This window comes from Lathyrus oleraceus, chromosome 2 (assembly GCF_024323335.1).
Source record: "Lathyrus oleraceus cultivar Zhongwan6 chromosome 2, CAAS_Psat_ZW6_1.0, whole genome shotgun sequence".
Taxonomy (NCBI): Eukaryota; Viridiplantae; Streptophyta; class Magnoliopsida; order Fabales; family Fabaceae; genus Lathyrus; species Lathyrus oleraceus.
The window spans coordinates 177,074,711-177,146,799 of NC_066580.1; the positions used below are offsets into that span (position 1 = coordinate 177,074,711).

General features: G+C 36.9%; 4 protein-coding genes across 6 annotated transcripts; all 4 read left to right on the forward strand.

Annotated features, from left to right (window-relative positions):
• Nucleotides 1-17,871: 17,871 nt before the first annotated feature.
• Nucleotides 17,872-21,041, forward strand: LOC127122500 (uncharacterized). The gene is made up of 4 exons (XM_051052822.1): nt 17,872-18,762; nt 20,204-20,313; nt 20,441-20,570; nt 21,003-21,041. Exons 1-4 carry the CDS (start codon nt 17,872-17,874, stop codon nt 21,039-21,041), a joined length of 1,170 nt encoding a protein of 389 aa, XP_050908779.1.
• An 8,734-nt stretch (nt 21,042-29,775) lies between these two features.
• LOC127118738 (O-fucosyltransferase 7) lies at nt 29,776-34,504 on the forward strand. 3 transcript variants are annotated; one of them, XM_051048995.1, is made up of 13 exons: nt 30,226-30,272; nt 31,079-31,153; nt 31,740-31,767; nt 31,843-31,942; nt 32,023-32,090; nt 32,204-32,292; nt 32,420-32,600; nt 32,879-33,007; nt 33,095-33,228; nt 33,310-33,523; nt 33,602-33,786; nt 33,877-33,972; nt 34,077-34,504. In XM_051048995.1, exons 3-13 carry the CDS (start codon nt 31,753-31,755, stop codon nt 34,228-34,230), a joined length of 1,365 nt encoding a protein of 454 aa, XP_050904952.1. In that variant the 5' UTR covers nt 30,226-30,272; nt 31,079-31,153; nt 31,740-31,752; the 3' UTR covers nt 34,231-34,504. The 3 variants fall into 3 exon arrangements, with proteins under 3 accessions (XP_050904951.1, XP_050904950.1, XP_050904952.1); XM_051048994.1 differs by lacking the exon at nt 31,740-31,767 and having other exon boundaries at nt 29,776-30,272; XM_051048993.1 differs by lacking the exon at nt 31,740-31,767 and having other exon boundaries at nt 29,776-30,272; nt 33,310-33,786.
• A 22,841-nt stretch (nt 34,505-57,345) lies between these two features.
• Nucleotides 57,346-60,121, forward strand: LOC127118739 (thylakoid lumenal 29 kDa protein, chloroplastic). The gene is made up of 11 exons (XM_051048997.1): nt 57,346-57,597; nt 57,684-57,794; nt 57,987-58,071; nt 58,169-58,203; nt 58,323-58,388; nt 58,687-58,727; nt 58,842-58,972; nt 59,054-59,160; nt 59,260-59,397; nt 59,602-59,736; nt 59,819-60,121. The coding sequence occupies exons 1-11, from the start codon at nt 57,496-57,498 to the stop codon at nt 59,927-59,929; spliced, it is 1,062 nt and encodes a 353-aa protein (XP_050904954.1). The 5' UTR covers nt 57,346-57,495; the 3' UTR covers nt 59,930-60,121.
• A 5,186-nt stretch (nt 60,122-65,307) lies between these two features.
• Nucleotides 65,308-68,668, forward strand: LOC127118740 (protein MAIN-LIKE 2-like). Its single transcript, XM_051048998.1, has 4 exons — nt 65,308-65,691; nt 65,794-66,503; nt 66,584-66,674; nt 66,759-68,668. Exons 2-4 carry the CDS (start codon nt 65,836-65,838, stop codon nt 66,774-66,776), a joined length of 777 nt encoding a protein of 258 aa, XP_050904955.1. The 5' UTR covers nt 65,308-65,691; nt 65,794-65,835; the 3' UTR covers nt 66,777-68,668.
• Nucleotides 68,669-72,089: the final 3,421 nt, after the last annotated feature.

The window sequence follows — 72,089 nt, forward strand, 5'->3', positions numbered from 1 at the left end:
TGAGTCTTTGTGCCTTGCACAATTGGTCCCTCTGTGGTTGACTATTGGTTCATTTCCTTTTGATTTTGACTGTTGAGCTGTTTACTAATTGGTTTGACTTTTGCAGGTACTTTAGTTGCATAAGTTCTTTGAACTTGCTTGCTTTGCTTTTTAGCATTTTCTTTGAGGTATAATTACTTCTTCTTCATGTAGTCTGGAGACCCGGTCTGTTATTTGACCGGGCAAACTGTCTGAAGTCCTCCTTAAGAGGCAATGCCTGTGCTTGTTTATATTTGTCCCAAGCAGGAAAAGTCCTTCAAGTAAGGCGATTGGTGGAAGGTAGGGATAAGCAATCTATCCCCCACTATTCAGTGTGTCCTCTCTTTGCTCCCAGTACCTGGTTGAAGCATTGAGATAAAAACCCAAGATCCAATCGAGTCAATAATGTGGAGAGAGTTCCTACCTTCTGAACTCCCACACTTTCTTTGATGCTCTCTCTGATCTGAGATAGAAGCAATGAGGCACACCCCTCATCTCCTTTTCATCTGCTTCACCTTAGCCTCTCAATGGCAAGGTTAAGAGCGACCTTTATCTATTACAGTGGACTTTCAAAGTCAAACCCTCTTGTGTGAGCCCCCATTGTTTGGCTATAGAGTGTGCTGTTTGATATTCATTGACTGATTGATTGCTCCATATGCACTTGCTTGCCTGTATGCTATGCATTTATCTATCATCATCAATTGCCATTAATGCATGATCATCTCATTTGTCTTTGTGATGCTATCATTGTTGCTTACCCATTGAGGACAATTGTAAGTCCATTGCTTTGGCATTTGCTCCTATGATATGGAAGGATAGAGTGTAAGACCTCATTGGTCACTCATATCTTCTGTTTATCTGTTTGTATGTGAGGATACAGTTATAAGTCCCTGTAGGTTGGCATCTGCTTTCCAGTGATCATAATTTGATCTGTTTGTTGTATGTGAGGTTGCAGTTATAAGTCCCTGTAAGTTGGCATCTGTTTTCCTGTGATCATAGTTTGTTTCATCTGTTTGTATGAGAGGTTGCAATTATAAGTCCCTGTAAGTTGGCATTTGCATTCCTGTGATCATATTGTTGCTTTTGTTCTTGTATGTGAGGATCCATTGTAAGTCCCTGTGATGTGGCATTGGATTTCCTAGGACCATACTGTGGAGTTAACCTAAGTCCAGATAGATTGGCAGTTGACTTCCATATCTCATTTCTTGTTTTCTTCTGTGGAGATTGGTGTAAGTCCATTGAGTGGCATCTGATATCCTATTTCTGTTTTAGGAGACTGGTGTAAATCCATCTATTGGTATCCGGAATCCGCCTTTTATTTCTTTGCCTGTGGAGATTAGTGTAAGACCATTGAGTGGCCTCTGATATCCCATTTTATTTTAGGAGATTGGTATAAGACCATTGATTGGCATCCGATATCCGCTTTTGCTTTGTTTGTTATTATTAATTGCCATTCCAAAGGACACACTTGAATCATTTCCCATATGATCTCAAGAAGTGAACCTTCTAAGAAGTTTTACTATCCATCCTTCATCCATTCATCATCCATTATGTCCTAAACCTTTTCACACTCTTAACTTTCAAATTTGACATAAGTGTTGTGCAAACATCTTCATGTTTTCCAAACTAAAAACCTGGACCTCAAGTCCTTGACTTTTTCAAAACTTCATTTTCATAATACTTCTTTGAATCAATCTTAATCATACTCTGACTTCATTTTCATAATCACAAATCAATTAACTTCACTCATTCACTTGTTTTGGCTTTGTCCATTAATCTTTTCATGCATTAGCCATAGGCTTCAATTATCTTTGTGGTTGATGTAAATCTTGCCTATCCTTAGTGAGTCGACAGTAAGACTTCCGTACTTCAAACAGGGCTAACCCCTCTAGTACGTCGAAGCTATCCTCGCATGGTGGATGTTGTTCTTGGTCGAGTGTTCTCCCATTGATAATGAAAAGCCTCAGTGCTTGTGTTTAAAACTGAATCCACCAACTTTTGGAAATCTTTTAGCCGAACTACGGCGTTCTGATCCTTACCTTTGATGGAAGGTACGTAGGCAACGGGTTCATCCGTTCGAACCCAATAACACAAAAATAAATAAAACCCAACAATAATAATAAAAATGTATATTCTTTTCTCATCATCCCAATCATGTTTGCACAATATTTTTGTCATAACAAATAACAATTTAGCATAACAAGTGTGAAAAGGGCTCCCTAGGAGTACCTAGGACGTAGTGGGTGCCTAACACCTTCCCATTGCGTAATTTACCCCTTACCCAGAATCTCTGATCTTTTATTAGTTTTCTACGTGTAAAACTTCTTAGGCTTTTGTTCGCTTTTTAGCCAATCCTTTGGATAAATAAAAGTGCGGTGGCGACTCGAAATTGAATGTATCTCTTAGCTTATGGTTTAATCGATAGATCATATAGCGACGAATACACCGTCACAGACCGAGGCCTATCCCGATCCCACATGTCAACCTTGATCAACAGCTCGTCCATGATGATCAGGCCGATCAATTCCCCCTACTTCAGGAAGACTTTGGCATGGGCCATGGCATGGACCCCATGTTTAGAAGATTAGAGGAGAGGGTGAACGCTGTGGAAGGACAGAATCCTCTGGGAGTAGATGTTGTTGACTTGGGGCTGGTCCCAGGTGTGAGAGTGCCACCGAAATTCAAAGTTCCGGTCTTTGACAAATACAATGGCAGCTCTTGCCCCAAAACTCACGTGCAAGCCTATTTCCGTAAAATGGTTGCATACTCTGATGACGAGAAGCTACTTATGTACTTCTTCCAGGATAGCCTAGTTGGGGCATCCTTGGAATGGTATATGAGGCTGGACAGAGCCCATATCCGTTGCTGGAGGGATTTGGCGGAGGCTTTCGTAAAGCAGTATCAGTATAATGCAAACATGGCTCCGGACAGAACTCAACTTCAGAATCTGTCTCTTAAAAGCAATGAGTGCTTCAGGGAATACGCTCAACGCTGGAGGGAGATAGCTTCCCGTGTTCAGCCTCCTATGTTGGAAAAGGAAATGGCCAACATGTTCATGAATACGTTGCCTGGACCTTATTTGGAGCGCCTGGTGGGTTGCAATGCCTCCAATTTTGCTGATGTAGTCTCTATTGGAGAGAGGGTGGAGAATTACCTGAGGACATACAAGACCCAGAGTGGAGGTGGATCCTCATCAGGGGTGAAGAAGTCGTTCATTTAGGGACAGAAGGGGAGAGAAGGGGATGCAAGTGCCATATCTTCTTATAAGAACAGGGATAACCGGAGGAATAACTTTCAGAACTATCATCAACAACCGTATGTTGCGGCTGTGACCATTCCAGCTGCAGCACCACTACAACAACAATAACCACAACTTCAACCAGCTCAGTACCAACAGCAGCAACAACCGGGTAACAGACCCGCCTATCAACAGAGGCAAAGGATGATGGACCGGCGTTTCGACACTCTTCCAATGTCGTACGCTCAGCTACTTTCTAGTCTTCAACAACTACAACTTGTGCAGTTACGCACTCTGGCTCCTCCTGTTGGTAGGCTTCCGGTGGGTTACGACGCCAACGCTAGGTGTAGCTTCCACTCTGGGGCACCTGGCCATAACATTGAGAACTGCAAAGCTTTTAAGCACGTAGTTCAGGACCTCATAGATTCAAAGGCCATCGACCTTGCACCGGTTCCAAATGTCGTCAACAATCCCATGCCACAACATGGTGGGGAAAATGTTAACATGGTTGAAGGAGAAGCCAAATCAATTGGCCAGATATCAGCAATCAATGAAGAGGGTGGGGATAGTGATTGTGACATCGACAACTGGGTGCGTCAGAGGATCCCGGGTGAAGTCATCAACAATTGGTCTTCTGAGGAGATTGTCCAAGTCACTTTTCTGAAGGAGTAATTTTCTTTGTTTATTCATGCATGTCCAAGTCTTACGTTCCGCCCAGGGCGTAATGACTCATTGTAGGGCTCATCTATGTGACACTTGCATTTTTTATCATAAATAAAGGACGTCTTTTTGCATTCAATCATTTCGTTCCCTGTCTTTCTATTTTTGCAGTTTTTCAAAAAAAAATGGCAATGTTTTGTTTAGTTTCCACTTTTTTCTTTCACACTCATAAGCACATACCATCACTCATGCAGATGCACGTCACCGGATCCTATTGATAACGGTTCTGCTATGGCTCGCTTCGACTTTGAAAATCCAATCTTTCAAGCTGAAAAAGAGGGTGATGAAGACTGTGAACTCCCTGAAGAACTTGCCAGGTTCTTAAAACAAGAAGAAACGGTCATTCAACCGTATCAAGAGCCTACTGAAGTGATTAATCTCGACACCGAGGACGCCAAGAGAGAAATCAAGATAGGGGCTGCTTTGGGAGATGATGTGAAGAAAGGGCTGATTGAATTGCTGTAAGAATACGTTGACATCTTCGCCTGGTCCTATCAGGACATGCCCGGGCTGGACACAGACATCGTGGTACACCGCTTGCCTCTCAAAGAAGGTTGTCCTCCGGTCAAGCAGAAGCTCAGAAGAACAAGACCAGAGATGGCTGTCAAGATAAAGGAAGAAGTGCAAAAGCAGTTGGATGCAGGGTTTCTAGCAGTCACCAATTATCCGCCATGGGTTGCAAACATCGTCCCAGTACCTAAGAAGGATGGAAAGGTACGGATGTGTGTCGACTACTGGGATCTGAACAGAGCTAGCCCTAAAGATGATTTCCCATTACCTCACATCAACGTTTTGGTGGATAATACAGCTCAGTTCTCGGTATTCTCCTTCATGGATGGCTTTTCTGGCTATAACCAAATCAAGATGGCACCAGAGGACATGGAAAAGACAACTTTCATAACCCCATGGGGCACCTTCTGCTACAAGGTGATGCCGTTTGGTCTGAAAAATGTCGGAGCAACATATCAACGAGCTATGGTGACTCTGTTCCATGATATGATTCATCATGAAATCGAGGTTTATGTGGACGATATGATTGCCAAATCTCAGACAGAAGAAGAACATTTGGTGAATCTGCAGAAATTGTTTGAACGATTAAGGAAATTCAAATTGAGACTTAATCCGAACAAGTGCACTTTCGGGGTGAGATCGGGAAAATTGATGGGTTTTATTGTTAGCGGAAAAGGGATTGAGGTGGATCCTGACAAAGTGAAAGCAATACAGGAAATGCCTGAGCCAAGAACAGAGAAGCAAGTCCGTAGTTTCTTAGGGAGGTTGAACTACATTGCAAGGTTCATCTCTCGCCTAACAACCACGTGTAAGCCAATTTTCAAATTGCTGAGGAAAGATCAGGCTATCAGGTGGAATGAAGATTGTCAAAGGGCTTTCGAGAAGATAAAAGAGTATTTGCAGAATCCTCCTATCCTTATGCCTCCAGTCCCAGGGAGACCGCTGATTATGTACTTGACAGTACTTGACAATTCTATGGGTTGTGTTCTCGGCCAACACGAAGAGACAGGTAGGAAAGAACATGCCATCTACTACTTGAGTAAGAAGTTCACAGATTGCGAGTCGAGATACTTAATGCTTGAGAAGACATGTTATGCACTTGCATGGGCTGCTAAGCGATTGAGACAATACATGTTGTCTCACACAACCCTACTGATCTCCAAGATGGATCCAGTCAAATACATATTCGAGAAGCCAGCTCTCACCGGAAGGGTGGCTCGTTGGCAAATGGTACTGACAGAGTACGATATCCAGTATACATCCCAGAAAGCCATCAAAGGGAGTACTCTGTCAGACTATCTTGCTCAGCAGCCGATTGATGATTATGAGCCGATGAAGTTTGATTTTCCAGATGAAGACATCATGTTCCTCAAGATGAAAGACTGTGAAGAGCCAGTTGTTGAGGAGGGACCTGATCCAAACGAAAAGTGGACTTTGTTGTTTGATGGGGCTGTCAATGCTAGAGGAAGTGGAATTGGCGCTGTCATTAATACTCCGAAAGGTGCCCACATGCCTTTCACCGCTCGTATGACTTTTGAGTGCACAAATAATGAAGCTGAGTACGAGGCCTGTATCTTGGGTATTGAGCAAGCCATTGATCTGAGAATCAAGACTCTGGACATCTTCGGAGATTCAGCTCTGGTGATCAATCAAGTGAATGGTGATTGGAATACTCTCCAGCCCACTCTGGTCCCCTACAGAGATTACACGAGAAGACTGTTGACTTTCTTCACAACAGTAAAATTGTATCATATACCTCGTGATGAGAACCAGATGGCAGACGCACTTGCTACTCTATCCTCCATGATCACGGTAATTCGTTGGAACCATGCTCCCAGGATCGATGTGATGCGCCTTGACAGGGCCGCGTATGTGTTTACTGCTGAACTGGTAGTCGATGACAAGCCCTGGTATCACGATATCAAGTGCTTTCTGAAGAATCAAGAGTACCCTGCAGGGGCATCCAACAATGATAGAAAGACTTTGAGAAGATTGGCAGGCAGTTTCTTCTTGAACAAAGACGATGTGCTGTATAAGAGGAACTTCGACATGGTTTTGCTCAGATGCGTGGACAGACACGAGGCGGACATGTTAATGCAGGAAGTTCATGAAGGTTCCTTCGGTACTCATGCCGGCGGACATGCAATGGCTAAGAAATTGTTGAGAGCGGGTTATTATTGGATGACCATGGAATCAGATTGCTTCAAATATGCTCGAAAGTGTCATAAATGCCAGATTTATGCTGATAAGGTGCATGTGCCGCCAAATCCTCTGAATGTGATGACTTCGCCGTGGCCGTTTGCTATGTGGGGCATTGACATGATTGGAAAGATTGAGTCGACTGCTTCCAATGGGCATCGCTTCATCCTTGTTGCCATTGACTATTTCACCAAGTGGGTCGAAGCAGCGTCGTTTGCGAATGTCACCAAACATGTGGTTGCCTGTTTCATCAAGAAAGAAATCATTTGTCGCTATGGGATTCCCGAAAGAATCATTACTGATAATGGTTCTAATCTCAATAACAAAATGATGAAGGAGTTGTGTCAGAACTTTAACATTCAGCATCACAATTCTTCCCCTTACCGCCCTAAGATGAACGACGCTGTTGAGGCGGCGAATAAGAACATAAAGAAGATTGTGCAGAAGATGGTCGTCACGTACAGAGATTGGCATGAGATGCTACCCTTCGCCTTGCATGGGTACCGTACTTCAGTACGTACGTCGATTGGGGCAACCTCTTACTCCCTGGTGTATGGTATGGAAGCAGTCCTACCTGTTGAAATGGAGATTCCTTCTCTAAGAGTCCTGTTAGATGTCAAGTTAGACGAAGCCGAATGGATTCGGACAAGGTCCAATGAGTTGAGTCTTATCGAAGAGAAGCGAATGGCAGCCATTTGTCATGGGCAGTTGTATCAGAGTCGGATGAAGAGAGCCTTTGATCAGAAAGTGCGTCCTCGTTGTTTCCAAGTCGGAGATTTAGTGTTGAAAAGGATCCTTCCTCCTCAGACAGATCACAGGGGCAAGTGGACTCCTAACTATGATGGACTGTATATTGTCACCAAGGTTTTTGATGGTGGGGCCTTAATGCTTGCAACTATGGATGGTGAAAACTTCACTTCCCCTGTGAACTCAGACGCAGTTAAAAAATACTTCGCATAAAATAGACCCGCTGGACAGTAAAAAGAATAGTCCAGGCAAAAATGGGCATCCCGACGAACCAAGAAAATGAAAAGGTTCGGGCAAAAATTAGGGATTAAAAATGTAAAGATCGTACACCTGGTAAGTTGAAAACCTGAAAAGGCAACTTAGGCAAAAATGGGTATCCCGGTGGATTGAAAACCCGAAAAGAGCGATCCAGGCAAAAGTTAGGGATTAAGCGAACGACTGCATTCTGAGTTAGTTCTGAATCTCATCTCATGTCGATGACTGGAAATTTTCGAAAGGTAGGAAACAGTCCAATCACCTTTTCAAAAGGCTGATCATCTGGAGGATCTTGAAGACGGGCAAGTCATAGCAGAATTGGAACCCAATAGAAATCCATTTCACATTGCCATTAGATTAATTTCTGTTTTTATCTTTTGTGCGATTACCTCTTTCCAGGGATTGCTTCCTGATGTAAATGCCTATTCAGAGGCCATTCAATCAATAAAATCATGTTATTCAGTATATCTCTATTTTCATTTTCATTTTACTGTTTTGTTTGCAAAAATGACGTCCGAATTTTTGATAAACATTGCATCATGACACATAAGGGCTTTACAGGTACATGCTTAATAAACATTTAAAATTGCTGTAAATTTTAAGTGCTTTGGATCGTCTATTCAGAACAGATACCCTCGGGGCATTTCCTTAAAATCCCCTGCAGATGATCGTGAATATCTTCCCCAGTGAAGTCGCCAACAGACGAATCCGATGTCTTATCCCTGCAGAGCTGATCAGGGTGTTGGATTCTTCAATCCCCAGCAGGTTCTCACCACTGTACTTCCCCAAGCGTTTGTTTCAGAACATACACGCCCCAGTAGAGTTGACAGTGCCAGACTATATATCCCCAGCGGAGTTGACAGTGCCAGACTGTATCTTCCCAGCAGAAGTGGCTGCTCCTTAGAGTTCGAGGCCAGATCGATAATCCCAATGCCAGACCCATGGTTTCTTTCCTTGAAGCAGAACCTCGGTACCGTATCAGTGTTTGCTTCCCCTGCTGAGTCATCTCTCGCAGATCGTGGTTGCCAGAACCACTATCGCTTTCCCCAACAACAGGTTTTCAGTGTCGTTCTCTCCCCAGTCTGAATCTCGGCATTTCGTCATTGCTAGAACACCGTGTGACGGGTCATTTCCCCACATAATTCTTTGCGCTGTGCATCTCCAGCAGCCTTGCCAGGGTCCAGAAGATGGTGATCATTTCCCCAGTAGATCCCCTTGCCTCAGCTTGGCATTCTACCCAGCATTTCGCATCCCTGCATGTAGAATCATATTGCATTGCATCCTTCCAAATCGCGTAGCATTTCCATTTTCATGGAGCATTACGCCATTGAAAAATTCAAACATACGCATGTAAGCATAAAACATTCTCGGTATCCCAAGTGATAAGCTAGAAGTTGTTTCCAGTACTCAGACTGAAGATTGTTCATGACTTACCTTTGTTATCCCCAGCAAGTGTCATTGGCCCATGCGCCGCCTCTATTATCTTTCCCTATTTCTGCCGATGCTGACAGGCATGAAGTTTTTCCGGTATTCAGACCGAAGTGGCATTCAGGCCAATTTTCCGGTATTCAGACCGAAGTGGCATTCAGGCCAATTTCCGATATTCAGATCGAAGTGGCGTTCAGGCCAATTTCCGATATTCAGATCGAAGTGGCGTTCAGGCCAGTTTCCGGTATTCAGACCGAAGTGGCGTTCAGGCCAGTTTTCCGATGTTCAGATCGAAGAAGTTTTCGACGTTCAGGTCGATGCAACTTGTGGCATTCAGGTCAATTTTCCGATGTTCAGATCGAAGAAGTTTCCGACGTTCAGGTCGATGCAACTTGTGGCATTCAGGCCAATTTTCCGATGTTCAGATCGAAGAAGTTTCCGACGTTCAGGTCGACGCAACTTGTGGCATTCAGGCCAACCTCTCGGTGTTCAGACCGATATTAATAATCTCATATCTCCCGATGTTCAGATCGAAGTCATTTCCAGTATTCAGACTGATGAGCGGCATCAGGCCATGGTTATTTCTGTGTTACCATTTATTTTGGTATCCAAGTTAACATTCTTTTTCGGTATTCAGACTGACTCTCACCGTACCAGACGGATTCTTCTTTCAAGACCACCTCTTTGCCGATTCTGACCGACATTGTTACTTCACTTCACTTCAGTGCAATTTTTTGGGCTTTTATTGTATTCAATCCCTTGATACCTCGAAAGCACGAAAGTCGCTGCTATCTTCTTTCCAAGTCTCCAGTTGATTGAATAGGGGAAGCTGTAATACCCCAAAATTTACCCTTCATTTTTCCTGGAAGCATACGCTTTACACCTCATGCATGCATTCATTTTTAGGTCATTTAACATTAGATACATTGCATTTCATCATGTCAATCAAAATTAGATCCAAGAAACTTTATTTAAAAATAAATAATAATAATAATAATAATAATAATAATAATAATAATTAAATAAATAAATAAATAAAATAAAAAATCTCAGACTTGGACCTCTCTCAAAAGCCCACTAAGCTACCAATATTAGGCTATAAATACTAGAGTTTCAGTGAAACAAATATTGATGCTATTCCTATTACCCTGAGGAAAAAGATAGTGAGAGAAGAGCTAACAGAGTTCAGAGCAGCCTCCAAACCCTGAAGGGAACTCAACTGCACAGAATCACCTCTGCCTCACATAAACCCTAAAGATTGTTTTGTAAACCTCACGGGTGCAACTCAATTTCAATCAAGCTCTCCAATTAGGTTTGCCTTATATCCATCATCTTTATGCCTTTAATTTGAATGCTCTAAATGTATGAGGTATTATGGGTGAATTTGATACCCTGTTGATGCATGTCTTTTTGTGAATTTTAATGGCATGATTCATGTGGTTACATTTTGATTTGGGGGCAACCCTTGATTACCCTATTTTTTTTGTCTCTAACCTGTTTGTTGAGTTTTTGTGAGGGCTCACATGACTTTTGCAGGGATAACATGCGTGGTTTTCCACTTTATTTGTGGGATACCCCCTGGAGGTTTCATTCCGATTACCTGTACTGACTCACTTTCTTTGATGGTGTTTAGCTTGGAAGGATCCCTGGGTTTCCCATTCCTCTAACTGCTGTTACTTCGGATCTTTATCCGCGTGGTACTTTTACATTTTTCCCGCATTTTACTGCTTTCCTAGCTGGAAGACCTCGATAGGAGGCAATGTTTTTGTGTGTTTTTTTTTACAGGTGCCTTCGTCAAGGACTGCCTTTTTGCATGAGTTCACCAAACCCTAATCCTTCATTGATTTTTCTTCTCCTAAACACACGTTTACTCCTTCTACTACAGGTGAGTAAGTCTCCAAAGGTCGAGCATCCGGTAGATTGCGTAGTAACATCGTTCGTCCAAAACCCATTCCATAACCCCGTAGTTAGCCGAACTACGGCTTGCTATGATTCTCATTCCAGATGAGATACGTAGGCATAAGACGCGATGTCTTAGCGAGCACACATCCCCCTAACCCATAGGTCAGCCGAGCTACGAAAACTCTGATTCTCATATTCAGATGAGATACGTATGCAGTGGATGCGACATCCGCGCGAGTCATTTTCATTTAACCCCTTTTTTTTTGGTAAACAGCACAAGATAAACTCACACCCTTTAGACAAGAACTACAAAAGTGGATCCCGTAGAGTACTACGGATGTGTAGGGGTGCTAATACCTTCCCTTCGCATAACCGACTCCCGAACCCAAGATTTGGTTGTGAGACCCCGTCTTGTCCTTTCCTTTTTCAGGTTTACTTCGAGCGTTTCCTTTCCCTCCATTGGGATGAATAACGCACGGTGGCGACTCTTCTGTCATTTTCTTTCGCCGGTTGTTTTTTCGCGCACTGTATTTTTCAAGTTGCTACATATGGCTTGCGTCTTCTTGATATCATTCACTATGTCATCAATTCTCAGAAGCATGCATGCAACTTCAATGGCAGTCTTGAATGTTTGTGCCTTCACATTATAGGCATCCCAGATCTTGCACTCTTCCATGTTAGCAATGGCACCCGTATTTCCATCTATACCAATCCATGCATTTTCTCCATTTGCATGTTTTCCTTCTAGTGCAGTCATTGTACTAATGACATTTACTCCACAATTTTGTGCCAGAGTACGTGGAATAGATTCAAAAGCAATGGCAGCAGCTTCATATGGCCACTTCTCTATGCCTTCAATAGAAGAACTCTTTTGTTTCAAAGCAACTGACACAGTCATCTCTGCAGCACCACCTCCAGGAACAAGTTTTTGGAATTTTTATTATGTTCCTAGCAACAGACATAACATCCTGTAGGTTGGTTTCAACCTCATTTAAGAGATCCTTACTGGCACCTGTTGAGGAAAAATTAGATAAAATGCAAAGATAATAGTAACTTGCTCAGCAGGGGGAACAATGAAGCCGACACAAAATCTGCCAGAAGGTCAACAATCTAGGTATTAAATTATCTCCCCCCCTTTCTTGCATCTACTCTCTTCTCTCTGGTTTTCAATTTTGTTCACATATGCTGTAAGAATAATATATGGTCCAAAACAGGTTGGCAATAGTTTATGAAAATCGGTCTGTTTTCACTAAAGATCACATTTTTGTACTTTCACAGGTTTCTAATAGCAGCATACTTGTTGGTCCTAAATGGTTATGCCAATGTCTTCCATCTAGAAGAGGATTCTACCAACTGTTCCAGAAGAGTGAATTTATTGCTAACATTGTGCATGATTTTGTAACAATTTGACATTATTTGTTGTTGTTTTGGCATGACAACTGCACGGTTTTGTTGATTTCACCTGCCACTGCTATGGATTAATGGGCATTTTCTAACTGGCTTGTTTGGAGACGAAATGCTGCAGAATTGGCGTTTAAGGGACTGACAGTGTTGCATTGTGAATTGGTAGGTCTGGCAACGGAATGCTGCAGGCTTGGTTTCTTGGTGTGCCGGCTAGCGAATAGACTATTTCACAAAGTTAGCATGGTTTGCTCATGTGACGTCGTCGTAATATGATGTCATGACGTTGCGGGATCATGTGAGGAGACCTTGTTTGATGAAGTTGTTGACAAATAACATTCTATTTCTTTTGGAAATCCCAATATCTTATCATTCAAGCTTGTATTTTCTTCATTTATGCAGGGTAGCTCTGGTTTTGAACTCTTACACTCAACGTCTGCCTCATTGTGCGCCAGATTTGGGATTTGTTCTGGTGCACCTTTGCTCACTCTATTCATTTTACCCTCTTGATCAGTATAAGTCAATGATGTCCGCTTATTGGTAGGATTTAATGGAAGAAAGTGCACTTCTTGTACACCAGCACGTGCCTCCTTTGGATCAGCTAGCATCCCAACTATGGCGGTGTCTATTGCATCTTGATTCTCAAGTCTTGAAGCTTGAGCTGTCATCAAAACAACGGTTTCAGCATCCACTCCTTTTGCAAAAACCTCAACAAGATTTTTATCAACCGTTAGAGTTCTAGTCTTATCACTGCAAATCATGTCCGCTTGCCATCTCTTCCATGATGTCCCCGACTAAGGTACTTTCTTCTTTGTGTGGAAGTAAAAGGACTTCTGAATTTTGAACTTGTATAGGAGCCTCGTCTTAATTCCACCTTCTAATATCTTGTCAAGCTCTCTTTACCCAGTGGTTATCTGAATAATAGATTCTCGTTGGGCATGAAGCTTACTAGCACTAGTAAAAACCATAGGCACCAACTTAGAAGCTGCTTCGATGATCTTGTCAACCTGGGCCTCACTAATACCTTGCGACCTTGGCCGAACTGGTCCATTCATCACCACATCATAAATGAAAAAGGAGGACATGATCTGAAAGAAAAAATGACGTAGAGCACGAATCTGACCTCAATTTTAACTAACTCCTCACATATAGAAAGATATGAGGAGTTGAATTTTGAGGTGTGTCAACTGAGTTGCTTCAATTTAACCTCTAAGCAACTCAATCTTCTTGCCTACATTGGTAGGACTTCAGACAACCAAAGAATCAAGAGAATTGAGCAAGATTGAGAGAGAATCGAAGAGATGAAATTTTCTGGAAAATACCTTCAATGCAGGTCTGGATTCAACTGTTCTTGCCTTGGCTCGTGCTTGATCTCACTCAGAATGCTTGCAGAAGTAGAATGAAAAGCACAAAAGGTCTTGGATCCCTAGAGTTTTGAATCTTAGAACAGTGAGATTCAAACTTAATTTCAAGATGAAATTCTCAGGATTATCCTCTCAAATGGAAGGGTTAGGGGTCTAGGATCAAAGCTGGCGCAAATGTGTGTTGAATTCTGAGCATATAGAGCTCTATTTATAGCTGAATCAAGTGATAATTGCACCTTCCAAATCACTTTCCAAAATTGGCAATGGATGATGCATGGATGCATAGGCGTGTACAGGCCTATGAGATCATTGCTTTAGGTCCACAAATAAGTGTGAGAGAGTCTGTAATCAACTTGGATTGCAAGGTAAGTGTACATGGAAACTTGAAGTTTGATCTTTGCCAAATGATGATGAAATGTTCAAGCCATGTGCAACCTATTCAATTCTTGTCCAAAATGGACGAACTTGGATTTTTTGGAAAGGTTAGACCAAGAGGAACAACTTTCATGTTCAACACTTTCCATTTGAAGCTTGTATCATGATGAATTTTAAGGTGGAAGTTTGGAAATTTCAACATGTTGAAATTTTTTCTAAGTGTCAAGCCATATATCTCAATATTCCACCTTGCTTAACTTTATATGTGAGCTTCAAATGAGAAAAGTGTCTTCATCAAAGTTGTAGCTCTTTCAAATACCTTAAAAATGGTCACCAATTTCATGTCATTTGGATTTGAAATGATAGAGTTGTGCATTTTTTAAGTTTGGAAAAATCACCTGTTCAACGGTGTAGGTCAAAAGTGACCTATAATATAGCCTCATATCAGATGCTCATAAAAGTTGAATTTTCTCTCACTCTAAACATCAAAGTTGAAGTAGACATCTTGAATTTGATTATTAAACTTGGAAATATTTCATCTCATAAAAATTGAGCAAGTTATGGCCTTGGGAAGTTGACTTTCAAATTACGATTTAGACAAAATGACCTATAATGTTTCAACATAGAAAATGATTTTCCAAGCAAAACTAGCTCTAGGTCTCAACATGAAACTAAATTCTTTGTGGGGAAATATTGCCACAAAGGAAAAGAAATCAGAGAGGCCGAAAGTCCACAGGAGTATAATGTATTCCATAAGGAAAAACCCATTGGGGAGACAGAGACTCTGGGGGAAAAAGAAGTTATGCGTAGGCCAAGCTACGACTTAAAACTGTTGGGGGACTAGAGGAATTCCATACAAACATGGAAAAGACTCAGCCAGGGAACAAAAACATCTGCAAGGGATACGAGTAAGTCAGGATAAAACTGAAATACTAGAATCATGCAGGGAAAGCGATTTCACTAAGGAAAAACGCACTCAACTCAATTGGGGAAGAAATAAACTTCAACACAGGAGGAGCAGAAATCTATTATCCACTACCTATTACAGGGTGAGGAGATAATAAAGATCTGACAGAGAGGACATCCGTCATCGGTTAAGATGAACATATCAAGGATGACTCGCTGGGAAATTCCAGGAGGGAATATTCATTACCGGTTATTGGGTAAGAATAACCTTGCTGGGGAAAACTGCAAAAAAATAGGATTTACAACTATCAGTTACTGGGCAGAAGACCAAAGGTGAGAGTATCTGTCATCAGTTAAGATGAACATATCGAGGATAAACTCAACAGAGAAGAAAATCTGTCATCGGTTAAGATGAACATATCAAGGATAAACTTGCCTGGGATTGTCAAGGAGGATACCCATCATCGGTTAAGATGAACATATCAAGGATAAACCAACTGAACAAAAAGTAGGAATTACATCTATCGAATGCTGAATAGAAGACCATCAAAGAGAAAATCCGTCACCGGTTAAGATGAACATATCAAGGATAGACTCTGAGAGGGGAGAAAATAGGAATTACATCTATCAGTTACTGGATAGAATACCAACGAAGAGAAAATTCGTCACCGGTTAGGATGAACATATCAAGGATACCCAGTCAAACTTAAGATACTTAAGATACCCAGTCAAACTAGGGTTTCCAAGGCAAATCACCCTCAAACTCTTGAAGAAAACTTGATCAATATAACATGTAGTAATCATTAGGACTCATATATGATGCTTGTGACCATTCTTGGATCAATTCATGGTTGTGCTCTTTGTTCATGAGGGTCTCAAACCCTAGATATGAACTTGATAGATCAATGGGATCATGCCCTACCTACAAAACAGTTAGGCAAATACAAACACATATTTTTGGTATTTTGGCTAGTAAAAATGATAATATACACGTATGATACAATCACATAGTGCTTGGTGATCTCTCCCAAAACAAACCAAATGAAAGAGAGGTAAGGAGGATGCCAAGGTATGATCCCAATACTAATGCTTATGATGAAATTGTATGAGGGATCTTAGGGTCAAAATTGGGGTCTTACACACGTCTCATCTTAACTTGTCTTGTCTCTTTTGCTACAATAAAGGTCATACTATTGAAAAATGAAAATTTAGGAAACTTTTAGTTCCTAAAGGAGACTTTCAATGGTTTCCCAAATGCAACCTTGTTTTCACTCACCCCTAAGGACCCAATGAAGATTGGGTACCTAGAACTTGTTGTTAATTTTACAGGATAAATGTCTTGGATCTATGAAGAGAGTATGGGATCTTGTTTGTGGATACTCGAGACATGTGACTTGTTACATATCCCTATTTCATTAAATTTATGGCAAGGAAGAAGGGTTGTGTGACCAAAAGGAATCAACTTCTAGTGTTCTTTAATTGGTAAAAGTGTATTGATTATTACTAATGTTTTCTATCTGAGAAGTGTCGGAAAAGGTATTGTTCTTACTGATGTAGGTTATCTTCGACAAGACATACTCAAGTTCATAAAATTAGGGATTGATCAACCTAAGATGAGAAAACGTGAGGAGGAGCAAGATGATTATGATAATTAGGATGCAAACAAACACTTGCAGAGATTCCTGACCATGAGTACTACTTTGAAAATTGATGGTCATACTGACGAAGTAAAAAAGTTGAGAATATTATCGTTCACTTTAGCTGAAGAGGCAGAAGAATGGTTTTATTCTCTCCCAGCTGGCCGTATTACATCATGGGAAGAGATGGAAAATGTGTTCTTAAATGAGTATTTTCCAGCATCGGTATTTTTGAGAAAACGGTATGAAATCTTGAACTTCAAACAGAAGGATGGTGAGTCTTTGGGAGATGCCTACAAAAGATTCAAAAGGGTCTTAGTAGCTTGCCTAACTTATAATATGGATCAGACTGAACAGATGCAAATTTTTGTTAACGAGCTAAAAATAAAGACAAAACAGTTGATAAATACAACAGTCGGTGGCTCAACAAATTTCTCAACAGCCACCGGTATTAAAAAGATTATTAAAGTGATAGTTGTCGACGAACATCTGGAATTGTATGATAGGTGTAATAGTAAACCTGATGGAGTGATTGATCTGAAGTTGGAAACTAATAAAATCTGGTTGGAAGATACAGTAGCTGCTGAAGTGGAAAAGAAATTAAAATATATGAACATAGGTACCCAACAGGTAGCTCAAGTTCAACTTGCTCTGACCATCACTTGTGAAATCTGTAACGGACCGCAACACACTGTGTATTGCTTTGCCACCCCTCAACAAATTGAAGAGATAAATTTTTTGAAGTAGAATAACCCATACTCCAACACTTACAATCCAGGTTGGAAGAATCATCCAAACTTCTCCTGGAAAGATCAGAGAGGGAATGTTCCACAACGGGGTCAAGGTCAATATCAAACTCAATATCAACAAGATCAGCAACATCAAGCTCCAATAAAAGCAGACTGGGAGATTTCCATTGAAAACATGGTCGCTCAAAATAGGCAATTCGGAGAAGAGACTAGAAACAATCATAAAAACACCACCGCCTCTCTAAAGAATCTTGAAGTTCAGCTGGGTCAGATAGCACAACAAATAGCAAGTTCTCGAACACCAGGTTTCTTACCAAGTGAAACAGTTCAAAATCCAAGAAATCCGGAGAATGTTAATATTGTCACGACGAAAAGGGAGAGGGCCTCTAAAGAGGAAAAAGTTATACCACCTGGAAAGCCAAATGAAGAGAAAAAATAAAAAGGATATTAAACCAGTGATTAAGTTACCCTACCCTCAGAGAGTGACAAAGAAGGATCCAAGCGAGTCATACTTTGAGAAACTCATGACAATGTTAAAAAAGATAGAGAGTCACATGTCTTTGTTTGAAGCACTCGAGCGAATGCCCATGTACAAAAAATACATGGAAGAGGTAATGGCCGGAAAGAAACCAACAACAGAAGAACTAGTAGCCTTGAAGGAAAAATGTAGTGCAAATTCACTGGGGCAGAAAAATCCAAATAAACAGAAGGATCCTGGAGCGGTAACAGTATCATGCAAAATTAAAGAGAGAACTTTCAAAAAGGTACTAATTGATTCTGGAGCTAGTGTGAGTCTGATGCCATTATCAATCTATCACAAATTAGGTATTAAAAATGTTAGTGATACAAAGACAAATCTGAAGTTTACAAATCACTCGACAAAGGATGCATATGGTATAGCAGAAGACATACTAGTGACAATAGAGGATTTGAGTTTCCCTATTGATTTTGTGATCCTAGACATACCTGAAGATAAAGAGACACCCATCATTCTTGGTCGACCTTTCATGCAGACAAGTCGATGCAATCTCGGCATGGACCAGGGAATGATAACCTTAAAAGTTTATGATAAGGAAATAACATTGAATGCTATTGAAAACCATGAGCTAGAGATAGAAAAAGAACATCACTATCAAGTAGGCTTGACCAGGACAGAGGTGAGAAGGCAAAGTAACGCACCGACATCAGAAAAAGATACAAGAAGGCCTTCTCAAGCATCACCACCTCCATTAGCAACTCCAACTCCTAGTTCTAGTCCAAACGCACAAGGAAATAAGCAGAAGTCTTATCCTCAAGGACGAGGAACTGGTCGGGTAAACAATGTTTGTCCACACGGATAGTGTGGTAAGTCGTCGAGCCATGCGATGTTAAACGAAGCGCTTCGTGGGAGGCAACCCACGTGTTTTTATTTCTAGTTATTGTATGTGTTTGTTTGTTATTTTAGGTTTGCATAATGCCTTGAATAAAAGGGCAAGGGTGCTCACATAAATGCGAGAGTTATACTGGGAGGAAAAACCCTATCTGAAAATAAGAGAGAGAATTTTTTTTTATGAGAAACCAGTAGCCTGACACGGCCGCCTGTGTCAGGAGCACTGAAGGCATGAGGAAATTGAACCTTGGTAGAAACCTGATACGGTCGCCCGTGTCAGCTGACATGGCCCAGGTCAGGAATACTGAAGACCATGCCCATGAGAGTTGAAGAGACAGGGGCCTGACACGGCCTGTGTCAGGCCTGCAGATTTGATTTTTTTTTGAAAAATTTGGATTTTGTATGGGCCCCACCCCTTATTAATACCCATTAACCACTCATTACACCCACTTTATCCTTCCCAAAATTCTGATTTCCTTCACTCTCCACTCATTATCTCTCACAAATCTCATCTTCTCCACCTTCTCTCTCTCTCTCTCTCTCAAAAACCTTCACCTTCCATTAAAACCACACCATAAAGCTTCCACCTTTACCACCATAACAAACCCAAATTACAAACTGCATTCATGAATCCTTCTCCATTTTTCGCCCTCATCATACCCACGGTGTCCGTTTTCTCTAATTCCAATTTCAAATTTCTCTTCTTTTTTTGCAGGTACGAAAATTCCCCCAAGAAGGATTGTTCAAGGAAAGCAACAAATGGCCAAGACCTCGAGGCCACGGAAAAGGAGCAATAGGAATCTGAACCTGCACAACATTGTCTTCGATAATCCGGAACAGGAGTAACGATACTCAGTTCATAGAAAGGGGAACCTCACCCCACCAGGTATATGTGCAAACAGACCCTTCATGATTTAGGCCTAAAAATTGAAGTTGACAGGATGTTCCATGTACTAGGTATGTTGGAAATCATGAGCCTCGAAGCACCGACATATGAGCGCATCACGCTCAAATTTTTTAGCACACTAGAATTTCAACTAGAGAAGCGATGGATTAACACGACGAGGTACTACTACGGTAGTCACCGATTCTGCCTCTTTAATAATTATCATGAGCTTTCTGTTGAGGAGTTGGAAGGTATTCTCTGATTCCCATTATACGGATCGGGTGCAGTCCCTGATGGGTTTTCTCCAAAAGATTTATGGACTGCCATTACTGGGAGGACTGATTACACCTCAAAAGGTGCACAAGCCTCCGGCATCCAGAACCCGTGCTTCCTCTACGCCTAAAAAGGTCTAGTGTACACTCTGTTTGGACGGGGTGATAACACAGGTGTGGCAACTCAACGAGAGTTATTCTTTATGTACTTGATGGCATAAAATCAGGCCATCAACATTGTTGCCTTTGTAGATGATTACTTAGGGAGAGTTGGTTGGGCAGATTCCGGTAGTATTTCCGTTGGGGGCATGATTATCCAAATTGCTGAACATTTTGGGTATCATGCGGTTTTGCTTGAAGATACCCTAGTGGCAGGTAAGACAATAATTTATATGACAACTCTAATCCAACAAGGTATGGTTTCTGTTGCATATGATTACTACTATATTCTTATCAATAAAAAGGTTTATCACTGCACTTCCTAATGTTGACAGAGTAAGTATTGTTGATTGTGCTAATTGGTTATATGTGAGTGCTTACCCTGATACAGAGGAAGGCTACGATGCTAAAAATCTAGTTGTAGGTGAACAAGTTGTAGGTGAATAAATGAATAAAGGCGAGTAGCATTATGAGCCATTTGTACCCCCGCCCCAAGAGCCATTCCATCAGGGCACTGGGTCATCATCCATGAATCACGACCAGCGGGCATGGGTACAAACCGAGCTCGGTGACCTTAGGATCGAGCAATCAAGACAAGGCATCGATCAGGCTCGGCAAGGGGTGGTATTGGATGAGATGAACCTGATGATGCAACAGTTGATGTTGCACCTTCCTTCTATCTTGTTCTAAAACATTGAGGCCAATGTTTAGTTCAAGTGTGGGGAGGTTTAATTATGCTTTTTGTTTTATGTTTTCTTTTTATTTATTTGTATTTTATTTTATGTTTTATTCGATTATTTCCCATTTTTACTATTTTACATTTGGTTTATTTTTATCGTTGGGTATCATTTGTTATATGTATTTCAGGTTCTTGGTGTTATTGTTAGATTAGGCGATGATCATTAGTGGTAGTGGATGAAATGATCACTCCACTTACGGTTGCTTGTTGTGAATGAGCTTCCCAAAAAGTTGATACTGCTGAAGAAAAGACCGAACACAACTTCTCAAGCTTGACTAATGTAGGTTCCCAGTGCATTCCGAGTTGAGCAAGAAGCTGCACCATACTAGAAGTATTGTGGATGTTGTCAAGCTTTACCTAAGATGGTGAGTGCATAAAAAGCCAAACACATTTGTCATCATGAGCGATATTCAGGTATGTCTTTATCACTATGACTTTGTGCAGGTTCTTTGGGAATATCATTGCATATAGACACACACACACTGAGGCACGTTGTTTGAATAATAACTCTGAGCCTTTCTATCCATCCCTTTAATATTATCCCTTGTTAACCCTGTTTGAGCCTGTACCCTTTATTTGTATGTCTAACCACATGAATGTAACCCGCGGCCCAAACATTTCCTTACCCTGTTTAGAGAAAATGTTATGTTCTTTAAGCTATGTTAAATTCTAAGTTTGGGGTAACCCCATAAGTATTTGAAAGTAAGGTGAGTGCGGAAAAAATTAAGAAAAACGACCATAAAAAAAAGAAAGCAAAAGAAAAAAAATTCTTCGATAGTACAAGAAAAGCACTCACCGAATGAGAAGCACTCAGTTGAAAAAAAAAAGAAGAGAAAATCAAAGAAAAAAGAACTGAGCAATACAAGCTGAAAAAGAAAAGAATTGGAAATGAGATGTAGAACAAACACAGTGAAAAGGATAATGACATGGCTCTGAACCCAAACCACTTGTTTTTCCTTTTGTTTGTATTTACCCCACCGTAACCCAAGCCCCGTTACAACCCAAAAGACCTCAAAAAGTATGTATTGTGTGTAGTTGATACGAAAGGAGAAACTATTCAAAATTATGAGTTGATATTGCATATTCTGAAAGTGAGTGTAAATACTTTAACCCGAAGAGACTTGGTGAGAGTGTGATATAAGCTGACAGGTGAAGTAGTACGTCAATGTGGAAGTGCGGCGGAAAACTCATTAGGAAAAGTAGGGACTATGAAAGGGAGAATGAAGGTGTTGGTGAAAGATCTCAGCAGTATTATGGTAAGAATTCAATTTTAGGAAGTGACACACTTTGTCGTGCAGAACATTACTTGAGGCAAAACAATGAGCTAAGTTTGGGGTTGTGATCAGTCACCATTTTCACTATATTTTCATTACTTATTCGACAAGAAACCAAGGATTCTTGAACACTATGTGCGCATTATGGTACCTTTTGAGTTAGTTTTCATTTATGCAAGTTATTTAAGAATTTTATCAATTTTTAGTTTTATTTTGTGTTTCCGGGATTTTATGCTTTGGTTGTCTGTGTTTATGCCCTTCAGGTCCACGTAGAAGATGCAACAAACTCAATGCAAGAAAGTGGAAAGTTCTGGAGTTCGAGGAAAGAAGATTTCACAACACAAGGGGCCTGACACGGTCACCTGTGTCACTTGACACAGGCCGTTTCAGAAGGAAGACAAAGCAAAAAGCAAGAAATGTTCAAGACAGGGACCTGACACGGCCACCTGTGTCAGGTCACCTGGGGCGTGTCAGGAGAGAATTTGAAAGGCAGAGAGCTGACACAACCACCAGTGTCAGCCCAGGCGCATAATCTTCCAATTTTTGGGCTTTTTACCCAGGCTTGAGCTGCAAGGACGTTTTGAGGATTTCCAACCTTTGCCAAGGGATTTTTCACTATTTTAGGAGAGTTTCTACAAGAGAAGAAGACACTTTTGAACGAGGAGAGCATAAAGAATTGTCAGATGATCGAGAATTACAGAGATCGAGGAATTCAGAGAGCGGGAAATTTTCATGAGCGGAAGCAATTAAAGATCCAAGCCATCCAATTACTTGTAATGTGTATTTTTTTTATCTTTAATCTGTTTTGAACAACATGAGTAGCTAAACCCCCCAATTCTAGGGGGTCCCTGATTTAGATCTATAATGACTTTGAGTTTACGATTGCATTGATAATATTATTTTTACGGTAATCTTTTGATGTGTTTAATGCTTTCTCTTTCAGACCAATCGAGATTGTTGTATGGTTATCAATTAGGTTGGACCACCATTGGTAAGGTTTTCATAAGATTACTCTGCAATAGATATCACCTAGGACTAGGGATACCCTGTATGAATCAGAGCATTCTTGATATAATAAGGCTTAATTTCACCGATAATTTCCTATGGACATAGAAATTAGGGTTGAATGATTAAAGGTTTTCTCATCAAGGACTTGAGAGAAAATACCCTTGAGAACTGGTAGTAATTGATATTTATTGATACAATAGTGATTCAAAGTTGTTACAGGGGCAAATTATACATCTTCCCTGGCATTGGTCATCTTCCCTTATAAACCCTTATTTTACAGTATTAATTTCTTTTGCCTTTATTATTATAAATCTTAATCTAAAAATCCCAACAATATGATTTGAACTCGATATTAACTTGCAGTCCTTGAGATCGATATTCGGGGAATTTCCCCTTTATTACTATAAAAGGCAAAATAGTACACTTGCTATTTTTCCAATCATTTATTGACACTTCTATGGCCACACATTGAAACTTGGAAAAGACTGAAAATGGTGAGGATGTAGATGTTAAGAAATGTAGAATGCATCCTTAATCATTTCATAAGAAAGGTAATATCGTTCCTTTTTCCATTTTCCCTTTTTGTAAGTAAGCTTTTATATTTACATGTTGCTTGTGTTCTAAATGGTTGATATTCTTGATGTTTGAGTTAGTTCATAAATGTTCACTTCCAAAAATGTCTATTAATGTATGTCAATTATATGCTTATAGTGACTTTGTGTTTTTCTCTCTATATGCTTGAAATATGCTCTTGGTGCATTGGTTTGTTATCTAGTTTCTCATGAATTTTGATTGAACATGTTACATTGTTAGTAATATTCTTGATGTGTGTCATTATTATGTTTTCATCCTTATTTTTTGGTTTATTTGGTGGTACAACATTCGGGAGCACCAAAGGCACAAGTCACGTAATTGTGTCGCTTTTGTAGCATCTCAAGAGTTTTGTGTTCACTTTGTATTCTTTATTATTCATCTTTGTGTTTTGTTTATTAGTTGGCATTGATGTAGAAATTATGTTCTATTGTAGCTTTCTTTGCTTGTATGTATGTTTAGGCATTCTTATTCAATATGAAAAATATTATATGTGAGTGTTACTGTATTGATTCTCTTATATTTTTAATTCGCCTTTGTGTTTTATATGCGTTTGTGCGTGATTTAAGATACTTCTCATGAATTTCTTCATTTCTTTTTGATGTTGTCAAAGGGGGAGAAGTAAGCAAGATGAAGTTTAAGGATGCATAAATCCAGGGGGAGGATCTATTCATTACTAACGCGTCGTCTCAAGTTTTTCCATCATCAAAAAGGGGGAGTATGTGAGTGTCTATTCCATTAAGTTCTATTAGGAGTGTTTAATATGATGTCAAAAATAGGATACTTTAACGTTTAAGTATATTGGACGATATCCTTCTATTCTCTATATGCATCTTAGTATTAGGAGTATAAAAGTATTTGGAAACAATTTAGAAAAGGTTTCTTGCATTAAAAATGATTTAGAAAGGGTTTCAAACATCAAAAACTGGTTTTTATGGGCAAAACAACCTATGTGTTGACTACTTAGGTCGACATATGTACTGCATTTTTAAAGCTTGTTTTATCTACTGACTGCATAGGCTGACACGTACAATTTTCAGATCGAGACATGTACTGCGTTTTTTATGTTGACTGCATAGGCTGACACATACGATTTTCAGGTCGACACATGTACTGCTTTTTTAAAGCTTGTTTTATGTGCTTACTGTAGAGGCTGACACATGACCTTTAGAGGCCGACACATACGTTTTTCAATTTGGCACATATGCTGCAGTAGTCAAGCATGTAGCTTCTGTATTATGTGCTGACTCCACAGGTCGACACATAGGAAGCACATAGCTGTTAGAGGTCGACACATGACCTTGAACAGGTCGACGCATGTTGTTTACAGGTCGACGCATAAATCTTACAGGTCGACCTATACGATACATTTTTTGAAAAATTCATATTTTCTCCAAGTTATTTGCATTTCTTTTTTCCCTAAATCACCTATGCATATAAATACTTCATACATGCATAATTCTCGAGTAAGGTTTCTAGAGTGAGTAAAACCTATATGAATCCAGGATTTCAAAGCATCTCATCATCTTCAATTCAATCTATGCATACACACAATCAAACTACACATAATAATTTTTTGATTGGGTGCCATCTAGATTAGGATTTAAAACATCCAATTAGGTTTGTTGTACCGAGAGTATTGGGTTATGATATTTGAGGGATTCAAATAAGAAAATCGACGTGTGGTTTTCCTTCAAGATCTTTAGGGTTTGAAGGTTTTGGACAAGATTGTGCAATTCGGATCCGATCGAGTGAAAGCCTTGAGACTAGGTGTGTCGGCAAGGGAGTAGCGTGAAATGGTGGATTGTGTTGACAAATCTTGGGTTCAATAAGTGTGCGCTTAGGATTAATTCATGCCGGTGAAAGCCTTGAGACAATGAGGTCGTGCAAGGAAGTAGCAACAATAGGTGAATTGAAGCGACATTGTTGGTTACATGATCATGCACTCGGGATTAATTTAGTCGGGTGAAAGCCTTAGGAGAGGCGTTGCCTTGCAAGGAAGTAGCAACAACAGGTGAATTGAAGCAACATGGTTAGTTACTTGATCAAGATTGATCAAGGTTTTGGGAGGTGTTAGAGTCAAGAACAAACTTAGGGTTTGTGGGATTTGATTTCTCATCTCTTGTATTCATACATTTGCAAAGTAAGATTTATTATATTAATATCTCAATTCGAATTTGAATTGAGAGAAGATATAGCCATAGCGAGGTCGATTGGGGAACTGCCTAAACAAATCCTTGCGTACTCTCTCTCTCTCTCTCTATCTTATTTATTTTTCGATTCACAAATTGTTGTCTACTTTGATCTCTTGATCAACATTATTTGGATAGTAACTTTTGAATTCCTTGGTAAATTATGTTTTTGTAGTAATCACATACTATTTGGTAGTGATTGACTTTTAAGAACTACAAACAATATACTAACATCCAAACTTTATTGATTGCATGCAAAGTGTTTGACAAATTGTGTCAACTAGTTTTTCGTGTGTTGTTGTCATTGGAGATAGATCGTTACTATAGTAGAGTATTAAATTCAAAGCTTGAAGTGTTGATAAATTAACTTGTGAATTATTATCATATGATTGGTACTCATACGCATATCCGAGCTTTTCTATAGAAGGTTTGGTTAGACCATTTTGGATCCGGGAAATATTTGAAACTTGCTTTCGCGCCATAAATTTTTCTAAATCAAATTTTTGAATAAATTCTTAACTTGGAATCTATATACCCCCCTCTAGATCTAGACCTATCATATAACAGTGCACACGATGGTCACTTTTCTGAGCTTTTTCCTGACGCGTTTTGATCCACTCTGACACCTTTAAAAGAGGTTTTTCAGCACTTTCACAAGGGTTACAAAATTGGGAGATTGAAGCACGAATTAGAGAGCACAAGTGGTGATTTTTGGAGCATTTGAATCCATTTGAGGCCATCTCTTTAAGGGACTTCTTATGTTATCATTGTTTATCAATTATGGTATTTTTAACTACACTACGAGTAGCTAAATTCTTCTAGGTTAGGTTGTGTTATGATGAACATGTTTCTTAATTGTTGGATTCTATGTTGATTTGACCACTGTATGAACCTATTGATCTATAATCTTATTCAATTACCTTTTGTTCGTAATGTTTTTTATGTGAGATACTCTTTTAATATGATTTTGGGCACATAGGGAATACTGACCATTAGTCTATGTGTTGGACCTAGGGGCAATTGTTGTACTTACGCTGGTTGCATATAGATAGGATACCCCGAGTAGTGGCTTATAGAATTAACGTGTTATACATCGCCTAACCCTGCTTATGTTTGCGGACTAGGAATAGAAAGCTCCTGGTAGTGGTTAGTGAGTTATTTTGTGAGGGATCAGCTATAACGGTTTTGTTAATTCGTTTGTGAGGTTATAGTGATTAGATAATTCATAAAAGGCATCAAACATCAACAAGAGAGGAATATGGAATTATACAACACAACCTAACCGCTTTTCGTGACATTGTTTACTTGTTTATTTTATTTTCGCACTAAAACCTGAAAACCCCTTTTTTACTAGTTTTTCTAAATTGCACACATTTTGTCTTGCTTGGAGGCATTCCTTGTGGATTCGATCTTTTTATTACTCTAACATTATAAATTTACTTACCGAGAATTCATCAATAGGATAGTGGTTTGATATATATTTGATCAGAGTGCAACAAAAAGTCTTAACATAAGAATCAACCCAGACCTGATTACAAACGACCATGTATAGTCTTTTTTGGATATGGTTGGCACCACTTCTACCATTGGACCAAGTGAATTTTGCGCCAGAAGTTGGAATATGCATAAGATGATTGTGATCAGTCCAATTAGAAAACTCCTTCATATGGCCCATAGCAAGACTATTCGAACCACTGTATTCATGAGCGCCTAGAATTACGTTGAATTCACCAATAAAACACCAAGGGAGGTTGTAACTATTCAGAGTTCCTGCAAATTACTCCAAAAATATCTTCTTGCAATGTAACAGGTAGAAGCATAAATTGCAGAGATACCCATTAACTTGTCATTTAACTTAAAAGTAAATGAAACATGTTGACTATTAAAAATAACAATGGCAGGGTTAATGCTAGAGTCACATAAACACCAAAGGTTAGGGATGAGACCAGTTCTAGCATTATCAGCAAAAAACTTGAGGTTTAATCTATTAAGCCAACTTAGGGGGGGGGGTATTAAAATCCATCCACTGTTCAAGAATGAATACAAGCTGGGGTTTAGAACTAATAATAAGTCTTTTAAGAGCCAATTTTGTAGGAGAGTTGGCTATACCTCTCGCATTCCAAAATAGACAATTCATGGGGAATTATGGGCACTTATAGGTCGATCCCTTATTTTGTAGTTGCTTTTGGCTACTTTCTCTTTTTGAGATTTCTTCTTTGACTTGGATCTGACTTGCTGGAATCCCTCTGGGTCAACTCCCAAAATTTCAGTTGTTGGGCTTCCATCACCTATTCTTTGCTGCATAGTATCAACATGAACCATATTTGCCTAAGAAGAATTTAAAAAATCCAAGTCCTGCTGAAGCAGACCATGGTTGGTTTCAGGAACAACAACCTCGACTTGAGTGTCATCAATAAATAAAGAATCCTCATCAGTATTCACAATTTGCTGCTCCACCATAACAATTGGCCGAAGAACCGCTACATCATCCCCCATATTAAGCTGAGAGGTAGACTCCACCACCAATATGTAATGCACCTCCTTTTGAGTGTGGCTAGTATTACCACGATCCTTAAGGTTTCCCAAAGGACTGCCCCTTTCAACAATAATCCCTAAAGGGGTCTCATTGGCAACTTCTTTCTCCCCTAGCCCTTGTGGGTTCAATTCAGTAGTGTCTATCTGCTTAGTTCCACAATCCAAGGTTGTCTTCCCATTGACCTGAACAAACTTCTTGGTAACCCGCTTTTGAAGGCCTTTATCGACCTCAGAGTGAACATCATCTTATCTACCTTTTTGTGTTCCTGTTCGATTATCATTTTTCTCCACTCCCCTTTTGCAATTGGTTGAGTTGTGACCTATGATATTGTGAGAAGAACAAAACCCCGGAAGGTTCTCATATTCCAACTCTACAAAGAAGGAAAATCCTTTCCTTTCAACTAACACCTTGTATCTTAAATCATTGGTTAATTCCAAGTCAACCAAAACTCTCATAAAATTCCCAAACGGTCTTTCAAAGCAACACTTGTTTGAAGCTGAATCGACACACAATAGAATTCTGATGCTGCTAGCAATAGAAAAAACAATCTTAGGCCTCTAGTACTCTTGAGAAAAACCATGAATCTTAACCCACACTTGAGCATAAGAGTATTTGAGACGACATTGATTAAAATCCTTTGACCATGGAAACAACTTTAAAAATCCAGGGTTGAGATTCCAAGAGGTTATAGAATTCAAAGTAACCCTTACCAAGAGACGTGATTCCTGATTTGACTATAGATTTCCACAGTCCAAAAGTTTAGATTTTAGGTTTTGCACAAGGGAAAAAACCATTTGGCCATATTACCCTACCGTGTAGATTACGCTTGCAGACTTCAACCCCCAACTAATATTCATTCTCTGGAATAGTGATAGCCAATCTATCCCTCTTCACACAAAGGAATCAGAAATTGACTCAAAGAAATATCACAAACGTTACAACTTCCACAAAGGATTTAAGTTGTTTAATGGAAGGCTCCGATATCACAACATGTTCCTTGCTAATCCGACCCTCACTGAAAACATCTAGGAATTTTCATTCGATGATTGGTTAAATCATTGAAAAGGGATTGAAGGAAAATTAGATTTCCGAGTGAACAATAATAAAATCACCTTTATTTTAAGTTTTCGCATTGGACGGGGAGAAGAAGTTGGTTTTAAGGTGAGTTTATTGATTGGTCGAAAAATCATGTAGTACGTCGTAGGTAAATAATGCTTTAAAAACGTAACATAATAATTGAAAAAGTACCTTATAAATGAAATTTAAAAAAAAAAGTATTTTATATTAATTAAGTTCAAATATGAAAAGTGTGTTATAGTAATTAGGAACAGAAGAACAAAATTTAAACTTGGAACAGATCAAAATCGATTAGTTACTAAAAGCTAGGTCACATAAATTCTTGCAATCTGAAAGAACAAACCCCAAACATTACCTTAAACCCGACCACACCAAAATCACGAACATCAAAAACAACACGGACACTTTGTCGATTTTTTTGTCTTGCTGTTCTTTCCACCGCAACTGATCAACACACACCAGAAGTTTTTTTTCGATTATTGTTTTTCATTTTTTGCTACATAGTTCTAAATTGAGTTTCAAGAAAAGCTTTAACTTTTGGGGTGAAATCGGTGATTGATTGAGAGTGGAATGCTGAGAAGGAGGTTGATTTCGTTGGTATTGTTAAGGAAACTGTTAACTGCAGCTATATGTTTAATAGCTGTTGTGGCTCTTTTCTCTGTTCATTTTCATATTGTTCCCTCCTCTAAGGATCATAAGTTCAATGACAAGATCACCACGGTTTGTCTTTTTTTTTTTTTCTGTTCTCCTTTGATTTTATGAAAATTTAACTGTTTAGGGTTTTTGTTTGTCATATGTGGTTTTTTTCTATTCTTTTTGTTGGAAATTTGTTAAATTTGTACATATCAGTTAATTTTATGTTTAGGGTTTTTTCAATTGTTATTGGTTATTGCTTATTTTGCACTTTATTGAGTTGAAGAGATTGCTATTAAGGGTAAACACTGTTTTAATAACAAGGGAGTTGTTTAGTTTGTTCACTTTGGTAGGTTTGGTATATGCTTCTCTGTTGCCTTTGTTTATCTATCTGTATATTGGAATCTATTTAGGGAAACTTTTTTTTTATTTGAGATAATTGGTTGATATAACTTCAGATGAAAAAAAAAGTGTAGCAGAGATCGAGGATGTTGCGTTAGACGTGTGATAAGACTAGATAGAACAAGATTAGAAATGATAGTATTAGAGTGTTGGGGTAACACAATAAAAAAGATGGTTGGAGATAGACTTAAGTGATTTGGGCATATAAAGAGAAGACGTGTAGATCTGTGGTAAGGAGAGTAGATCAGACGGAGAGAACTCAAACAACTAGAGGTAGAGGAAGACCTAGAAACTATAAGAGAAGTTATTAAGAAAGACTTCAAGATTAACGATTTGGATAGAAGCATGATTCTGTATAGAACATTATGGCGAGCCGAACTCACTTAGTGAGATAAGACTTGTTGTTGTATAATTGGTTGATATCCTAGTGTTAAAAATTCCCTTTTGTTTTGTTTTAGTAGTTGATTTATTTATGTTTCGAATTTTGACAGACTCGGGACTTGCAAAGCTGGACGCGGGAGCTAGCTCCACCCCATTTATCCAAAGCAGCACTTCAGACTCCCAAGGTTTGGTTCTTCATCTCAACGTTAGAAAGTAACTTATCTGATTATATTATCCGCTTAAATGCTGTGAAAATGCTAAAGAAATAGAACACCCTACATATAAGAAAAGGGTCTTTGTATCAACCAAAGAAAGTGCTTATTAAATTCAGCCTTGTTTGGACATACAACTTAATTGAACGCTTAAAGAAAGTGTTTATCTTATAAGTGCTTATGTATAAGCTATTTCTATAACAAAAGATAAAATAAGGTCGAACTGTTTTCATATAAGCTAAAAGCAGTTTTATTAATTAATCTAAGAGAACTTACGGAATTAAGCTGAATAATTTATGGAGATGTCATAAGCAGTTTCCCTAAGTTCTCTCAAACAAGCTCACAAGCATTTATGTTAGTAGATAAGCTCAAGTAAGCCAATTCAAATAGACCCTTATTATTGTTGGAACATCAACTTAGCTAAAACATGTATTCTAATTCGTTAGTTTATTTCCTCTCCTATTCTCATCGACCACACAGTAAAGATGTTTCAGCTCATTTATAGTGTTTATGGATTTAATCTATTGCGTGACTTTAAACTTGTTTGATTTGGTTGTAGTGCATGTGCTGAGATGGTGGCGGATCATGTATGTAGGTAGATATATTTAACTTTGTAAAGATGTTACGCACCTTTATCATTTTCACTTATTTCTGTTTGACAGTTGAATGGTTCCATACGGGATTCAGATTACGAGAAGCTGTGGAAGCCTCCATCGAATCGTGGGTTTCTTCCCTGTACAACGCCTTCACCTAATTACACTAGTAAGAAACTTAGACTTTTATTGCAAGTTGCAAGTATAAATTAGTTTGGTACTTACTCAGATTTATACGTGTTCATTCAGCTCCCGTTGAGTCACGAGGATATCTCTTAGTTCATACAAATGGGGGGCTCAACCAAATGCGCTCTGGGGTCTGATCTTTCACCGTGTTGAACTTTTTTCCTTAGAAATTATTTATTATGCTGTGGACGACAGTATTGTGAACGAGAATTTATCATATTCAAATTTCTTACCTTTGCTTCAGATATGTGATATGGTAGCTGTAGCTCGTATCCTAAATGCTACTCTTGTAATTCCAGAACTCGATAAAAGATCGTTTTGGCGAGATACAAGGTAAATAATTTAATTTCTTTGTTGGCTATTATTTCTCTGTTATAGTTTCTCTTTATGTTGGACTTTACTTGATTGATAATAGATATTGTTGGCTTTTTTAATTCGGGTTTTATGATTTTTCTTTCAGCAATTTCTCTGATATTTTTGATGAAGACCATTTTATTAATTCTCTAGCTAACGATGTCAAAATAATTAAGAAGCTTCCCGATGAACTGGTTAATGAAACCAGAAAGGTCAAGCAATTCATAAGTTGGTCTGGCATGGATTATTATGAGAATGAGATTGCAAAGTTGTGGGAAGATTACCAAGTATGTATGTGGAAAATCTATAGTTATTATCTCTGTAGCACAGACACCTCTGAGAAAAGGTTTGTCTGTGTCAGTGTCCGAAACCAACACTGACACTTATGATTACGTTTAGTTTATTCATTTTTTCAAATTATTACCGGTATGGACGTGCTAGTGTCGGTGTGGTGTTTCCGGTGTCCGTGCTTCATAGGTTATTATGCTGTTCTATGGTATCATTCCATTATTTGTCTTATTTTCTAACATATTATGCTTTCATCGAATTGTTATAACTTCTTAAGGTTATTCGTGCTTCCAAGTCTGATTCACGGCTAGCGAACAACAATCTACCTCCAGACATTCAGAAGCTTCGCTGCCGAGCTTGTTATGAAGCTCTTCGTTTCTCTCCTCGCATTGAACAAATAGGAAAAGTATATGCTTTGTGTTTCTATCTATGACTTTTCCATGACTTCTGTATTATTTCTCATTCTTTAATACTTTTCTTTGGGCCCTTGTAGTTGTTAGTTGAGAAAATGAGGTCATTGGGTCCTTATATTGCTCTGCATTTACGTTATGAGAAGGATATGCTTGCGTTTAGCGGGTGCACGCATGATTTATCTCTAGATGAAGCTGAAGAGCTACGGATTATCAGGTACAAAACTGTGGAATGTTCGGAAGGATAAATTGAATATCACGTATTTTTTTTGAAAATTTTTATATGCGAAACTTGTAGGGAGAACACTTCCTATTGGAAAGTAAAGGATATTGACCCTATTGAACAGAGATCCAAAGGGTTTTGCCCCTTAACTCCAAAGGAAGTTGGTATTTTTCTTACAGCTCTTGGATATCCATCGAAGACACCGATCTATATTGCTGCTGGCGAGATATATGGGGGTGAGTCTCATATGGCCGAACTGCGATCCCGTTATCCGTTGTTAATGAGCAAGGTAAGGAATTACAGTACTCATGTGTTGCTTTGTCGCTCATTTTTATTCAACATTTGTGTATCTCATGATGAATTTCAGGAAAAGTTGGCATCTTTTGAGGAGCTTGAACCCTTTTTCAATCATGCTTCTCAAATGGCTGCTCTTGACTATATTGTATCTATTGAAAGTGATATATTTATACCCTCTTATTCTGGAAACATGGCAAGGGCTGTTGAAGGTCATCGCCGTTTTCTTGGGCGTGGAAGATCAATATCTCCGGATAGGTAAAGCTCTCATTTACTCAAAGGAGCAGATATTCATTTGTCTCTCATCCCTTTTAAAGCTTTCTGTTTGTTATCTCTTGTTTTAATTAGGAAAGCCCTTGTTCGACTCTTCGATAAACTGGACCAGGGAACAATAACCGAGGGGAAAAAACTGTCGTATAGGATTATTGATCTCCACAGAAGACGGTATGCAATTGGAAAAGCCTTTATTGTTCCTTTCTTTTTTCTTTTACGACGATCACAGATTGAACTTTTGCTTGTGATTTCAAAATTGTTATCATGTGTTGCAGGCTTGGTTTCCCAAGAAAGAGAAAAGGGCCAATATCTGGAACAAAGGGAATGGACAGGTTTCGCTCGGAAGAAACCTTTTATGCTAACCCCTTACCCGATTGCCTATGCCGAACAGAACCATCACCCCAAAACATCTCGGACGTTGTCAAGTAAATCAGAAATTACACAACTTTTTCCATGGAATTTCTCAAAGAGTGCTCGCAGCTGGAAAGTGTGTGGTCGAAGAATGTATATATCGGTATCGATTCTTAATGACAAGATTAATTTTGGAAAAAATAAAATCCATATTCAGTTATTGGCATACACAACTATGTGTTAAGTAGATCTTCCTGAAGGATGGAGCTTTGAGATGACCGCATTCATTCATTTATCATGTGAATTGACTTTTATTTATAAAGGTAAATTCTCAAGTATTTCTTTTACTCAACTGATTCAGTGTTTTTTTTTTATAGTTAAATGTTAATTAGAGGCTATATTATTTTTTAGAGCTCAAATGTTTGATTTTTTGCTTTTAACAATGCTTATCAGAAGATTATAGCATTTCCACTTCTCTGATTTCATTCCTCTCACCCTTGTCAGTTATAGTCACATTACCTCTCCCATTATGTGTCCACAAATTCTCGGATTAATAATTGTGTAAGACATTAGATACATGGTTCTAAAAATATGTTCAATGTCACTATCAAGAGTCATTCACAGTTAAATTGGCATAATGTTTATTCAAATTGTGCATCTACGATTTTTTTATCGGACATTAATAAATTTAATTTTAACATTAATATCGTTATTTAATCATGATTTATAATTTTTTTCCAATTTCAAAGCATAGTCATAGTAGTCATTAATTTGTGGCCGGGGTTGTGGTTTGTTGGGTAGTTTTCGATTTTTATTTTTTATTTTTAAGGGACTTTGTGTTTATTGTTTTTATTTATTACGTGTTTTAAAATTTTACTTTAGAAGTTTTTATTTGTTTTTTTTATGGTAGTTGGATTGTTGAGCATTCTTGGTGTTTTCTTCAATTTTGTGTAATTTTTGTTTAAATTTTAAACTCTAAACATTAAATCCAAGAGCATTTAGATGAGATGACGGAGATTTGTTCCAGCCTAACCAAAGGTTCAGGATTCAAATTTAATTATCGGTACGTAACAGTCTATTATGGTCCTATACGGTTTGAGGGATTAGTTTTTCCAATTGCGTGGAAAAGATATCCGATTTATGTTAAAAAAAAACACTCTGATTTTTTTCTTAGAATATTTTGCCACTTACTGTTTTACTGATGGTGAAATGCTATTTTGCTAATGCCCACAATCCAATTCATAAAATTTCTTAACTACATATTTTGCATTGCCTAGAAAAGAGGCACATTTTGCATTGTTAACTGGTTTCTACTCAGTTAGCAGGTTTGCATTGTCTATTTTGAGAGTTCCGCACTGATGGAAATGAAAGAAATAGTATTTTTGTATAGTATTTTTGTATGGTGTCTCATCTTAAGATGCTATACTTATGTAGAGACGAACGAAAAAAGTGCAATACATAAAGCTATTGAGAATGATTAGAATTTGTTTGTGGTATTTGAGGAGTCCTTAAGGGTGGTTGTTCAATGGAAATGTGGAAGGCATATAAGTATGTATGCCATGAGTTGTGCATGTCACCATCTTGATGGTTTGGTTCGTGTTTCTCATTGAACAAGAGAGGTTTGGAGCCTCATTGTAAGTGTTTTAAAACCATCTACCAATATCCTTGACACAAAGGTGGGAATTTTCCTAGATGTAATGTTGTTATTAAGAGAGTTCTTACAACACCCATCATTGCAAAAAGTACACATCTTAATTGTCATATTTTTTTCTCTCAGACATTGAAAGATGATCTAAATAAAGTGATTTGTTGAGTCGGGATCAGTAGATGTTTGGGTTTGGTTGTTACGCCTTTTTCGTTGCACTTTGTAGATAGTCAAGCCTCAAAGTAGGTGGGATCACGGGTTTGGAAATTGAAAGTCATTTTACGGGAAATCTGAAAATGCTTCTACAAGGTTGTATATGGTCATTTCACATCGGTAGTAAAAATGTTGGGGTCATCCAAACTGACCTCATACAATAAAGATACAATAAAGATTTTAGAGATTAAACACACGAACATGCCACCTCCCTCCATGTTGACAACCTTATTCCCTAAAGATCCCTTGATGGCTTAAGTTAACAGTATTGTCAAGTACATTAAATCGTTCCCCAATTTGTAATCCCAATATATATGAGATTCTCTTGTAGAGAAGGTTTTGCTATGACAAGAAATCTTTTATATGTAATCACTTTAGTTGTTAATTTATGCATATGAGGAAGATGTTTGATGAGATTGGAAGAGTTTATAGCTTTTGCACACTTGGCGTTGTTATTGAAACCTCATGGTTGGATACACCCGATTGTGGTAGATTTTATTTGGAGGTGTCTGGTATGTTGTTATGAAAGGAGTAACTAAAGATGTGTCATAATATCTCAATTACTTCCAGTTTAGGATTGGGGTACCAGGTGTTGTTGAAACCATTTTGCATAATGCTAACATGGTGTTGAACAACCCACATGGAAATGGTTCTTTAGCTATGCTTACGGTAGTATTCTCAAATTCTTTCAATTTGGTAAACCAATAAGCTCTATTGTGCAAGGTGAGGGTGAGATGTCCATCTATTTCTTTGTGGGTTGAATTTCTTTATTGTTACGCATAGAGGTTGTACCTTGGGGATGAACATATTATTCATCAAATGGAGTGTAGCAAGGCGACCGATTAGGGTTATTTCTTTTTACTCTTGTGTTACCCCCCCCCCCCCCCCCCCCCCCACCCCCACCCACACACACACATCACACACACACCCCATTAATAAGATTGAAGATAATTGCAAACTTCTTTTTCATATATGGTATATTGATGATGAGATCATCATAGTAGAATCAAAAGAGGTGGCTAAAGCCCTTTCCATTATGCATAAAGTAGGTCCAACATTAAGCCTTGAATTGAATATTCGTTAGATGGAAATATTTTGGACTATGTGATGGCAGTAAACTTTGTTTGAGGTTATTTCCTTTGGACATTGTGAGGTCGGTGTTAGTGATGAAATTTCTTAGAGAGGTTGTTAGTCGAGATAGAGATTTTATTGAAGGGTTGTCCATGAAGAAAGTTGTTTGGATTGATAAGTTAATGCATCCTCTCTCACAATTAAGGGGTCCACAAAGTGAGTTTCTTCTACTCTGATTATGGATGGATATAACCAAAAAAAATTTGGGCCTAAGAACATGCCAATTAATTCACATGGAGGAAACAACTATTTGGTTTGTTAAAGAGTTCGAAAAGGTGGTTGAAGACATTGTGGTTGGTGGAGATCCTTTTTTTGGTGACCTTCCATGGAGGTGATAACTTCTTTACCTATTAGAGTTGGGGGATTAAGTTTGTACTCAGAAAAAGAGGCTACCTCATAACACTTTTGTGGCTTCTAGGGCTTAATCTTTGGTGTTACTAAATCATATACTGAAAGGCAATGAGATAAATGGTATGTGATAAATAATTAGCAAGTTTACTAAAATTATTCGCAACTAATAAAATAATTCGTCTCCATAGAGATTGTTATATTCTAACAATGCAATTGTAAGTGTATTTAAAATATGAAATGGGGGTTCACAATGATTTGAATTGAATAGGAAAAATAACAAAGTATTTGAAATTTATCAGATTAAAAGCAATCAAATATTGTTTTAAATTCCTTGTGTGTCAATGTTTTTGATGAAGATGTCTATTTTCCTAAATTGATTTATCAAAAATTACGGCAATTTAACAAGGTCGTTATACCCAATTCCTTGGTGTATAACTCACCATTTTACACGATAACTCCCAAATCTCTTAGATCAGTTCGTAGTAAAAACATGAAAAATCGATATGTTAAACCTTAAATCACAACTTATAGTTATTTATTCCTAAATCAATTACTATGTTGAACAGTTAATCTAATTCAATTTCACAGAGTTAAGGTCAGTAACCCATACAAATCTATGTTTGATGTATGAGTTCTTTAATGCATAAAAAGCTTTACACAAGAGATTAATTGAATAACTATATATATATATATATATATATATATATATATATATATATATATATATATATATATATATATATATATCAATTCATGCAAACAATACAAAACCAAACATATTTCACAATAGATCCATACAAGTTCATCTAACAAGACCTAATATGGAAGAAAAAAACTTAGCTAATCATAATTTAATTAATCATAGCTATGAGTTTACAGTAATAATACATGAAACTTAAGGTAGAATTCGGTCTTCAATAGAGGAAAACCTTCTTTCCTAAGCTTCTTTCATTTCCATGCCGTAAAATATCAATATAAAAAAAATCTTCTTAAAAAAACCAGGTTTCCTTCTTTCAATATCTCCAAAGGTGTTCACATGTTGCCAAATGTGTCTGGAAGTGCATCTAGCTAGGAGCTACGCATTTGGCCAGAGAGATTTTTCAACTAAAAACCTATCAAACGCGCTTCAGAGTGCATGGCTAGTGGATATGCATTTGGCTAAAGGGGTTTTCCACCTAAAAACTTGTCAAACACGTTTGGGAGCGTCTGGATGATGAGTACGCGTCTGGAATGCGTTTGGCCATAAAGGTTTTTGAACTAAAACCTAGCAAACGCGTTTGAGAGCATTCCAAGGCATTTGGATGGTCCTAGACGTGTTTGCATATGCGTATGGACAGGAACTTGTTTCTTTTGGAGTTTTCCTCTTCACTTTGGATCTTGCAACACATATCAAAATTTCCCAGAATGTCATATTGCTCAGATAATATTAGAAACCTCATAAAACTTATGAAACTCATAGAACTAACTATAATTCATGATCGAAACACTAAATAGTTACTAAATTAGATGAAAATGAACGAATAAAACATAGTAAATTGATGATTAATCAACTGTCATCACAAACTCAAACTTGAACTTTTACTTGTCCTCGAAGAACTCATTGTAAACTGAATTTTTTTAAACATAAATAATACACTTACCAAATCAATGTTAAATACCAATATCCAACTAAATTTATCACTTATATTCATTACTTCAATTGAGATTAACCCAAAAGGTTTTCTTCAACTTTTTTATGTACTCAACCTGTCTCTCAATTTCATTTGTTCACTTGAATTGAGTAAACGTGGTAATCTCTCAATTAACATGGAAAAGTCATCAAGTGATAAATTTTAAATATATCTAAAGAGTCAATTAAAGTCTATTCGAATACACACTCTTGATTCATTGGAGTTAAGTACCTGTTACCTTCCTTATTTCAACACCAACCTAACAACATGCCACTTGTTTACTCATGGGTACTAGAAATTGAGTTATTTTATTCTCTTTTACTTTAGAAGCTATTTTTTATAATTTATTTAAACTTATTCATTTATACAGTTTCGTGCTTATATATTATATTTTTTTATTTTTGATATACTCACTTCTCTACTACCCCTACCCCAAACATAAAACATTTCTAATTTCAAAAGCAACCTCAAACTTAGCACTTTGCATCAACAAGGAAAACTAACATTCTACCTAACTCCAAGAGGGTGGAAAGATAAATCTTTCAAATCAATTATCTACGAATATGATTAAGTCACCGCATAAGAAGGCAAAAGCTCAAAGAGTTTAAACAACACATCAAATATTTTTTATAGGTAGTCTTAGTAAGACTCAGAGTTAAACAACAATTTTTTTGCCTTAATGTGTAAATAAACAGACCAACAAACTAATTAGAAACATCGTAAATCCTAGCAGATAAACAATTTTATAGAACTCTCAACAAAAAAAAGGTAAGCAATGGAACTTTTTGGCTCAAACCTTACTTGTTGAAGTATCTAAATATTGAGTACAAGTCAGTTGAATATTCTCTCTCTTCTTAATCTGTCAATCTGTATTTTGAACTCGCGTAACAACTTAACTTCTTTATATTTATTTATTTTTGTTTTGTGGTGTTTTTCTTTGTTATATCCCTTTTTTTTCATTGGTAAGACACTATACTATTATCTAAAAAAAACATCAACAAACTCATTCATTAAATACAACAGCAATATAGTTCACACAGTTCACACGATGGGAAAACATAAATACAATAAATATTAGAATTAAAACTATAAAAACATTAAGGGAACTAAAGACAAAATATAAAATTAAACCACACAAGTTCGTGGGTTGCCTCCCATGCAATGCTTGTTTAAGGTCATTAACTTGACCATTATGGTTCTAAGGCTCTGACAGTATCAGGGACACTTTTGCCATAGGAATCTAAACATATACCATAGTTCTTTAGCCTCTGCTCATTTACCTTGAACATGTGTGCATCTCCTGGGTCTTGAATATTTACAGCTCCATTGAGAGATACTTCATTGACGATAAAAGGCCCTAACCATTCTAATTTCAACTTCCCAGGGAACAATCTCAGTCTAGAGTTGTAAAGTAGGACCTATTGTCTTGGATAAAACTCTCATTTAACCAGGTTCCTATTGTGGTACCTCTTTGTCCTCTCTTTATAGATAACAACATTACCATAGGCCTACAACCACATATCTTCCAATTCACCCAACTTAAGAACTCTTTTCCTTCATGCCATTTTCTCATCAAAGTTCAAGATTTTCACCACCGAATATGCTTTGTGCTTTAACTCTACGTGAAGGTGACAGGTTTTTTCATAAACAAGTTAGTGAGGAGAAAACCCTATATGAGTTTTAAAAGTTGTGTGATACGCCCAAGGAGCATCATCTAGCTTTTTCGACCAATATTTTCTTGGTGTCACACATGTCTTCTCTAAAATATGCTCTAGTTGTCTGTTTGAAACCTCTACTTGACATACGTGTGCGGGTGATATTATGTTGACACATTATGTTTCACATTATACTTTGCCAATACATCTTCTAAATACTTGTTGCAGAAGTACTCCACCCATCACTGATCAAAACTCTAGAGACTTTGAACCTAACAAAAATATTATCTTTTAAAAAGTTAATCACAATGTGGGCATCATTAGCTACACAAGAAATCACTTTAACCCACTTAGTATCATAATTGACACAAACCAAAATGTATTGATTAGAATAGTATGAAGGAAATGGCCCATCAAATTTATACCCCAACAATCAAAGGGTTATACCTCAAGGATCCCATTTTATGGCATTTCACCCCTCTTGGAAACATTACTTGTCTTTTGTCATTGGGGATAAGTTTGCACATATTGCTTACAATCATTGAATAGAGCAGGCAACCAAAATCACATCGGAGTACTTTTATAGCAGTCCTTTCACCACCATGATGGCCTCCATAAGTTGAGCTATGTCAGTTCCACATGATACTACTAGCTTCCTCAACTATAACAAATTTTCTAATTAAACCGCCAGGACTTACCATAATAAAATATGGACCATCCCACCGATAAAATTTTGCTTCCTTGTAGAATCACTCCTTTTTTGGTCAGGTGTACTCTTCTTAGACAATCTTTATTGCTTTGTAGCTATCCATATTTGCAAACCATGGTCTTTCACTTATGGCTAACAAATTCTTATATGGGAACTCTTCAATGATGTTCTTTTTCTTTTGAGTCATTGTTGCATTGTCCAATCTTGACTGATGATCAACTACTACATTCTTAAATTTTTTCTTGTCCTTGATATCCAAGTCAAACTCTTGTAGCAACAATATCCAATTTAGCAACCGAGATTTGGATTCTCCCTTGGTGAATAGGTATTTTAGTGTTGCATGATCTGTAAAAATAACTACCTTGGAACCAATTAGATAAGAACGAAAATTTTCCAATGCGAACACTATAACTAGCAGCTCCTTTTTGGTAGTTGTGTATTCACTCGATTTTCATTCAGGACCTTGATAGCATAGTAAATGGAATGGAAAATTGTCTCAGATTGTTGGCCTAAAACCGCTCAAACCGCGTAATCACTTGCATCGCACATAAGCTCAAAGGGAAGTTCCCAATTAGGATAGACACAATGATCAACTTTAATTTAATAACAGAAAAATAATTTAAGCAATCATTATCAAAAACAAAATCATTCTCTTTAACAAGGAGGTTGCATAAAGTTTTTGTAATCTTTGATATGTCTTTTATGAAATGATGGTAAAAAATGTCATGTCCTAAGAAACTTCTCACACCTTTCTCATTAGCAGGAAGAGGTAATTTTCAATCACTTCTATATTTTCATGATCAACCTCAATACCCTATGAAGAGATTTTATGCCCCAAAACAATTCCTTCAGTAACCATAAAGTGACATTTTTTAAAGTTTAAAATAAGGTTTATTTTAATGCATCTCTTAACAACGACATTTAGGTTATCAAGGCAATTATCAAAAGTATTACCAAAAATAGAAAAAGCATCCATAAATACCTTAATTGAGCTTTCAATCATATTAGTAAAAATTGAAAGCATACACCTTTGGAAATTATTTGGAGCGTTACATAAACTGAAAGGCATCTTCTGATACGCAAAAACTCCAAATGGACATGTGAAACCAATCTTTTCCTGACTACCGGGGTCTATAACAATTTGATTTTATCTAGAATACCCATGTAGAAAACAATAATAAGCTTGTCCTACTAGTCCCTCCAACATATGATTCATGAAAGGTAAAGGAAAGTGATATTTCTTGTTGCCTGGTTTAGCCTCTAGTAGCCGATGCACATTCACCACCCGATAACTGTACGAGTTAGAGTTAACTCATTCTTCTCATTTCTGATGACTCTCATACCTCCCTTCTTTAGGACTATATAAATTGGACTAACCCGAGACTATCAGATATATGATAAGTCATACATGCTTCCAATAACTTAAGCACCTCCTTTTTCACAACCTCTTTCATTGTAGGATTAAGTCTTAGTTGAGGTTGAACCACTAGTTTGAATTCTTCTTCTAGTTTGATTTTATGCATACAACAAGCTAGACTTGTACCTTTCAAATCAGTAGCATTCCATCCAAGTGCCTCTCTATTTTCTCTCAAGACTCACATAATATTTTCTTTTTCCACTTTGGACAAGGCTTTACTTATGATAACTAGTAATGTTGGCTCTTCACCCAAGAAAATATACTTCAAATGTGAGGTTATTTCTTTCAGCCAATGGGAGTTAAACTTCTTGATTTAATCTTGAATCATACTTTTTTTTCATAGTTCCCCCATAATTCTTCAATTTTTCTAGATGTATTCTCTACCTGGGATACATTCAACTATCTCATACAGTTTTACACTTTTTGATCTTGATCTTATCCAATATTCTTAATGGAATTTATAGGAATCCTTTCCAATGGTGGGAAAGACAACTTGCCTTGAGAAGTTTCCTCAAACGTGTCTTCAACTATATCAATTATGTAACATTAAGGATTTTTATTTTGATGCTTCATATCGTCAAACACATTAAACACCACTTTTTCATTGTTGAAACACAAGATAAGTTCCCCCATTTCTACATCAATCAAAGCTCTACTTGTAGCCAGAAAAGGACTTCCAAGTGATAACGGTGTCTCTGCGTCTTCTGCCATATCTAAGATGACAAAATCTGCAGGAAATATTAAATCATCAAATCAGACCAACACATCTTCTAGGACTCTATAAGGGTAAATGATAGATCTATCTTTTAAAGTCAGATTCATCTAAGTAGGCTTTGGTTCCCCACAGTCAATCTATTTCATCATGTAAATGCATCATATTCATACTTACCCCTAAATCACAAAGTGCATTCCCAATGTTTAATTTGCCAATGGTACAAGGAATAGTGAATCACCTTGGATATTTGAGTTTGGATGGAAGCTTCCTTTGAATCACAACACTACACTTTTTATTCAATTTTATGTTCTCGTTATACTTCGGCTTACGATTTCTAGTGAGTAGGTCTTTCTTCAATTTAGCATACATCAACATTTGTTCTAAAGCTTCACAAAAGGGAATACTAACTTGGAGCTTCGTAAAAATTTCTGTGAAATTTATGAATTGTCTCACTTTCATCTCTTTCTTGGGCTTTTTCTTCAAAATTGGGTAAGGAGGCTTGACATAGTACGGTAGTTCGAGATTTAGTTCATTTAGGGTTTTCTTATTGGTTCTCCTTAAGGGTGAGTTTCTATAAATGAGTATGTCAATAGCATCCCCCCTCACATGTCCTTCACTCATTATCACCTTTTTCTCCCTCAATTTCTTTCTTTTCTTCAACCTCTCCATCAACAACCACATCACTTTATTTTTCAAGTCCTTCCTCATTTTTCTTTTTCTTCTCATTTTCACTCACTTTTTTCTCTCTCCCCATTTGCAGGTAGAAAATTATTTCTCAACTATGTTGGGTAAGAATATGGATAAAAACAAGTCTAGAAGGGGGGATTTGAATAGACTTTTCCCCAAGTAGATAATTTCAAAAACATTTTAGGTCCTATAAAACGAAAATAGAGATTTTAAAATACGCGGAAGCAAAATACAACATTAAGAGAGCTTGAATGTTTCTCAATCAATTAATCCAAAAAAGTCATTACAAGACATCACTAAAGACATGATTCTACCTAATTCAAGTCAATTACAAGACAACCAAACTTTCTTTGAACCAAGTGATTTAAAAGCACTTTACATAGAACTTCATTCAAGACATAATTGGATTTATGATGATTCAATATATGTTTGATGCATCATAGACCTAAGCTTACATATTAAATCACTATAAGCAAAGTATAACCTAAGTAACATACAAATATGCAATAATGAAATATCTATAGTAATGGATGCGGAAAATTAAAGGAGATAAGGTAAGAGAGAAAAAATACAGAGAGATATATAGTGGTTCGGTGTTCGTCCTTGCTTTTCCTACTCCACTCTTCAATGGTATTAAAAACCATTGGCAAATAATCATGATCTTCCACTATTTGATAAGTTAGATACAAGCATAATCGTTACAATGAAATATCACATGATAATTTCTAGATACTTAAAATTCTAACAAAAACAAGATCTACAAAGATCTTGATTCGATAACCTAGCTATCCATAATAATCTGCTCCAAGTCTTCGTATGTGGAAATCCACCTTGATCCCACCGATTTCTTGTCTGAGCAATTGCCATTAGTTAAGCACTGATTGGACAACTCCCAACTTTGTCTACGAATAGTCTTTACATAATTTCACCAAAATTGGACAACTTCAAACTTTACCTTACGAATAGTTTGTACTCGACCTCACCTAATTCTTCAATGGAGTATAATGAAACTTTAATATTGATGGATAACTCAACATACAAACTTCATTCAATAAACAGTCATTGCACCTATTACAAACAACAAACTTCACACAAAAACATTAGATACCCTAATGCACCACTACTCTCCCTCAAACACTCAGTCTTTAGAGATGGAGGTATATAACAATGGATAAGGAATAAGGTTGAAGATTATGAATAATGCTAAATAATATCACACACACTCTAATTCACAAGAGATTATATATGGATGAATAAAGAACACACACAAAGTATATATCAAGTTTATGGACAAATATGTCTTGGATCTTGATGATTATCATGAGATTGATCAAGCTTAAATCATTACAAGATTGATCAACTCTCTTTCTATGGTTTCTCACAACAACACAATTACACAACAATTTAACAAAAAGAGAGAGGTAATCTTACATGGATTAACACTCAAGAAGTTGTTCTTGAAAAACAAGAGAAAGAAGACAAAATTCTAGGAATAGACACACTAGAAAAGAAAAGACAAATTTAGATTTTTGTATTAGGGTTTCACTTGAGCTTACATCATGAAAAAGAATCACACTCAAAGTTCTTTATTCATGACTCATGTATTAGTGCTCTTTTTGGATCAAAGAAACAACCATATAAATCTAAGGTGGAAAATTGAATTTTTGAACCTACGATTCGAATCAAGTAGAAACCATGATTCGAGTCATGATGTGTTCTGATTCAAGTCACTTGTAATGTGTGATTCAAATAAATGTTGGAAGATCCAAAACCTTGCTTTCAAATAGAGTTATGATGCGAATCAAGCTCATTTTGTGATTCGAATCAAATCACATAGAGGAAATTTTCAATTTTCACAACGTGTGATTCGAGTCATGCAATACACATGATTCAAGTCAAACAAATGGACACCTTGATCTAATATTTCTAAATTGTGATTCAAGCAACACCTGATGAAACATCAAAAACTAACTTTCTAGGCTAACAAAAAAGGAGCATTACCATGGACCAACACTCTGATTTATTTGAATAATGAGGGGTCGTAGTGATACAGTCTAAATAGATGAAGCGAACATAATGCAATCCAAATGCAAATGAATTACAATCATATAAATATTAGAATAATAAACAAATTAAAAACACGAGAATAATCAAATAATACATACACACAAATTGATAAAAACATCAAAACAAAAAACGATACCATATGATAGTGTGGCTGCAATTTCAGTCTCCCCCTTTTTTATGTTTGGAAAATTTGGAGATATTATTTTTTATCAATTTAATTTGAGCGTTTATTTGGAATTTGAAGAAAAATTTAATCCGATGAATTTCCTTAGCGCATTATTGATGAATATACAACATGTTGCTTGAGCTCTAGCGCTTCCCCTGCATTAAAAACTTAATGCACATGAATATAAATAATATCTCAATAAATTCTCCCCTTTGACAAATATCAAGAAGAGAATAGAGAAAAACAATGCAAATACTAATTCCATGATAACATAAAAGCCAAAAATGGAAATGTTACACTATGCCAGCTACCGCAAACAACACAATTTCAGAAAAGAAATCAAGATAAAGAAATAACATATGAAAATCATGGAGATACTCAAAACATGTGACTAAAGCTTGTCACAGGGTACATAACTAAAAGATAATGTCAATATCGGAAAATATCATAAGACAATATCCCAAAATAACAATAATTAAACATGATGCAAAATGTTATGTTATGCTATAAAAGAAATGTAAAATGATGGTAAGTCATCTATAGGACCGGGAATGGGAGAAACAATTCTAGGATCAGAAGAAGGAGCAACAAGTTCATAATCAAGTTGAAAAAAAAGGGACAATTCTTAATGTGATCAATGACACCTTTCAGAGTCTCTTCTTCATCCATGACTCTTGCTTCACTTGCCTTCATTTCAGCTTTGATCTCTTCTTTCTGCCTTCTTTCACTTCCCTTGCTACTGCCTTAATGTAACCCATAATCTGGTCTTCACGAACCTGATCATCTACTAACAAGTTACCAAACAAATCATCAAACTAATCTTTCAGGTCATCATAAAGTAACCCAGTAAATGATGAACCAACTTCATCAGTGGAACCATCTCACTTCTTATTCTTCGGCTTGACAATCCTATCCTCATAAATATAGCTACCATCAGTATGCAAGACATATTACTCTATGTTGTTATCCTGCTAGTAACACATCAATATGATAGCAGTTGAGTCAACATGCTTCAATGCCTTAACCAACTCCTTTTTAGTGGATGTAATACCATTACATTCTATGATGAATTGAATTAAAGAGGAAAAGAATAACGACGTCTTCAGAGAGGTCCTGTAATGCTCAATCCTTTGAATAATAAATTACCCCTAATTATAACGGAGATCATCCAGAAGGACCCGCATGAGATAGAAGTTATGGTCATCAGCTATAGCCCAGTTACGAAGCTTCTTGTACAACATCTTAAGAACAATCCAATGAAGAATTCCCATTTCAAATTTTATTTACCTAATGTTTAAATTATCCATATCCAACCTGTAACCAAAAGCTGACTTGGAAATAGTCTTGACCAAATCAATTTTAGAAAAATTAGAAGTTGTGGAACAACATATTTTATCTCCTTTTGCCCACAAACCAAAATGAGTGTCAAAGTCCTCCAAGGTGAATTTAATCAACTTGTTTCGAAATTGACATTCCAATCTATCATCAATTACTGCCAAATTACAATAAAAATCTCTAATAAGGTCAGGATCAAACTTCTTGTTTAGACTAAGGAATTTCAACAGATTATGTTTCTCTAATGGAGCCAGAACTTTTATGCCTAACTCAATCTTAACCTGATTATTTACAAAGTAATCAGACTCTACAGGTTGGTTTAGAAACTAATTCACATACCTTTGAACTTTTTCCTCAGGAACCAAATCACTAATCTTTTTACTGATCAAAGAGGATTATCGACTGGAGCCTTGTTGAACTTTTCTCGATTTGGACTTTCTGTGAACCCTTGCATCAGATGAATATTCGCTTTCCTAGACTTTGGTTCTTTCTCTTTTTGTAATACGAGGGTTTGTTGGACTTGATGGAGATACATGCCTCTTTCCCTTTTTCTTCTCAGATAAACTCTTTTGTGGAACACTTGAAATCATTATGATGAGGGTTGGGAAACGAGTTTGATGATGTATGATGATGATGAAGAATGAGATGATGATGATGATGAAGAATGGGATAATGATGAATGAATGGCATGATGATGGATAATGAAAATGATTTTGGAAATGGGTTTCTAAAGAGAGACAAGAAACTTTGAAATTTTGAAATGAAGTAGAAAAAAAAATAACGATGCTGAAAGGTTACAAAATGTGTGACTTTTGGTTTCATGATTTGAATCATGTCGTAATTGTGATTTGGATCATGCGTTTTTTCAAATAAATGGATTATTATTTTAATCATGTTATACATGTGACTCAAATCAATCTTTACAGCGCCAAACCCTTAAAATTTCAAACCTTGTTATTCAAATCATGTTGAAATGGTGACTCGAATCATGAAGCACGTTATTGAAAAATTTTAATGTAGGAAAAAGTGTTTTAATGAAAGGAAAAGTTTTAATTGATGATTTTAATGGAAAAATAATTTTGATGCAAATTCTAACATAAATTTTAATGCAAAAAAAAATTGATGCATGAATGAATGAATAATGCGAATATAAATACTATGAACAAACGAAAACAAATCATATCGATGCATGAGACAATTGAGTGATTAAAACATGAAATGCACAAACATAACACATACACATACTTCAAACACACAATACATATAGAAAAAGACATAATTACATACATGTATACAATAAAAATAATAAAGGAGGGTTGGAACAATCATACCAATTTAGATGATCTAGGCTTAACGTGTTGAACACGAGAACAAATAGTAATCAACAACAAGAATAACATAAGCTGAAATATGATCAATTATAAATGAATTGGATACAAATCCTTTTGAAAATTTGAGAAACACTTCCAGGATCTCCTTCATAAGGCTTCAAAAGAACTTGTACGACGACTTTTATAATTATCATTGATTGACATATCTGGAATCTAAGACAACTGATCCAACTCTTTGACAATTATTAGCACTTTAAGAAACACATTTTTACCCTGACTCTTTTGTAATTGTTATAAACTCAGAGAACATTGTTGTCATACCCCCATTTTGTCCAGGCATTTTAAGTTTCCAAGCAACCAGTTTTATTTTGGAATTGCTGGAAAAACTTAATAAACCATGGCTTGAAAATTGGGGGAAAAAGTAGGTCCAATTGTTAGTCTGTTTGCTGGTCCGACCAGGTTTTGGACCTGGTCACGGACTTGGTCCCTTGGTCCAAAAGGCGGTCCATTTGTTGGCCTGACATAGAAACGGACCAAGAAATGAACCTAGCCTCTTAAGTATGGAAAACACGGGAACATGCATTTTAATGATGAAAACCTGAAGAAATGAATTGAAAATGGACTCAGGGGGTCAAGGGGGTCAGTTGACTTTGGTCAACTGGTTGAACAAAAAGTCAATAGTTGACCAAAAGTCAATTGTAACAAAAAATGGAATCTTTGCAATAGACATACATACTTGTGAGGAAAAGAATGTACTATGAATGAAATGAAGTATTTAAATGAACTTTGAATGACAATGAAATGACAAGATGAATTGGAATGATTGTGAATTGATTATCCAATGAACCGAGCACAAACCAAGGTCTTGACCTATTATGAACATGAATGCACACCATGACTGAATATGGACTTGACTGAATAATCTAATGTTTTTAAACCAGATGAAATATGCCATGTTCCAAGACTTGAAATCCAAACAAGCAAAACCAAGCAAATGAATACTTAACCAAGCAACAAATTGTAATACCTTGAATGAATGCGCCTTGATCGAAGCATAGGGATCATGAACAAGTAGACCTATGATGAATTATTGAACCAACCAATGAAGCTCCATGGATGACCAGATGAATCTCTATCTTGAATTCACCCATAAATGAAATGATAGGGCCATAATTGGAAATTATGGTTTCAGGGACTGAATCCAATACCAGTGAATTAGGGTTTCCCCTATGCTCCATTATGAATACCTACAATATGAAGAGTTCCAGTACAAGAATGGCCATTACAATGAACCCTAGCTCGAACACTCTACCTCCCTTCCATGCTTTGTGTGATCCAGGCCCTTGAATATATGATTTTGAGTTTCCAAATGCAAATGAATGTACTATGATGTCATGGATATGCATACGGAATCTTAAACCAAAGGTTAGGTAGAAATGAAAAATGGGAGGGAAAATTTTGGGGTATGACACCTGTAACTCATCCAATGGCCGTAATTTGAATCCTTCTTTTTGTTTGTTTGGGCTAGTAGGCTTAACAAGAAAAGGCCATGCTTCATTTCTGCTCATCACCCCTATATTTTGGCATGCACCCCCTACTTTTGTATGTTTTTATTATTTTCTTGAATATTGGACCTTAAACTCATTTAGTGTTTTTTTACTCTTTTATACCATTTTATTGATAGTGCACCCTTCCCTTTTTATTGTATCTTTTGTGTTATTATATTTTATTTTCATTAGTTAATTCTTCAATTGATAAATGTAAAAAGAATCAAAAGCTAATAAAATCAATATTTTTCATAATAAAAATAAAAAACACTTGATCAACATCAAGTTAATTTCCAAAACTTTTCAAACCAAAAATACGAATCAAACACTTTATCAACATCAAGTTCTTTTGCGCTTAAGAAAAAATGCTTCAAAATCTTTTTTGCAATAAATAATCGGATGAAAAAGGATTAGTTAGACAGAATTATCCATCATAGTCCCCAAGTATTTGGATGATGACCATAATTAGTCTATCGTTCAAGTATTCGCCTTTCATTCAAAACACAATAATTAATCGAATCTAATTCGTTCTTTAGTGGATGAAAAAAGATTATTTGGATGTAATTATCCATCCTAGTCCCTGAGTATTTGGATGATGGTCGTAATTAGTCTGCCGTTTAAATACTTATCTTCCGTTAAGGAATTACGACTTAATTCGCCTCACAAACTTCATAAATAACTTGGATAAAAATGATTAGTTGGACTTAATTATCCATCCTAGTTCCTCAGTATTTGGATGATGTCCGTAATTATCCTACCGTTCGAATACTCGTTATCCACCAAAAAACAAAGTCAACCAATCATATCAACTTTTTCCGTCTTAGCGCGACACCAAAACTTTTCACAAACAAATAATGTTTTATCCATTCTAACATGATACTAACAAACACGTAAGCCTCCCATGCACGAGCATACAATCAATGTTTAATCGCTAGAATGCGATCAACATGATCCTTTCCACCGCGATACAATAAATGCTTAAGCTTCCCATGCACGAGCATACAAGCAACGTTTAACCGCTAGAATATGATCTAAAAATTGTTCATTAAAATCAACCAACACATAAATATTTGTTTCCCATAATTACGTAGCTTTGAATTCCTTATCGCACCTGAGGATATGTAGGAGCAAGATTCGCAATCTTGTCAAGCACTATAATAAAAAACCTATTTTTAGTCCTTTTTTTTCCTTTTAAACTTTTAATAATTAGAAGAAAAAAAATAATATTATGCTAAAACTCTATTCACAAAACTAACTAAATGGTTATCCTTGAGTATAATGGATGTGAGGGGTACTAATACATTCCCCTTGCATAACCGACTCCCGAACCCGAACTTGGTTGCCACAATCATTTTCTTTTTAAGGGGTTTTATCGATATTTTCCCTTTCCTTTTAGAATAAATAAACTTCAGTGGCGACTCTGTTATTATTTTGTGCATTTTTTTACATCTGGATATTTTTGCGCCACAATAATACCCAAGTGTCACAAACTGCCTTCACTTTCTTTTTACGATAACCTTGGAAGAGTAGGTCACTAGAAAATTCTTTCTGCTTCTTTATTTAATCTCTCAAAAACTTCAAGCATGTTTACTTATGAATGCATGTCCATCTTTAAGTATGATTAATCAAGAACAAACTTTAAGACATAATGTCAAGTTTCCGGTTACATTGCACATACCTCAAACTTTTGTCAGTTCAATCTAGGATGAACCAAAACTTAGGGAATATATTAAATACAATTGATGATTGAAGATTATACTAGTAAGTTTTTACTTTAAGTTAATCTATGTAATGCATGCAATGGATGATCATACATTAGGAAATCAATGTAATGCCATTGGAATTCATTGAACTACATAACCTTCCAAACAAACAAAAAAACTCGTCTAGGATAAAAAAGGAACCATATCCTTAACTTTTGGAGTTGCAAGACTTTGATCAAAAGCTCTGCTCTGATACCAATTGAATAATGAGGGGTCTTAATGGTATATTCTAAATAGACAAAGCGAACATAATACAATTCAAATGTGAATGAATTACAATCACACAAATAATAGAATAATGAACAAATTAAAAACACATGAATAGTCAAATAATACATACACGTAAATTAAAAAAAACATCAAAACTAAAAATGATACCATATGATAACGTGACTGCAATTTCAAACTCTATAGCCTTAAAACTCTTATTATTAGGATTGTAAATTGTATACGGTATTCCCATTGAAACCCTCACCAGTTTGTGATGCCAATTGTCTTTATAATTGTCCAATTTGCATTTCCAAAATTTTGATGGATGCTTCATGATTCTTTCTCATAGTCTTGAAGTTGCTTTGAGTCATCTTTATAAACTCAACCATAGTTTCTTCTAATGGAGAAGACTTCTTGGGTTATTGTATTTGATGCACTTGAGGAATTCTTTGAATTATATTCAAACTTGTGTTGTTGTTCCGCTTGAAGTTAGGATGTTTCTTCGAACCTGGATTGTAAGTGTTAGAATAAGGGTTACCTCTTGGAAGGTTGTTTGAGTATTGTGCTTCTTATATGAATCCTTTTGGTACGCAGTTGCTATCAACATGCCTCTGCCCATGAAAATCACACTGTAATTCTTGAACTCAACTCACATTTACAAGAACAATAGTGGCCCTAGTTAACTGTTTCGTGAGAACCTCCAATTGAGCTAACAAAGTCATGTGAGCATCCAATTCTAGTACACCTTTTTTATTTTCTTAAGTGTTTGCACATATTCTAGTACACCTTTTTTATTTTCTTAAGTCTTTGCACATATTCTAGTACACCTTTTTTATTTTCTTAAGTCTTTGCACATAAATTCAAACAAACAAACAAGAAAAAAAAATTAAAACTTTCAAACCCCCTAAATTGCCTTGTTGAAACAATTCAACAATCTCCGGCAACAACGTCAAAAACTTGATGAATAATTAGCAAGTGTACTAAAACTTGTTGCAAGTAATAATATAATTCATCTTCACATGAATTTTTATATTCTAACAATACAATTATAAGTGTATTTAAAATATGAAACCGGGTGTTCGCACTGATTTTGAGTGAACGGGAAAAATAACAAAGTATTTTAAATTTATCATATTAAAAGCGATCAAGTTTTGTTTTGAGTTCCTTGTATGTCACTGTTGATGAAGGTGTCTATTTTCCTAAATTGATTTATTAGAAATTACAACGATTTAGCAAGGTTGTTATACTCAATTCATTGGTGTATTATTTTACACGACAACTCTATAATCCCTTAGATCAGCTTGAAGTAAAAACAGGAAAATTTGGTATGTTAAACTTTAAATCACAACTTATAATCGTCTATTCAAAAATCAATTACTAAGTTGAATTGTTAATCGAGTTCAGGTTCATTGAGTTAGGGAAAGTAATCCCTACAAACCTAAGTTTGATCTATGAGTTCGTCAACACATAAAAAGGTGTACACAAGATATTAACTTAAAAATAATACTAATATATATATATGTATCAATTCATGCAAATAATATAAAACCAAGCATATCTCCCAATAGTTTTATACAAGTTCATCTAGCAAGACCTAGTTTGAAAGAAACTTAGCTACTCATAATATAATTAGTCATAACTATGAGTTTAAAGTAATAATACATGAAACTTAAGGTAGAATTAGGTCTTTAATATGGAGAAAAACCTCCATCCCTAAGCTTTTTTCCCTTCCTTGCCGTCAAAAATCAATCCCCGAAAAAACTCCTTTAAAAACTCAAGTTTCCTTCTTTAAATACCTCCAAAGGCATCCAAATGTTGCAAAGCGTGTCTGGAAATGCATCTGGCTAGGAGATACGCATTTGACTAGAGAGTTTTTTTAACTAAAAACCTGTCAAACACATTTGAGAGTGCCTAGCTAATGGATACACATTTGGCCAAAGAGGTTTTCCACCTGAAGACCGCCAAGTTTGGGAGCGTCTGGATTATGAGTACACGCCTGTAATGCATTTGGACATAAAGGTTTTTCAACTAAAAAACTACCAAACTCGTTTGGGAGTATTTCAAGGAGTCTGGATGGTCCCGAACACGTTTGCATACTCGTACGGGTAGTAACTTGCTTCTTTTGGAGTTTTCCTTTTCACTTAGGGTCCTGCAACTCAAATCAACCTTTCCCAAAATGTCATATTTCTCACATAATATTAGAAACCTCATAAAACTGATAAAACTCATAAAACTAATTATAATTCATGATCGAAACACTAAATATATACTAAATTAGATGAAACTGTCTATATAAAGCATAACAAAATGATGACTAATCAACTATCATTAGTATGAACTCTGATTTGACAGAGCTTTGAATAATCTTAGTGGTACGATGCCAAATTTTGACCTAGGAGTTTAACTAGCAAGGACATTATCGCCTTTAAAGCCCAACATGTTTTAGTGAGTTTTATTTTTAGTAAAAAATTTCAAGACATAGAAGTAAAGTTTGACATGACTGATAAGTTCCAAAAATATGTTAAATAAATAGGTACTTATTAACTTATTTTATACAAAATCAAATGAAAAACCTCTGATTTATTAGTGAAAAATGATAAAACGTATGTCTAGATAATTTAACTATGCATTTATGAAATACAGGAAAAAATCAAGAAATCAGCTAAAACAGCAGAAGAGACCATGCCAAGAACTTTCCCAGTAAACAAAGGCTCCCTAAGTCAAGAGTATAAAGGCACTTAGCAAGCAAAGGTGCATCCTTGCTAAGCCAGGAAACCAGACGCGCTTAGCGAGTGAAGGAGGTTCAAAAACTTCAGGGTTATGTTTCTTCAATATGAAGCAAAGGTTTGGTGGGTAAGCGAGTTTGGGCGGTCCGCTTAGTGAACATAAGCGGCAACTCTAGGATTAGGGTAATTGCCGTGACTTAACCAAGAAGAAAGTAGGCGCGTTAAGCGAGCCTAGGCAGTGAGCCTATCTTTCTCAAGCCTATAAATATGGGTGTTAGGCCTTCATTTTGGATATTCAATTCATTCAATTCAAGAGAATTGGATCACATTCGGTGGAATTCAAGGTGACTCCTTAGTGAAACTAATTTCTCACCATAAATCACAACATGAGAGAATAGGAGAGAAAGACCGAGGGTGGAAGCGCTGCCCAAGGAATCATCAACATATGATTTTCAGCTTCCTTCTTCCAGGGCTTGATTGTAAGGCTACATGAGTAAACATAACTAATTTTATCTTTTGTTTGGGTTAGATGTAGTTGGTCTTTTACTTATGTTTTGATCATGACCATAACGTTCTATGTAATTCTTCTTAAGTTTTAATATTGATGGATTATTCATTATTAATGTTTGTTTTGAGTTAGCTACCTAAAACATGTTTTCATGCTATAACTTGATATTCAAAAGGTACGAGTTGTTACTAGATCCAAGTCTACCCTTTATTGGATGCTAAAGTCTAGACATAGATTTAGGTTTAATATCTGCGAGAATAACGATATTTGATGAAAGTGGAGATTGGTGTCTGCATTCACTGTTGAAACTTAATGCTGACTTATTGGCTAATAGACTGAGAAATTGTTAATAGGCCCGTGGAGGCTATAAAACTGCATTTGACATCTTCACTGCAACAATGACCACATGACAAAAAGTAGTTTTTGGTTGTTTGCATGCCATGCATATTCATAATTTTCTTTTAGTTATTCCTATTGATAGATTGAACCAACATATGTCACTGATAGAGTATTGTACTATCATTAGATATTGCCTCATGATTTCCCTCAAGATTTTCTTCTAGGTATTCCTATTGATCGATTGAACAGACATATGTCACTGATAAAGTATTGTATTACCCGTAGATATTTCCTCATGATTTCCTTATTTCCCGTTGATGAGGTTTATCCCGTTTGTCGTTAGGCGTGCTTGGATACATTTGGGGAACGCACAATTAGTTGTAGGGAGCTTCCAGGATTCAAATATTGGTATGACCTTGTTAAGGAAGTCTTGTTTGATTTTTTTTGTTGGGGGGGGGGGATAGTATATGTGAATAAAAAGGCGCTTGTGAATTATTTGACCGATCATCGAGTCGGAAGATCAACACTTAGGTTAACAAATATTTTGTTATACAGTTGGTAGAAGGGAAACATGCATATGTGGGCTTGATTGGGGTTTCTCTCTTTATGGGACTAAGGACTAGAAGTTTTACAATAGGACAAAGAATTCTCAAAGCCGCTTCAAATAAAGTGGTCAAATATAGGAAATCATGTTTATGCAATCAGCATGCTTTCATATCATTTGTGTTTGACACTTAAGTTATGTCTTCTTAACACCAAAAATAATGAATCTTTTACGAAAAGTGTAAAAACTCATACATAATAATATTGTGTCTTTTAGAATTATAAATATAATTAATAAAAATATTGAATTTTCCGTCTAAAAAAGAAATAGATAAAAAAAATTATTAATTAATAAAAATATATAGATATTTTGTATTGGCTGAAAAATCACCCCAACCTTAGTAATTTATTGAAAAGCCATGTTATTTAGAGGATCTATTTAAAGAAATCCAAGGAAGGATTGGGGTAGAAATAAGAGAAACCAATAGCAAAAGATGGAAGTGGATAATGTACATTATCTGAAGTGACCTGAAACAAACCCACAAAAGATATTACACTTTCCCCTTCCTCCTTCCAAACACAGACACCAAACAATTTGTTGTAATTGCAACAACAATGGGTGTTTCCTTCCTCTCAATCTCATCTCTTCCTTCTCTCCATCCACTACTTGGTTCTCATTATCCTAAAACAACTACAACCACACACCAACCTCGTTTTGTAAGTGTTTGATTCAGTTCTCTTTGTCGCGTGCATTACAATGTCCTAAAACAACTATATAATATTGTTCAAATGTATATTGTCAGGTGTCCATTTGTTGTGCTAAAATCAAAACAGATGTTAGTGATGAAGAAGAACAACAGTTCCATTGGAAACGAAGGGACATTCTTAAATGCATTGGGGTGACTATTGGTTTGGTAAGACCCTTTCTTTCATGTGGTTGGTAACACATCAATTCAACTTTGTCGCGGGTTCGAACCTGCGCCATGCAGTCTAATATCTCTGCATATCTATCAACTGAACTGAGGGTTTTACTATCATTGTTAGATATGTACTTAGTGGATAAGATTGATTCGATGATGAGTTTCGATCAGTTGTATTATTTGTAGGAATCAGTAACAAACTCTGGATTGCTTGTTGGAAAGGCTAATGCTGCTGATCTAATTGAACGCAGACAGCGTTCTGAGTTTCAATGTAAGATTCTTCAGGTTTACAATTCTATGTAACCATTAATCATGTCAACTTTAAGGTTCTTTCCTTGTAGCCGAGTTCTAACTTTTTGTTCTTACAGCTGAAATCAAAGGAACTCTTTATAATGCCATTAAGGTATATTATCACTGACTCACATTCACTTAATAACAGTTAAAGTAAAATCATTGTAGATTATACATTTCTCAAACTCCTTATTTGGATATAATCGGATTTTACATTTGATGTTTCTTCAGGGAAATCCAGATATTGTTCCATCCTTATTAACACTGGCTATAAATGACGCTTTGACTTATGATAAGGTGAGACGCGCGGCACACAATCACATGCATGAACTAGTGTTGTCAAAAAGAAGCGGTAGCGGTGCTATAGCACTATAGTGTAGCAGAATATTAACAAAAGTGCTATTGTTCCGCGATATGCGATTAGTACAAAGTGTTGTCAAATAATGGCTATAGAAAATTTTTATAGCACTGTATTGGAGCAAAATTTGAACAAAACATCGTTTTGTGCAATCCACGATTGACAACACTGGCATGAACTGATATCTATCTTCATCATTTGCAATGAATATTGATTGAAATCATCTTAAGTTTGTAGGCAACGAAAACGGGTGGCCCAAATGGCTCTATACGGTTCAGGTACTTCTTTTTCTTTGGAATTCGTCTTCCTTTGCTTGTTGTATGCATTATTTTTGCTTACTAATGATCATAATGTTTTTTCGGGTTTTTTTCTCTTGATAATTCTGTGTGAAGCTCAGAAATAAGTAGACCTGAAAATAAGGGTCTTTCTGCAGCCTTGAATTTCATAGAGGAAGCAAAAAAAGAAATAGATTCATATTCGAAAGGTGGACCGATTTCCTATGCAGATCTAATCCAGTATGCAGGTTATACATTTTTCTAATTGGCCATACAAGTTGTGGAGATATATTTGAATTCCTCTGATTTTATTGACATCAATTTTGTAGCACAAAGTGCAACAAAGGCTACATTTTTGGCTTCTGCAATTCGCAAATGCGGTGGAAATGTTGAGAAAGGGAATTTGCTGTACACAGCATACGGATCAAATGGACAGGTTTTGTTTTGAACTTGGTTTTCTTACTCGGTAATGCTTTACTACTTATGCTTCCACTAACTGGAGCATGAAACACTTTGGATTATCGTTATGGATCAGTGGGGCTTGTTCGACCGACAATTCGGTAGGGCTGATACTCAAGAGCCGGATCCCGAGGGGAGAATTCCAATTTGGGAGAAAGCAAGTGTTCAGGAAATGAAGGATAAGTTTTCTGCAGTAGGCCTTGGTCCTCGCCAGGTACTTTCCAAATTTTATAACTACTTTTGCTTACTATTGACATGAGGGTCCGAAATTATCAAAGTTAAGCCGTGGCTAAATATGGTCTCATAAAATATTTGTAGAAAACATGTTTAACCTACACAGGATCTTTAGAAGCTTAAGACCGGTCTGATTGACACGTCATTGCATGTTACTAATTATTTTCTTTCACTATTTGGCTAGCTTGCTGTTTTGTCTGCATTCATAGGTCCTGATCAGGATGCAACAGAAGCCTTATTGGCATCTGATCCGGACGTTGCTCCATGGGTACAAAAATACCAACGGAGCCGCGAAACTGTCTCGCGAACAGATTATGAGGTAACTTTGTTTATCAATGTATCTATCTCGAGCCAAACGTAGCAAAACAGTTTCTGAGGCTTTTGCTTGGTATCTTTTTCAGGTTGATCTGATAACTACTTTCACGAAATTGAGTACCTTGGGCCAAAAAATTAACTACGAAGCATACACATATCCTCGTAAGAAGATCGACATTACGAAACTCAAGTTGTAAGAATAATGTACCATGTATTCTTCATTTCCTTCCATAGGACAGACCTTGAATTTCAATTTTTGACTTATTTTTTTCTATTTTTTGTTTTTAACTCAAAAATATTGAGATTTTAGTGAGGTAGAACCATATCATCTCATTAAGTTGAAACTAAACCAATATTTGAGAATGGGGAAGAGTTTCACTCATTTGCTATATTAATTTTTTTTACTAACCTCTGCCAAGTTTAAAGAAAGGGAAATTTGAGACAAATTGATCAGCTAAAAGTATAATATCAATTAGTTAACAAAAAATAAACAAAAATAAAAGTTTAATTTTTCTTTTCTTTTGGAATTTTTTACGAAAATAACCCACTTTTTCAAGAAAATTCCCAAAATACCCCTAGTTTAAAAAAAAAATCCCAAACTACCCCACTTTTAGGAGGAGTCGTCAATTGAATTGGAGACTCCTCTTAAAAATTGAATGGAGGCACCAATTGGATTAGCTAGGGCAGGGGTCCTAGCCAATCCAATTGGCGCCCCTGTGTAGGACTTACGAGGAGGCGCCAATTCATTTGGAGACTCCTCCTAAAATGCAATTTTTTTGGTAAATGGTATACGTGATAGATAAATTTGATATAGGACCAATTGATATTAATAAAATTTGCCGTTTACACAAAGAAACCTAATGGTGATGACTGGGATCACCTAACCGACATCTGGTCCCACATCCTCTAGCTACCCTAACCTGTGGCCCTAACCCACGTTGATAATTCGGTACCGGTGTTTGAGCATCTGAGGGGTCAGGAGCGTCACTACCAACTACAGGAGAAGGTCTGTTGAGGTAGTCAGACAAGTCGGTATAGTCTTCAGTATGCATCGATGGTGTACCGTCGTAGCTGAGCTCATGACCCATGCCAGAGAAGTTAGAATGTGGTTGACTCATTGATGGGCGACCGGGATGGTTGAAGGGAGACATGGGTGTGAACGATGCGTCGAGGAAAGGTTGGAAAGGTTGTTGGGGTGTTTGGTAGAGATATGGTTGTTGGATGTTTTGGTTTTGTGAAGTTTGGGCTTCTTGGCTACGGTAGGAGGAGGGGCGGTTGATGTTGAATGATCGTTGGGTGTTCTGGCTTATGAGACTTTGGCAGGGTGATGGGGTGGGTGCGAAGCAATGTTGAGTCTCAGGTTGATGGTCAATTTGTTGGTGGTGGTATGAGGTATGCTCTTGGTATTGGGGTTGGGTGTATGAAATGTTTTGGTTGTATGTTTGTGTGTTGGTTGAACGGAACATTTGACGGACATGGGGTTGTGTGTATCCGGTCTGACACTGCTGTTGGGGGTTTGATGTTGAGGTGCCAGGTGTGTAAGTCATCTAGCGTGGGTCGTACAAGTACATATCCTTGGTGATGAACTGAAAACCAATCAATCTGTACCAAGCCATATAAGTACGACTTAGTTTTTCTTCAGTTGGCATGACTGCGTCAGTTAACACATGGTCATGACGGTGCTTTCATTTGTGACACTCTGATCTTGCGAAGTTTTGCCATGGATTGAAGTTCCATTGATCGTTAACTTTGCGCAGATGCCATTCTCCTAGGCTAGCTGGGGGATCTGGGATATTTTGGGGCATACCGAACTGCAGCTTCACCCGATCACTTTTGTGCATCTCCACAGTTGTGAACCGTATTATCGGTGTGCATGCAGTCCATACGACCGCGTCTTCAGCGTTGACTTGATGGTCATGATCCAAATTAAGGTATAGACGCCAAATAAACTGAAATGTAAAAGAAGATTGGATTATAGTCAACGTAGAAGAAGTTAACAAAATATAACGAAATAATTAAGTTATTTTTCTTACGTCTGTCAGTCGAAGGTGATCCAACAGGTTGCGATACTAAGTAATACAGTGTCTTGGACATCTGTTGTAACTCATACCACGTGCAGACCATCTACAAGAAAAAATCAAAAAATATTAGTTAGAGGTAATAATCTTTAAAAAAGTAAGTAAAGATATAACAATTTAAACAACTTACTTTTGTGCATACGGAAATGTGAAAGGGTTGTTGTTGACGGGTGCTAGGGACGGTAGTCTTGACCAACCCCATGCTTGTAGCAAAACAACACATCCAGAAAATGTAGATGTGTCTTTGTGTGAGTTTTTGCATAAGGAGCTATAGAGATAGGCTAGACAAGTAGATCCCCAACTGTAACTTCCTATTCTATCTACATGTCTAAGTAAAGGTAAATATATAATATGCATGCTAGAACCACCACCTTCGGGAAATAAAACGAGTCAATTTACAGCATAATGTAACACCTAGTTTTTATTATTCGAGCATCTTCGGTAGAATGTTCATCTAAGTATAAACTATTATAGTACGACTTAAGGCGTGAAAGTAGTATACTTTGACCTCTTGCATTATCATCTAACAAATCAGTCTCCAAGAGATCCATGCAAATTGAATTCGCATAGTTGGTTTTACCATTAACATCCTTACCTTCGATGGGTAGTCTCAAAAGCATGTAGACGTCTTCTAACGTCACGGTACACTCACCGGTTGGAAACCAAAATGTGTGTGTCTCTGGTCTCCATCTTTCGCATAAAGCTAGAATTAATTTGTTATCTATGGACCAAGACAAAATCTTGCTTATATGACCAAAATCGGCGAGTTCAACATAAGGTTGAATCATCGGGTCCATATGGACATATTCGTGGACCCGAGTTCGGAACTTTGATACATCCTATAAAAGAAAGAACAAAAAAACTTGACTAAGTTGGTATGTTAAAATAAAAGGGGGTTGGTGAAGATGAAAGATAAAAAGTTAACAAAAGAAAAAACTTACATATGTTGTGATGTTTGCAACCGTTCCTCTATGTGATTCGCCCATTGTGAGGATAGACATTTTTTCGGGGGGTTGGTGTAGATGAAACTACAAGAAGTTGTTGCAGATGAATTGTAGAAGAAGTATTGTAGAAGAAGTAGTGAGAGTGATGGTGTGGAAGAAATCTTGATGGAGTGGATGTATTTATAGGCAAATGGATGGGAGCATGAAAAGTTGTGCTTGCATGGTGTCTCCACTTGAATTGGCGACCATGTACAACCTTTAAGAGGGGTCGTCATTCAAATTGGCGCCTCCATAGGGACATGCATGCAAGACCTAGGTCTGATTCCTTGGTTTCGAGGTCTGAATGCATGCTTTGACAAGGTGTCTCCACTTGAATTGACGCCCATGTGCAAGGAATGAGTGGGGGCGCCAATTCATTTGGAGTGTGTGTCTGCATGTCTGACACCTGGCTGTCCTCTCTCTTGCATGATGAACATGTCACTTCTTAGTAGTTTGCATGGTTGACACATCATTTCGGAGTAGCTTACATGTGCGACACATCACTTCGGAGTAGCTTGCAAGTGCGACACGTCACTTCGAACTAGCTAGCATGTGAGACACTTCACTCCTCTATTTAAGTGTCTTACTATTAACATCCAAGACACTTCACTCACATTCATTTGCAGTAACAAAATAGTTTTCATCTGCACAATGTCATCTTCATCATTATACAGTGACAACGTTCACTACAATGGTGAAACATACGAGTCTGAGCTATATGGTTTTTGTTTTCGAAACACCAATACCATTAGACTCACAATCAAGAGAAATGCAACCTTCTTGCATTTGAAAAAAAGAATACAATCCTGTATAGGATCGGGTATTGTGTCAAAGATCACATATCAAAATCCAATATTTTTTTAGAATAGTCAATGAAAGTATTTCCCCCTTAAGGTACGAGACGATGAAGATGTTGAATACATGTTTGTTAGTCATGAACATTCAGGCTGCAACTGTATTGAGTTGTACATTACTCTTTAACCATGTATACCATCTCAACAGTCTCAACAAATCAGTCAGGATGAATATGGTGAATTTGATCCACAATGGTCAGATGACGTCAACCCAGAAGCATAAGCTGAAGTGGACGTCGTTGATGAAGAAGAAGAGGAGACCGAGATACAGGTTGATCACATGCTGAACAACGACGATGAAGATGATGATCAACCACCACCAATACCTCATAGTCATGTCTACAACACGCCTCAACATATGACAAATATGGATCTGCACGACGATGAAACATCCAACAGTGTTTTCTATAATCCGTATCCGAGATCAGTCGGCAAATTAAAGGTGGGAGACATGTTTCGTACCAAAGAAGAATGTGTTCTTGCTATCAAAAAATTCCACATGAACAACTCTGCTGATTTTACAGTGAAACACACTGATTCTAGAAGGTATGTTATCGAATGTCGTAACATGCTTTGTAAGTTTCGTTTCAAAGCATGTTATGACATTCGATAACATACCTTCTAGAATCAGTGCGTTTCACTGTAAAATCAGCAGAGTTGTTCATGTGGAATTTTTTGATAGCCAGAACACATTCTTCTTTGGTACGAAACATGTCTCCCACCTTTAATTCGCCGGATGATCTCGGATACGGATTATAGAAAACACCGTTTGATGTTTCATCGTCGTGCAGATCCATATTTGTCATATGTTGAGGCGTGTTGTAGACATGACTAGGAGGTATTGGTGGTGGTTGATCATCATCTTCATCGTCGTTGTTCAGCATGTGATCAACCTGTATCTCAGCCTCCTCTTCTTCTTCATAAACGACGTCCACTTTAGCTTCTGCTTCTGGGTTGCATCATCTGACCATTATGGATCAAATTCACCATATTCATCCTGATTGGTTAGTTGAGACTATTGAGATGGTATATATGGTTGAAGAGTAATGTATAACTCAATATAGTTGCAGCCTGAATGTTCATGACTAACAAACATGTATTCAACATCTTCATCGTCTTGTACCTTAAGGGGGAAATACTTGCATTGACTATTCTCAAAAAATATTGGATTTTGATATGTGATCTTTGACACAATACCCGATCATATATAGGATTGTATTCTTTTTTTCAAATGCAAGAAGGTTGCATTTCTCTTGATCGTGAGTCTAATGGTATCGGTGTTTCGAAAACAAAAACCATATAGCCCAGACTCGTATGTTTCTTCGTTGCAGTTAACGTTGACACTGTATAATGATGAAGATGACATTGTGCAGATGAAAACTATTTTCTTACTGCATATGAATGTGAGTGAAGTGTCTTGGATGTTGATAGTAAGACACTTAAATAGAGGAGTGAAGTGTCTCACACGCTAGCTAGTTCGAAGTGACGTGTCGCACATGCAAGCTAATCCGAAGTGACGTGTCGCACATGTAAGCTACTCTGAAATGATGTGTCAACCATGCAAGCTACTAAGAAGTGACATGTTCAGCATGCAAGAGAGAGGACAACCACGTGTTAGACATACAGACACACACTCCAAATGAATTGGCGCCCCCACTCATTCCTTGCACATGGGCGCCAATTCAAGTGGGGACACCTTGTCAAAGCATGCATTCAGACCTCGAAACCAAGCAATCAGACCTAGGTCTTGCATGCATGTCCCTATGAAGGCGCCAATTTGAATGGCGACCCCTCTTAAAGGTTGTACATGGTCGCCAATTCAAGTGGAGACACCATGCAAGCACAACTTTTCATGCTCCCATCCATTTGCCTATAAATACACCCACTCCATCAACACTTCTTCCACACCATCACTCTCACTACTTCTTCTACAATTTCATCTGCAACAACTTCTTGTAGTTTCATCTACACCAACCCCCGACAAAATGTCTATCCTCACAATGGGCGAATCACATAGAGAACGGTTGCAAACATCGCAACATATGTAAGTTTTTCCTTTTGTTAACTTTTTATCTTTCATCTTCACCAACCCCCTTTTATTTTAACATACCAACTTAGTCAAGTTTTGTTGTTGTTTCTTTTATAGGATTTATCAAGGTTCGGAACTCGGGTCCACGAATATGTCCATATGGACCTGATGATTCAACCTTATGTTGAACTCGTCGGTTTTGGTCATATAAGCAAGATTTTGTCTTGGTCCATAGATAACAAATTCATTCTAACTTTATGCGAAAGATGGAGACCAGAGACACACACATTTTGGTTCCCAACCGGTGAGTGTACCGTGACGTTGGAAGACGTCTACATGCTTTTGGGACTGCCCATTGAAGGTAAGGCTGTTAATGGTAAAACCAACTATGCAAATTCAATTTGCATGGATCTCTTGGAGACTGATTTGTTAGATGATAACACAAGAGGTCAAGGTATACTACTTTCACGCCTTAAATCGTACTATAATAGTTTATACTTAGATGGGCATTCTACCGAAGATGCTCGAATAATAAAAACTAGGTGTTACATTATGCTGTTAATTGACTCGTTTTTATTTCCCGAAGGTAGTGGTTCTAGCATGCATATTATGTATTTACCTTTACTTAGACATGTAGATAGAATAGGAAGTTACAGTTGGGGATCTGCTTGTCTAGCCTATCTCTATAGCTCCTTGTGCAAAAACTCACACAAAGACACATCTTTATTTTTTGGATGTGTTGTTTTGCTACAAGCATGTGGTTGGTCAAGACTACCGTCCCTAGCACCCGTCAACAACAACCCTTTCACATTTCCGTATGCACAAAAGTAAGTTGTTTAAATTGTTATATCTTTACTTCTTTAAAGATTATTACCTCTAACTAATATTTTTTGACTTGTTCGTGTAGATGGTTTGCACGTGGTATGAGTTACAACAGATGTCCAAGACACTGTATTACTCAGTATCGCAACCTGTTGGATCACCTTCGACCGACAGACGTAAGGAAAATAACTTAATTATTTCGTTATATTTTGTTAACTTCTTTTACCTTGACTATAATCCAATCTTCTTTTACATTTCAGTTTATTTGGCGTTCATAACTTAATTTGGATCATGACCATCAAGTCAACGCTGAAGACGCGGTCGTATGGACTGCATGCACACCGATAATACGGTTCACAACTATGGAGATGCACAATAGTGATCGTGTGAAGCTGCAGTTCGGTATGCCCCAAAATATCCCAGATCCCCCAGCTAGCCTAGGAGAATGACATTTGCACAAAGTTAACGACCAATGGAATTTCAATCCATGGCAAAGCTTCGCAAGATCGGAGTGTCGCAAATGGAAGCACCGTCATGACCATGTGTTAACTGACGCAGTCATGCCAACTGAAGAAAAACCAAGTCGTACTTATATGGCTTGGTACAAATCGATTGGTTTTCAGTTCATCGCCGAGGATATGTACTTGTACGACCCACGCCAGATGACTTACACACCTGACACCTCAACATCAAACCCCCAACAATATCGTCAGACCGGATACACACAACCCCCTGTCCGTCAAACGTTCCGTTCAACCAACACACATACAACCAAAACATTCCATACACCCAACCCCAATACCAAGAGCATACCTCATACCACCAACAACAAATTGACCATCAACCTAAGACTCAACATCGCTTCGCACCCACACCACCACCCTACCAAAGCCTCATAAGCCAGAACACCCAACGATCATTCAACACCAACCGCCCCTCCTCCTACTGTAGCCAAGAAGCCCAAACCTCACAAAACCAAAACATCCAACAACCATATCTCTACCAAACACCCCAACAACCTTTCCAACCTTTCCTCGACGCATCGTTCACACTCATGTCTCCCTTCAACCGTCTCGGTCGCCCATCAATGAGTCAACCACATCCCAACTTCTCTGGCATGGGTTTTGAGCTCAGCTACGGCGGTACACCATCGATGCATACTGAAGACTATGCCGACTTGTCTGACTACCTCAACAGACCTTCTCATGTAGTTGGCAGTGACGCTCCTGGCCCCTCAGATGCTCAAACACCGGTACTGAATCATTAACGTGGGTTAGGACCACGGGTTAGGGTAGCTAGAGGATGTGGGACCGGAGGTCGGTTAGGTGATCCCGATCATCACCATTAGGTTTCTTTGTGTAAACGACAAATTTTATTAATATCAATTGGTCCTATATCAAATTTATCTATCACGTATACCATTTACAAAAAAAAATGCATTTTAGGAGGAGTCTCCAAATGAATTGACGCATCCTCTTAAGCCCTACACATGGCCGCCAATTGGATTGGCTAGGGCAGCTTTTTAAGAGGAGTCTCCAATTCAATTGGTGACTCCTCCTAAAAGTGGGGTAGTTTGGGATTTTTTTTAAACCAGAGGTATTTTGGGAATTTTCTTGAAAAATTGCGTTATTTTCGTACAAAATTCTTTCTTTTGAAGCATTTTTGGTGAAGATAAACTTAATTTGAGAGTTGGAGGAGAAAAAAAAGAGAGGAGAAAACACACATGGAGAGGAAATGCTGAAGCATTTCTTAAATAAATTATTTAGAGTTGACAAACTTTTGAGTAGCTATTGTGTATAGTCAAAAATCACTTTGGTTGACATAATATGTTAAATGAGTTTATACGTTAAATGAGTTTGTATCTCATCCTAAAAGTTAATTCAATATCTCATTCAAAAAGCTAATTCAATAGATGAACTTGTCCAAACACATATTTATACATCTAATAGCCCTTTCGAGCAATGTGGGACATTGAACATACTTCAAAGAACTTTAATATCCACTTTGACGTCTGGCGTGGGCATGACATTCTCATGTCGTACTTAATCCAACTCTTATACAAAGTTAAATACATTTCTTAGAAAATTAAGAAACAATATATTATATCATGCTCTTTCATGAAAGTTGAGTGTTGTGTTATGACATTCACCACTACTAAAATAGTTTGGTTGTGTTAGTTACTTTTTGATATGACCATCTCTATTTCTGAATCAACTCTCATATATTGTGTGATAATAGTTATTCTACAACTCTCTCTCTCTCTCTCTCTCATTATTATTGATTTATTTAAAAGACATTTTATTAAATATTTTTGTTTTTTAATTGACAAACTCTTGATGTAAAAAATTTACAAAGAAATTTTTCATAAAAGTTTCAAATAAAAATTTGGTTTGAAAAGTTATTCTTAAAATGTTATTTTAGGTATTTCATTATTTTGTCGAAAAACAATTTGAATATCAAAATTTAAAAAATAACTTAATTTTGAAGCTATTTTAAATAGCTTTTCATAAAAATCATTTTTGAAATAGAACCTTTTGAAAAAATATGATTTTGACTATACTTTGATATAATGTAGGTTTATGTTATAGTATATCAAAATTAATCTTTTAATTTATAAAAAATAAATTTAAAAAAACTTATAATATTTTAAAAAATATTTTTGTAAAATCTATTTTAAAAATATAAAAAAAACCATTTTTTTAAAGATAAAACAAATTGACCAATATTATTATTAGGTTATTATATATTTATTATATTAATAAGATTAGTTTAGCATTTTCTAGTATCTAATATACATTCTCCTTTTTCTATATATTTTTGTTATTCTAATAAAAATCCTACCTCTCTTTTCTTCTCCCTTTCTTCTTCCTCTTTTGTTAACGAGACATACCTTTGAAAAAACTTCTAGCCAATACTAACTTGAAAATGTCTCATATTTGTGCATACTTTCGCAAGTCTCAAGAATTTTTTAGGTTTATACCCCTTCGCAAATTTCTATGAATTTTAATTTTTAAATATGGGGTCAAACACTTTCCATGAGATAATCTCTTGCAAATCCACTTTTTGATTGTTTTTTCTTCTTCCATGTTTTATAGGAAGCGATCCAACATTTAATAATAAATGAATGATTATGCCACATATGAGATTTTTTTATTGCACTTAAATATAAAAGTGTTGTAGTTCTACTGTCCAGAAATGGATGCATTTAATGGTTTTTATCCGTTGTAATTCATACAAAAAAACCGACTTATTTGACTTGGATACGTGAATAACAGTTATTTTATACAAATAAAATGTTCTCATTTCCCACTGAAATGGAGAGAAACTGGAGTGGTGGACTTGTGTGCAAGTTTTATTCACTTGCATGCAATGTTCATCCTCATACCTCTTGCATCAATTAAAGGGAGCAAACATCAATTGCATCAAAAGCAAGGGTTGGAAGTTGAAGTGAAGAATCAATCTAGCTTTCATGACAAGAAATTGAGGCTTATTGGCAAAGGTCATTGCAACTTTGGAATGAGAAGGTGAGAAGAATATTTCACTTGGTCAAGTTGCATAGGAGATGAGGCCTTGGAATCAATAATTGAAGAAGATCATATAAAGAGCGTGAAATGAATCTTGCATGTAGCTAAGAAATGACGAAAGGTTATCATCCTCATCATCTACAAATTTTTAAAGGCGGGTTTCCTCTCCCTTAGGTTATGATATTTAGTAGAGATGCATGTGGTAGTGTAAAACCATGATTTATGATGCGGTGAATGCATGTTAGAGTTTAGGATCGATGGTTTGATATACTGAGGATTGGTGTTCTTTCATGTGTTTTTTGGTATCCTGATTATGCCTAGATGTTAAGTATTAATTAGGTTTGTCTACTGTAAAACTTCTAATTTTGGAAATTTGGTGCCTTTATTCGAAACAAGGAATTTTTCTAATTCAAATCAGGGGTGATTTCTCTAATTCTGGTTGTCTGATTTGAATCATGATTTGAATCAAGGATGTCTAATTTGAATCATGATTCGAATTAGGGTTGCCTGATTTGAATCATGACCTTGCGAGTTTGATTCGTCTGATCCTTCAACTGAGCTGCCCTTGATATACTTCTTTAGGTGTGCTTCTTGAATGAGGCGATATATCTCCTTTTTGAGTTGGTAGAAATCTTATGTCTGATACCCCTTCATCTTATGGAATTTGCACCAGATGTGAAGATCAGGCCCCATGATTTTCGTCTTAGGAGTTGTTGGTTGGGGGATATTGTAATTTGTAGAACCTCTCACCATATTTATTCCCTGAGGGAATTCAAGGGGGTGAAGCTTTTGTTAGACTTTCTACTCCACTTGAATGTTGCTTTCTCTCTCATGTGCGGCATGTATTAGTTCATTTTCTAGCTGTCAGCGTCGAAAGTGAACTCTTTTGTGTCACGAGCCTTCTTCTTAGCATTACTTTCCTCGCCTTTAATGTAACATTTTTCCCGCATCACTACCTCAACCAACTTAGTCGTTGATCTTTGGGTGAAGGATTCAATGAAGTGTATTTCCATGATACCATTCTAAAACGCTCATACAAACATTTCCTAATTATGGTGGATCACCTTGATGGTCGCCTCATTGAAGCAGACAATATATTCCCTCAATGACCCAGAGGGACCATGAGGTATCTTGAACAAGCTAGTGGCGGTTAACTTCCAATGCCTACTTATGGAAAATTGATGGACTAATTTCTTTTCCAGATCTTAATAGTTGGTGTTAGAGGCTCTAGGGAGGCCCATATACCATCTCATAGTTGCGTTCGTAAACCTGTCAGACAAGAGCCTAGACTCCGAAGAATTAGGTACTCTGATGATTGATATCTGAGTGATAATGGATGCCACATGCTCATACGGGTCGTTGCATCCATTGAACTTAGCAAACAATGAAGGATTGAAGTTCTCGGGGACTTACGTCTCCCATATTTTGTCCGATAAAGATTGGGGATCTAGTGCCTCTAGATGGTCCATTGTACCAGTCACTTGTTGGCGTTGCTGGATATGGTGAACATTTTCTTCCAAAGTTTGGTTTTAACGCCGAAGGTCATCCATAGCAACGTGTATCTCCTCTATGATGTAATGCCCCGAATTCAATCGATTTATTCAATTGAATTTTGTTGCTTCATTTTACTATTTAAATTATTTAATCTGTTTAATTATCTATTTGATGATAATATGTGGTATTTGGGGTTTATGGGTTATTATAATTTTAATTGAACTATTAAAATAATAGAATATTAGTTAAATAAATATAAAATGACAAATGATGATATTTGAATGGAAAATAGAATTATGATAAATTGTGGTGTAAGTGGTGAGAAATAAAAAATAAGTTGGGTCAATGTGTAATTATTAGTAAGCTGAAATTAGGTTAAATTTTGAGATCTTAGTTTAGTGTGAGAGGTTACGTCGTAGAGTGTTGTGCTGGTATGCTGAAGTTAACTAACAATATTTTGGACAAAATTCGAGAGAGTTATAAGAGAAATTTGGGATTAATTGACCAGTTAGTGTTGATCAACCAAGGTAAAGAAGTGTACTTCAAAATTGATGAGAATGGAGTTATGAGGTT

What these genes read in the sequence shown, in the direction of transcription:
- LOC127122500 (XM_051052822.1), top strand. Translation starts at nt 17,872, where the DNA reads ATGAAGAGAAAAAATAAAAAGGATATTAAACCAGTGATTAAGTTACCC. An exon ending in CAAATTGCTGAACATTTTGG is followed by an intron (nt 20,314 to 20,440) that starts GTATCATGCGGT and finishes ATCAATAAAAAG; the next exon opens with GTTTATCACTGCACTTCCTA. An exon ending in TAGTTGTAGGTGAACAAGTT is followed by an intron (nt 20,571 to 21,002) that starts GTAGGTGAATAA and finishes TATGTATTTCAG; the next exon opens with GTTCTTGGTGTTATTGTTAG.
- LOC127118738 (XM_051048993.1), top strand. Translation starts at nt 30,123, where the DNA reads ATGCTGAGAAGGAGGTTGATTTCGTTGGTATTGTTAAGGAAACTGTTA. An exon ending in TCAATGACAAGATCACCACG is followed by an intron (nt 30,273 to 31,078) that starts GTTTGTCTTTTT and finishes GAATTTTGACAG; the next exon opens with ACTCGGGACTTGCAAAGCTG. An exon ending in TCGTTTTGGCGAGATACAAG is followed by an intron (nt 32,293 to 32,419) that starts GTAAATAATTTA and finishes TTTTTCTTTCAG; the next exon opens with CAATTTCTCTGATATTTTTG.
- LOC127118739 (XM_051048997.1), top strand. Translation starts at nt 57,496, where the DNA reads ATGGGTGTTTCCTTCCTCTCAATCTCATCTCTTCCTTCTCTCCATCCA. An exon ending in ACGCTTTGACTTATGATAAG is followed by an intron (nt 58,389 to 58,686) that starts GTGAGACGCGCG and finishes TTAAGTTTGTAG; the next exon opens with GCAACGAAAACGGGTGGCCC. An exon ending in AATGGCTCTATACGGTTCAG is followed by an intron (nt 58,728 to 58,841) that starts GTACTTCTTTTT and finishes TTCTGTGTGAAG; the next exon opens with CTCAGAAATAAGTAGACCTG.
- LOC127118740 (XM_051048998.1), top strand. Translation starts at nt 65,836, where the DNA reads ATGGACCTGATGATTCAACCTTATGTTGAACTCGTCGGTTTTGGTCAT. An exon ending in ACATTTCCGTATGCACAAAA is followed by an intron (nt 66,504 to 66,583) that starts GTAAGTTGTTTA and finishes TTGTTCGTGTAG; the next exon opens with ATGGTTTGCACGTGGTATGA.